Raw genomic sequence first — 72089 nt, 5'->3', positions numbered from 1 at the left:
GAAGTAAGTCGAATTACCCATAAGCCTGTAGAGTGTAGTCTATAGCCGTCTAGAAGCCTAGCAGTCGGCTGCATAGCCGAGTGGTGAGGAGCACTGGCTGGGCGTTCCAAAATATAGTTCGACACCGCTCAAGAGCAGGACACTTGAAGGCATGCCTAAAGGTGGACACGAAGATTGGTTTCGTTGCCTTCCCGTCCGCTTATGTGTGATCTGCAGTTTGCTGCAGCAGATGGAGTGTTTTGTCCGATAAAACACTTTAACATTGGACAATTTTCCCTATGAACCAGGTGACTGCAGCATAGCAATCGTTTTCGCACTCAGCTAGAGAGACTTAATTCTTGCTTTAAACTTGATAATTAAAGAAAAAAAAGAATAATGGCAAGGGTGGGAATCAAACCCGTGTCACCAAATTCAATAGCCCCTTGGCTAAACCACTCTGCCACGCAAGCGCTCGTGAAATCTTCGCTTAATTTGGTTTATATGTGTAATGTTTCGAGACGCTCACAATATCATCAGTTTGGTTTGGTTTTATTTCTGACCATCACAACGAAAAAACAATATACGACAAACTTAGCAGAGATCTATAAAAGGTAGAAGCGACAAAACGCGGACGTTATATATAACGTGCATGATACCAAAGCAGGACAATCAGTTTAACATGACACGGTCGCAACAGCAACCTGCAGATTACATATACGCTGACATGAGGCGTAAGTAATTCCACGTTGCTTATGGGTAATTCAACGCGACTTATGGGGCATTTGGGTAATTCGACGCGACTTATAATAATAATAATATACAGCCCTCAAAATTAGCTTCCATCTACGACGGCAAAAACATTGCCGTCGCCAAATCAACAAACCTTGGATTGCGGCGGCAATTGCCGTATGCTTTAATCAAACGAAATTTTATGGGCTTCTTCATCATTCATCGTGTGTCACACGGCGGTAGCCCAGAGCATCATGCAAGCTATTTTATGCGCTGACAATGCTCTTGTGAACTGTAAAAAGTTTGCAACCTTATAAATACTGGCTTAATTGTTACGCAAAAGTTATTCTTTCATCGAATGCTTATTTTTGACCGGTGTCGTTGCGAATATAAAAAGTGGTACAAAATTGGATAAATGGTTCTTCGGCAGTAAAGGAAAGTAATGCTTCCGATCATATGGCATCGCGCGTTCATGAACGGGCAGTTTTGCGTCTTCAAGTATTCCAGTGACGACGCGACAACTTGATATTGTCAAAAGCAAAATAATAATAAAAAATTCAAAATAATAATAAATAATAATATCTAAACTTTTAACCTTTGAAGAATTTTTTATTATTATTTTGCTCTTGACAATATCAAACTGAAGATGCTTTAAAAGCGAAATCGATATTTGATTACAAAAATGAGGCTGGTACACTGTTTGTTGTGTTGAGCATCAGGACGAGATTAGTTCTTTATCCAACAGACTTTGTGTTGCTCGCAGTATCCTATTTGTGCCGAAATTATGTTAGTGTAGCCTACTGTATACGTAAATCGAGGCAATCTTCTCGCAGGGAGCTATTGATTTGTTATCGGTACCTGATTGAGCAATTAACGTTATTTCATGATAATTTAACGTCGCTAGATGTCGAATTAATGCAAAACAAACGTAAATTTCTTATTGGGCATTGTTGTTACGCGATATAACTCTACTCGCCGGGAAAATTAAATCGATTTGTGCTGACTCGAACGTTGAATCAACCCAAAATTAACTTACTTTTCCCCCCCAATAAGTTATAACGTGAATCACCGTAACAGCGTGCGTATCGCGTTGCTCGCTTTATCACTACTTTTGGTATTATTACATCACAACAAATCAAACCGTGCGGTCGTGATAGACTATTCGATTATTTTTTTCTCTTCTCGTTTTACATGTTATGGTACAATTTTTTCGTAATAAACGTTCACAGCAATTGCCGAGGCAATTTCAACTTTTGCCGTTTGGCCTCGTCAACGTTTTTGCGAAGTAAAAATATGGTAATTTCGTAGACTGCGTGAGTGTTCACAGCAAGTAAAATAGTTCGAGGTGAGGTCTTGGTGCGATGTTTCTGCTGATTAAACTCCCGCTGCGAGTAAATCAAACAGGAAGAAATTTTGAACAATATTTGTCCGAATTAAATGCTCATTTTGCGACGGCATTTTTATTGCCGTAGCAGAATGGCCATTATGACGTTTGCGGCGGCATTTACCACGGCAATTGCCGTGTGCCGCCGCTAAATTCGAGGACTGATATATGAGATGTTGTAAAGCAGAGTGCTTATTCATCTTTCAATCACGTACAGTAAACATCTAATAAGGATAATAACAATATTAAGATAAACAGAGGTATCAACAGAGATACACACGCAAAAGTAAACAGCTATATAAGGTAAAAAGACACACAAAAACAATACCAAAATTTTTGTTATTGTACTAAAGCAATATTGGTATGCATCAATTAGGCAGTGAGTACTGGAATGCCTAATGCTAACAGTGTAATTGAACACTAGTGTTGGTACAGTAATAACAGTAGGCTACACAATCACAACAATAAATAGTACACTGCAGTATTAGATATTGGCAACAACAGTATAAATAAAAGGTAACGTTAAAAATTTTGGAAACAAAACTTACTGTGGTAAGCTTACACAAAACACAACATAAAAATTAGAAACATTGTGGGGTGTACACAATGTCCCGGTTTTGGAAAAATTTATCTAATGAAGCTTTGAACGAATTTACACTTGGCGAAGTAGCCACATGTTCAGGGAGACTGTTCCACCCATTGATCACACGGCAAGTAAAAAAGTTACTAAATTTTCTGGTCTTGGGCCTTGGCTTTTCCAACTTAAGGCTGTGTCCTCTTGTAGCAATGTTTTTCAGGTCCAGTGTGAATAGATTGTTGACATTGACATCATACAAGCCATGTATGTATTTAAATGTTTCGATGAGGTCACCTTGGAGTTTTCTGTGTTCTATAGTGGGCAGACCAAGTTTTTTCAGCCTTTCTGGATAGGTTAGTTTTCGAAATCCAAACACAAGTTTTGTGGCTCTTCGTTGAACTGCTTCTACTTTTACAATTTGATGTTTGAAATTTGGCCACCAGATGATGTTGTTGTATTCCAATATTGTTCTGACTAGCGTTTTGTATAAAAGGAGAAACATATTTACATCAAGAAAAGTGAAGGTTCTTTTTATGACACCAACGATACGATTTGCCTTAGATACCATCTTGTCAATGTGAGATGATGGAGCTTCTGTGAGATTATGGAGCTTATGGGTAATTCAACGCGACTTATGGGGCTTATGGGTAATACGACTCGCTGTTGCGACTTGCGATCGTGTCACTTAAACTGATTGTCCTGCTTTGGTATCATGCACGTTATAACGTCCGCGTTTTGTCGCTTCTACCTTTTATAGACCTCTGCTAAGTTTGTCGTATATTGTTTTTTCGTTGTGATGGTCAGAAATAAAACCAAACCAAACTGATAATATTGTGAGCGTTCTCGAAACATTACACATATAAACCAAATTAAGCGAAGATTTCACGAGCGCTTGCGTGGCAGAGTGGTTTAGCCAAAGGTTATGGAATTTGGTGACACGGGTTTGATTCCCACCCTTGCCATTATTCTTTTTTCTTTAATTATTAAGTTCAAAGCAAGAATTAAGTCTCTAGCTGAGTGCGAGAACGATTGCTATGCTGCAGTCACCTGGTTCATAGGGAAAATAGTCCAATGTTAAAGTGTTTTATCGGACAAAACACTCCATCTGCTGCAGCAAACTGCAGATTACACATAAGCGGACGGGAAGGCAACGAAACCAATCTTCGTGTCCACCTTTAGGCATGCCTTCAAGTGCCCTGCTCTTGAGCGATGTCGAACTATATTTTGGAACGCCCAGCCAGTGCTCCTCACCACTCGGCTATGCAGCCGACTACTAGGCTTCTAGACGGCTATAGACTACACTCTACAGGCTTATGGGTAATTCGACGTTACTTCTAGGTAATTCAATGCTACTTATGGTGCCTATGGGTAATTCGACGCGACTTATGGGGCTTATGGGTAATTCGGCGTGACTTACAGGGCTTATGGGTAATTCGACGTGACTTATGGGGCTTATGGGTAATTCGACGAGACTTATGGGGCTTATGGGTAATTCGACGCGACTTATGATGCTTATGGGTACTTATGAGGCTTATGGGTAATTCGTGGGACCCACTGGAAACTTTCATCAGGAAAATGTGGCTGTAGTTCAGGCGTCTTATGAGGTCATACTGGAAATTGCTAAAGGAAAGAAACCTCACACTATTGGGGAAACACTTGTGAAGCCATGCTTGTTAAAAACGGTAAAGCTGGTTCTCGGGGATGCAAGTGTGGCGAAAGTTAAACAGTTTTAATGATGCCTTTTGTTGTATTGTTTGTTAATAGTATACTTGCATTCAGGAAAGAATATAAGTGGGGGTCGCCGTATCTACAAAAATGTTTAAAGGGGGTCACTAAGACAAAAGGGTTGGGAACCACTGCCCTAACTCTTTTAAAATGTTTGCGGAAACTCCAATCAGCCCTAACCCTTTTAAAATGTTTGCGGAAACCGGTCCCACGAATTACCCATAAGCACCATAAGTCGCTTCGATTTACCCATAAGTCACGTCGAATTACCCATAAGCCTCATAAGTCGCGTCAAATTACCCATAAGTCACGTCGAATTACCCATAAGTCGCGTCGAATTACCCATAAGCACCATAAGTGGCGTCAAATTACCCATAAGCAACGTGAAATTACTTACGTCTTCATGTCAAGGTTTATTGTAATCTGCAGGTCGCTGCAGCAGACGGAGTGTCACATAAAATAAGGTGTTGCGACTTTGCAACGGTGTCATATTTTAAACTGATTGTCCTACTTTGGTATCATGCACGTTATATTAACGTCCGCTTTTGTCGCTTATACCTTTTATAGACCTCTGCTATGTTTGTCATATTGTTTTTTCGTTGTGATAGTCAGAAATAAAAACAAACTAAACTGATAATATTGTGAGCGTTCTCGAAACATTACCGATATAAACTAAACTGAGCCAAAATTTCACGAGCGCTTGAGTGGCGTAGTGGTTTAGCCAAAGGGCTGTTGACTTTGATGACACGGGTTTGATTCCCACCCTTGTCATTATTCTTTTTTTTTCTTTAATTATCAAGTTCAAAGCAAGAATAAAGTCTCTGGCTGAGTGCGAGAATGATTACTACGCTTGAATCACCTAGGTCATTGGGAAAACTGTCCGTTGTTAAGGTGTTTTATCGGACAAAACAGTATAAACACTCCATCTGCTGCAGCAAACTGCAGATTACACATAAGCGGACGAGAAGGCAAGGAAGCCAATCTTTGTGTCCACCTTCAGGCATGCCTTCAAAGTGTCCTGCTCTTGAGTGGTGTCGAACTATATTTTGGAACGCCGAGCCAGTACTCCTCACCACTCGGCTATGCAGCCGACTACTAGGCTATATAGACGGCTATAGACTACACTCTACAAGCTTATGGGTAATTCGACGTTACTTCTAGATAAATAATTCGATGCCACTTATGGTGCTTATGGGTAATTTGATGCGACTTGTGGGGTTTATGGGTAATTTGACGCAACTTATGGGGCTTATGGGTAATTCGACGCGACTTCTGTGGCTTATGGGTAATTCGACGCGACTTATTGGGCTTATGGGTAATTCGATGTAACTTATGGGTAATTTGACGCGACTTATGGTGCTTATGGGTACTTATGGTGCTTATGGGTAATTCGTGAGAACCGCGGAAACTGCAATCAGCGACTTCGGCAAACTCTTAGGATCATTACCGGAAATTTTAAATTGTTTGCGGAAAAAGGAAAGCTGCGATCAGCGATGTTCTATTTTTTTTTCTCTCGATCTTACCTAACCGATACTCCGATACCCTAACCCTTTAAAAATGTTTGCGGAAACTGCAATCAGCGACTTCGGCTTTTTTTAAGTTTTCTCTCGAGTTTTTCAAGGTACAAACTGAAGGTGCGAATTGTTCATGGTACGAATTAGGTTGTAACTCGTGGCGCGTACGATAGTCCTCGGCTAGTGTTCCAGAGCGAAAGAGTTCGATATAATCAAGTGGGGTAAAAAAAAATTTTTTCAGAGAGGATGTGACCGTGTTTGCCGAACAACGCATTACATTTTTGCGACTTCGGCACGCATTACATTTTTGCGTCGTTCGGCAAACATGGTCACATCCTCTTACGATGAACGGAAAATTATCCAGAGAAATTCTCAAATTAAAGAAAGTTAAAAAACTCTTAACTTTATTACTCATAATTTGAAAAGACATAAAACCTTGGGCTGTAGGCTACTCAAATTAAAAATTGACCACAAAAATGCAGCAGCCTAACGATTGAGTCACTTCGGGTCAAAATTTAGTTAAAAATTTTAAAAAAAACGCTTCCGCGTAGTATCGAACTCATTCCCTCTGGAACACCAGCCCGAGATGTATCTTACGCGCCATCGAATCAGTTGAACTTAATTGTCGAATTTAGAACTTATATAGGCACTCTTCTCGTATTTTGCTTTGAAAGAGAAAAAGAAAAAAGTGCTTATATAGTGACGTCATGACCAGGCCTGGAAAAAATGGGGAATCCGGGAATGACATTCCCGGGAAATTTGTCAGTTTGCGGGAAATTTTTACCGTAAGAATCACGTTACTACTGTCTTTCATTCACCGTTAACCGTCATCGTAATTTGCTGACACATTGAAGTTCTGACACTGATTCGTATCACTGCGTAGTGCGTATTTACGATTTCCAACTTGTACCTCAGAGCGGAACAAGTTCTTAGCAAAATTGCGCAAATATATTGCAGTAGACCGCCCGAAAGCGTCGTAAAAAGCACGGGAAGTATAATTGAAAAAATTTGAAATGTTTGCGGAGGTACAAAAACATCCACAAATAAAAAATAAAGACATTAGCAACGAGCTGCTCATTCACTGGAATGGACCTCACATAAGCAAGTGTAATAGCATCGTGAAACAAGCTCTTAACCTACATTTCAAAGGAAAACTATGGCATTTTAGTACTAATGACGTTCGCTCGAAAATGTACAAAGTGTCTGCTGTGGTAGATAGACCAAACAACAAGAAATCGTCACCATTTTCTATGTCCTGGTAATGTATTTGTAGTAATTTCGCATGGGCAAAACTTGCTTGCGGTTTCTTTGATTTACAAAAACAGCTGTTTTTGCGTCGTAATTTTGATTTTGTTGTCAAATTAATTAGTGCGTTTCGTTATTCTTCGTGTAACCGACTGGTTGTTTTATAGATTACAGAAGTAATTTTCCCAACGTCTTGCAGGCCTCGAAATATCCAGCGGTCATGGCGAACATGACCTCCGGAATGACCTCGAATGTCTGCCGAAGTCGACTCATTGGTCGGTCATAAATGACCGCCGCAAAATTCTTGACAAAAATAGAGCTAATGCAGCAAAAATATATTTTAAATTTGAATTGTTACAATTGTTTGTTTAACCCGAACAAATACGGAGCTGAAACAACAATAGTAGGCTACAGGCAATTGCTTTAAAGATCACATTAGAGTGGCGTGGTTAACAAGCTGATGGCAAAAGTAGCCATTTTTACATCATTTCAACGCCTTGCAATGTTGCCTTGAAATAAAGTTGTCTGAACTTTTCAGCAGGATATGTATTCTAATTTTAACAATGAGGATTATTGCGTTACATTGATCGTTTGTTAAAAAGAAACGTCACAGAGAAGCAAGTCTCAGCTGGGTTTCGCACGTGCTAAGACGAATGTGGCGACTTTATTCACGCTGATACTGATAGAAATAGAATTTCTGCACAGAAGGGAGGCTGTTAGACACATTTGTCTGCTGTAGAATATCTTTTTCTACAAACACGACTACACAATACTGTAGTGTGATTTTGTGCAAAATCTACATGCAAAAATATGTCCGGTTGAGATATTAAATTTTCGCTAAAAGGGCCAGTTCGGTAGGACATGCTTGACCGCCGGAAAAAAATACAAATTTCGAGGCCTGTTTGTGTTCTCACTCAGCAAAACTTGTTGTGCAATCAGCCGTCTGGCCGTTTTTTGTGCTATATGCCTATATCGCTTAATCATTAGTTATGCTATTCATGAACATTGCACATACTATCAACCCGTTCGAGCATGAAGCATATTGTCAACTTGTCAAGTACGTAACAAGCGGCTCATGATGTCGTATTGTTTCATGACATTCACACGGTGGTCGGTGAGTCAGTGGATCTAATTTGTAAGCATGCGGCGTCTAATTTATTAAGCTATTGTTGTTGGCCAATGTATTCCGATCAAAGCGGGCACATCAGGCACAAACAGTGCGCCATGCCTGCTTACGAATACGATACCAAGATTCTTTATTGGAACTATGAAGCTACAGATGGCCGTCTACATTTTTTGCGTGAGGCTTTTCGCTGGAAAACTGTAAACGGTGTAATTATGACGTCATTATCGTGATTGTAAGCCGCGGGAAATTTTTTCGCTAAAAACAGATTCCCCGGAAGCTAAACATTTTTTCCAGCCCTGGTCATGACCGGTCAAATAATGTTTCAGATTCAAAGACCGGAGCCTGTCAAATAGCCACTGCCCAAATTAAATAAACTTTAACTTTATTAGTCATATTTGAAAAGACATAAAAAATTGGGCTGTAGGCTACTCAAATTTAAAATTGACCACAAAAATGCAACAGCCTAACGATTCAGTCACTTCGGGTCAAAACTTAGTTAAAAAAAAAGAACGCTTTAACCGGGTAGTAACAAACTCATTCCTTTGGGAACATTAGCTCGAGAAGTATCATACGTGCCACTGATCTAGTTGAGTAAAGTTGTTGAATTTGGAAGTGATATACACAGAAAAGGTGAAAGAAAAAAGGATGCAACCTAATTCGTACCCTGAACAATTCGTACCGCTTAACGGAGTTTCCGCTTAACAGCGAATTCGGCTTTGTGCTATTTTTTCTCTCAATCTTTTCAGGGTACGAACTGAGGGTAAGAATCGTTCAGGGTATGAGTTAGGTTGCACCTAAGAAAAAATATGTTACGTCATACCGGTCAAACAGTGTTTCAGATTAAAAGACCAGAGCCGGTCAAATGGGTGCAATCTAGTTTGTACCCTAAACACTTCGTACCTTGAAAAGACTGAGAGAAAAAATTCAAAAAAGCCGAAGTTGCTGTTCAGAGTTTCCGCAAACAAACAAACTGAAAAGATCGATAGAAAAAAATAGAACAAAGCCTAAGTCGCTGATTGCAATTTTCGTTTTTCCGCAAACATTTTAAAATTTTCCGTAATGATCCTAAGAGTTTGCCGAAGTCGCTGATTGCAGTCTCCGCAAACATTTTAAAAGGGTTAGGGTTAGGAAAAGATCGAGAGAAAAAATTAAAAAAGCCGAAGTTGCTGATCGCAGTTTCCGCAAACATTTTAAAAGGTTAAGGGTTAGGAAAAGATCGAGAGAAAAATTCAAAAAAGCCAAAGTCGCTGATCGGAGTTTCCGCAAACAAACAAACTGAAAAGATTGATAAAAAAAATAAAACAAAGCCTAAGTTGCTGATCACAGTTACTGTTTTTTTGCAGTTTCCGCAAACATTTTAGTATTTCTGGTAATGATCCTAAGAGTTTGCCGAAGTCGTTTATCGCAGATTCTGCACACATTTTAAAAGGGTTAGGGTTGAGATAAAAAAAAAGATCGGAGTTTCCGCAAACATTTTAAAATTTCTGGTGATGATCCTGAGAGTTTTTTTTGTTTGCGGTGACTGCAATCAGCGACTTCGGCTTTTTTTAAATTTTTTCACTCGATCTTTTTAGGGTACAAACTGAGGGTACGAACTAGGTTGCATCCTGTCAAATGGCCACTGCCTTATGAATAACGCTGCCAAAAAGACTTGATATTCGCTGGGAATATGCTTTTTTGCTGAAGCGTAAGCTACAAAAGCAGAATTGCGAGAGTAGGCTATTACATTTTCAATAGTTACTGTGGTGTTTGTTACGTTATTCTTTCAGTTTGGTACAACTTGTGGAATTAGTTGATACACGAACAAAAAAAACAATCAATTTGGTAGGCTACCCAGATCTCGAAACTGAAAGCGACCATGGTTGCGATTAATCTACAAAAACCGACATTTTGTCCGCCGGGTCTCACCCTTCCGTCGGCCGTATTTGTCTGCCATGAAGTTCCGAGTACTTTGCCACTTATAATCACAAGGGATTATATAAAGCAGTCATAGCACCAGTATTTCAAAATTTTCCTTTGAAAAGATCAAAAGGAACATACAAAAGCGCCAATATCGCTGATTGGAGTTGCCGAAACAGTTGACCACGCTAAGTATCTTGAAATAATAGTTGATAACCTGAACCTCACTTTCGGGTTAGGGTTTATATTGATAAAACGAACCACACTTTTGGGTTAGGGTTATTTTTTTGGCCGATACCGATATATATATAACCTACGAACAATTTGTTACCCACAAAGTTATTAAGCAACAAACCAGTCAAAGAAAGTTTATTCATTGGTTGCTGTAATGGAATCTGTGCTCTTTACAAGCACGTTTGAGCAACTTGTGTTTCTTCTAAAGGCATGTATGACTGGTTTTGAGTGTGCTTTTGCTGGCCGATGCTTATCGGCGAAAAATAACCGATCACACAATCAAGGGCACAACTAGGGGGCTGTCTAGTCGGGATGACAGCCCCTTTTAAGATTTGCAACTTCAGGAAGAGGGACGACTAACTAGACTAAGACTTACTTAACATAACTTAACTAACTAGCACTACTTAACGTGTGTCAGTTCAAGCTACGTTTTATGCATACCAAACTTGTTTCACGCTCAAGTCGCATAAACCGCAATACAAAATATTAACAGACCGTCATTTATTCACGCAGTAGGATGTCATGAAAACAAAATGGCTGACTTTCCAGGGTAGTAAAACTTGAAGCGTGGGAAACCGGCTCAGCTTTATGCTTACAACGGCATAAAAAAGAAGCTTTGCAAAGCCATCATTTTAACAAGTTCTCATTCTCAAATTCAATCGTTTTCTTCTTGTCTTTGTTCTCTCAAAACAACCCACACGCGCACACACACGTAAGGGACCTCTGTTAATCACATGCAGAAACGAATGGCATGCACGGCGCATGTGACTTACAGGCGTTTTGCGGACGGCGGAGCATTTTTTCAAAAAATTTTTTTCTTATAATTTTTTTCCTTTCTCCGTATTATTTCCGAATCCAATTACTTGATAAAATGCGGTTTTTAGATTCTATTCTGGATTGATTCAAATCTTAAGGATTCGAAATTCTACTTTGGGGATCCCTACTTAGGATGCAACCTTATTAACCCATAAAACAAAACTACAGCTGGCTTTAGGCTAGTCTGATTTGTAATCTTCATATGATCGCAACTTCACACGTTCTTACACCAATTTTATAATTTTGGTATCAAAAAAACGGCAATTAAATTTTCTTTACAATCTTGTCAAACTTGATTGTAACGTGTATCCAGGTCCTAAGCTTGGTGGACTACTTTTTAAACTGTGAGCCTAGAGAGCAAACAATTTGCTGCCTACTTTCGAAAGCGGGGAAAACTTTTTTTGAGAGTGAGTAGCAAGCGCAGACAGAGCGTAAAGGGTCGCTTCGCACGTCACAGAATTGGATCATTGCGCTGTCAATTTACACTAGGCAGTAGGCTAATATTCTAACTGATATATCCACTTCTACAAATAATTGTTAGTTTTCTCTCTCGTTGCCGAATGCCGACCCCCTTTGATTTTTTCTAGTTGCGTCGCTGCATATAATATACCGGCTACCCCTGATATCGGCCGATAAATATTGGCTGACCGATATATCAGTCGAGCTCTACCTACACCCCAATTTTTTTATGAAATTTTTTAATTTGTTAAAATTTGAAATTTCTCGGTAAGTTACGTTTGTCAAAATGGAATGTGACCACATTTGCCGAACAAATGTATATGTGATCTTTGTTTTGATGCACTACAATTTTGTCTGACTAAATACTGCTTTCTCTCTTTACCATTTTCATTGTATGATTGTTCAATTTACAATGGAACAATGATCTGATTTTATGTATATTTTTAGGTGCTGTAAGTACTGACAAAGCTCGAGAATGGCAAAGTTGCAAAATCGCAAAAGAAAAATTGTCAACCAGACAAGTAAAAGTGTAAAAATCCTAAAATTGCAAGATAAATTAAATTCTGAGGAACCTAGCGAGGATTTAGCCTCCATGGAAACTCTTTCTAAGGTACCGGTACAATAATTTCTTTAATTCACAACACTGGTCAATAAAAAACATAACTTTGTTACAGATCAAGAGAATCGGTGTAGCTGAATTTTTTATGTTTTCAAATCTGAAATCAGATTTTTGCAATCACGTCAACTTTTCAAAATACTAATAAGCATCATATTAGACTTTAGAAGCTATTTCAGTAAATTTTCACAACAAAACTTGAAAAGCTAAAAACAATGCTCTTTGAAGTCATTATTGAGTAAATGATGTCTGATATCTACCCAGGCAACAAATCAACTATTTTTTACATTGATTCAATTGATCAATGCAATAAAAATGATTGATTTGCTGTCTGGGTAGTTCAATAAATTAAAAAAAAAACAGTTTGACATCAATTTAGCTGCCCACAAATTTTTCTTGGAAGTGGCTATTTTTCCACACTTAATGCCATGATTACCATCAGGTGTTGCCAGAGTTAGGATTAAAGTTAGGAAGAGTTAAGGTAAGGGTTAGAGTTAGGAATAAGATTAGGGTTTTGATCTTTACTCAGGACTAAAAAAAATTCCAAAATTCAAGTTTTGTTTTAAACAGCTTTACATTTTTCTCAAATTAGGGCAGAATTCCTTATCTGGCAACACTATTGAGGCTATTATTACACTATATAGTGTAAATATAGCCACAGCCATTTTTCTTTCACATAAGCAAACCCACCTTCACCTGAATTCATATTTTTCATCAAGTCAACTTTCATATAGATATACCATTTCTGGGTAGATTAAATTATGTACGCTTTCTCCCAATTAAGGGATTTTACAGCATACTGATTACTGATACAAAGAAACTTGGCGGTTCAAAAATCAATAAAAACTTTGGTCAAAGAAGTTCAATAGCTATCTCAGAACCATTGATAGTAGATAAAGAATTAAAAGCAAACTGCATATTCAATTTTAGACCTAACAGTCATATATTTTCTCTGAGTTGATTCGTTTATTCGGTCAGTGGTTTCAAAAGTCAAAACTTTATTGAGCGTGGCCCAAATTTAAGTTAAGTAAGCATCTTGCGACCCAAGACACAGATAACCTGTAACCTACAGACAATTTCAATGCTCTACTATTCTTTCAATCTCTGACTGCTAAAAACAAAATTTTATATATATATTTTTTTAATTTTTAAAAAATGCTTAAGTGTTCTAGCTGCAATACAGAATATTATTTGCTAGAAAAACAAAAAGTGTGCCGATCAATCGATCATGAAATCCTGTTGTGAATGTGATAGCAAAATTCTGATTACAGATCATGCATGTGCTTGAAATGATTGTGAGCTTGCCTTGTTAGAATTTCTTGTTGATCAGTGTTATTATTGAACCTTCATATTTATTCTATGTTTGGATGGACACAGCATTTGATTTCAAACTCAAATAATTGTTTTTTTCTAAATAGGCCTATTAGTCCAAAAGACAAATGTTTTTTAAACTTTTTTCTTGTAACTGAGGTACGGTACAGTACTTTTATATTGACCCTAAAATATAGCCTAGTTTAACATTCTTAACTTATAATATTTAAAGAGTCTTTTTTTAAATGGAGTAATCTTAAGGCAAACTCTTCACAGTAGTTTGAGAAGACTAGTTTTTGTAAAATATGTAAGTTGTTTTGCACAGTTGTAGAATGTGTATTACCGGTATATAAGTTATTTGTAAAACTTACAATTAAACTGTTTATTGTAATGTATAAAACTCCAGTTATTCATTTTCCAATTTTAAATTTTGATATATATACATTAAAAATGCTTTTTAACTTGTTCCATTTGATGGATGCAAAATAGTGGTACAATGTATTTACACTTATAATAATATATTAAGATACATGTAAAATTGTAAATATGTATAAACTACAGTATAATGGTGGTGTTTCACAATTGTTTCAGGGAAGATGGAAAAACAAACAAAAAGTTTTAATGTTTACATCACGAGGTATCACCTACAAGGGACGTCACCTTGTTAAAGATTTCATGAATTTAATGCCACACAGCAAAACCGGTAACAAAATTATCTTTTTTAGTTTTTCTCACGAAAAGTCATCAGTAACATAATGTAATATATTGAGTTGATCCATTTGTTTTTTGATATCTGGTTACTGAAATTGACAGAGTGAAGTATCTGATTGTTAAAGATTTGTTGTTAGGGAATTATTCCATCCATTAAGTGCTGTTGAATGAAGAGCAGTCCTGAAATGTGTTGCTCAAGTGCACACCTCGAGAGTTGAACCAGTGCCGCTTAAAGTTATCTCACAAATGTTTGTTATTCAGATGTCAAGATGGACAAAAAATGCGAATTACAACAAATCAATGAAATATGCGAAATGAAAAGCTGTAACAAATGCATGTTTCTTCTCGGAAAGAAAGGCAGAGATGTGTACATGTGGCTTTCCAATGTACCCCATGGTCCATCAGCATTATTTTATGTGGAATATTGTAAGTACAGATTTCCTTGTTAACATATGTAATATATGCTTTTGGTATATAAATTTAAAATAGCAAGCTTTCTGTAAAATGGCACCACAATACCAAAAATATTTCTGCTCAAAGCTTTTCGTTTATGAACTTCAGTTGTAATTCTAAAGAGTAAAGAATGAAGTTAGGGAATTGTAGCAATAATTGCAAAGTTAAAATTTTGCCACAACTCGCAAATATTTCGTTTCTTGAAAGTCGAAATTGCAATCCATTTAAATTGCCATGTCTTAATTATACATTTATGACTATATATTTAAAGTAAATGCTATGGTTGGTAAATCAGTATAACTAGTAGGTAAACAGAATGGTGCAGATTTCAAGTGCAAATGTAACTGATCTTAACAGTGTTTCCAAAAGTTTCAATTTATTTTTTTATTTTTTCTGAAATGATGTTAGAGTTTTGCAAGATTTTTGTTTTCTATTTTTAATGCCATTCATTTACATTGCAGTGAACATGATGGATGAATTAAAATTTACTGGAAACTGTTTGAAAGCTTCTCGCCCAATATTATCCTTTGACAAGGTGATGTTTCTTTATTGATCTTCTAGATATACGTGTCGAGAAAAAATGTGATTTGTTTGCCATTGGCTTTATTTCTACAGTACGAGTTTACTCCTAGTTTTCCATAAATTGACATTTTTGTGTGCCATTGATTTTGCTAAAACTGAATTGTTTTGAACCATTCCGGTTTAATCGCTTTCACAAAATCATATCGCACCACAACTAGGTTTTTAATCTTTGATTAATTTCTTGATATGATTAGCATCTAAACTTTTTTGCCCAAAAATATTCAGGGCTTTGACGAAACACCGCACATGCAGCTCATCAAAGAGCTGTTTATTCAAGTGTTTGGAACACCACGATATCATCCAAAGAGCCAGCCATTTATCGATCACGTTTTTAACTTTACATTGTTAGACGGTAAAATTTGGTTCAGAAACTACCAGATTGTAGAAGAAAATGGTGAACTGACCGAAATAGGTGAGAATATCCTCAGTTGGCATCCTTGGGGTACCAACTGCAGTCATCATTGTTACGTAAACAACGGATGATTTTTCATGCTTTGTGCTTTGCATTTGTTTTAGTTTTTATTTTATGACCAGCGGTTGGTAATCATGAATAGAAAAATTAAACGTTTGTTTGCAGGACCCCGATTCACAATCACTTTAGCTCGGATATTTTCGGGAAGTTTTGGACGATCAGTGCTCTACATCAACCCCAACTACAAGTCACCAAATCTGGTACGTTGTGTAACAAAAAATGTTTTTACATTTCCTAGAACTTGTACGAAAAATCTACTTTCAGCGCTGGCTATGTAAATTTAAAGAAGAGTTGAATTTTTTCCTGGAAAACATACAAAGTATGTTCTCATCAACCGTTCTTTTGACGCGATACCAATGGGATTTCGTAAAAGTGCTTCAAAGATTGTGCTACTCTTGCAGTAAACAAATGTCCAGCTCAGTGGCTGGGAAATTTTTTATATTCACCGTATACAGTAGTAGCGAGGTCGGATTAAGGAAGGCACGACACTGTTTGAGGAGTCGGTTCAATGACCGAAACCATCACCTCTTGCATTACTAGCTGGAACCCCTCCCCGGTCTAGCCTACTGTTTATCGGCGCTTGTGTTTTCAGATACGACACTTGCGAAAGAAGGCTGGAGCAACGGCTTACGATGACAAGCGAGCTGCAATTTTCGACAGAGCATCCCGGAGAACAGATAAGACGTTTGCTACGGACGAGACTGATCTTGTGTTTCAGAGTGATGACGTGGATACATAGTTTTTTTTTATCTGTGAAAGATCGCGTCGGAGTTTAATAGAATCATCAACAATCTTTCGATGTCCTCCCGTTGTCGCTTGATGAAAGGCTATTCCCACTGGTTCAGTCGTTGAAGAAAGTGCATCCGGTTACCTTGCCAAAGCTGACGTTTAACACTGTTTGTTGAAGAAGACGCTGTAATGCCTGTAACTGGCAAACAAGCTGGGAGCAGTGGTTTGGTGACTGGTGACTTGGTAAAATTCAAAGATTAACTGACGGCTAGAAGGGAGGGGGTTTAAGCAAAACGTTACGTAACGCTTTCGAGTACGGAATGGTAGTTTTTTGTGCTGAATTCAAAGTGAAAAAGCGTTACATGGGGGAGGGGGAAATTGAAAAAAGCGTTACGTTGGCGTAACATGGAGGAGGGGGGGTCAAAAATTCGGAAAAATAAGCGTTACGTAATATTTGAACGTTCCCTAAAGTGTATAAGAGTTTCAAAGAGTCATCAGTACAGACTGTCTGCAATGATAGTAAACTTGCTGAGGAATGAGGATACATAATGTTGTCATGACGCCAACTGCTTTGTGCTTTTCTTAGAATGATAATAAAGTTAGGCTGCATTATTCATTTGTGTTAATTGCCGTTTCTGTATTGTAATTTGGAGTTTGCGGCGTCTTGTGACGATATAAATTGTTCTTGTTACTGTTTCTCTTGTTTCAATGTCGCATTTAGGGGTGGAAATGTTGGAAACAAAGCAACTGTATTGTGTACGTCACTGCACCTTTTTTGCTCTATTCCTTGAACCTGCCAAATAGAAAAGTGTAGAAGTTGAAGTGAGCAAGTACTGTACCGGTAAGGATTCTTTGCCACCTTTCGTGGCCTTCTCGCCTGGCGAAAAGGAAAGCGTTTCTCACCGAAATCGTTGCTTTCAAGGCATTCCAAGTCCAGTGCCAGTCTTTGCGATGCGCAAACTGTGCGATCGCACAGGGCCCGCAATTTACTCAGAAAATGCAGTAATTTTGTCATTTTCAATGGAAAAATTCAACAAGTGAAGTCAACAAAGGAATTAGCAACAAGAAAACATAGAGACTCAACGGGTCCAACCTATTCCGTACCCTAAAAACATCGAGAAAAAAAACAACAGAACCGAAGCCGCTGATTGGAGTTGCCGCAAACATTTCAAAATTTCTCTCGATCTTTTCAGGGAACGAAATAGGTCGAAATTTGATTTTGTCACTCCGATTTCAGGGTACGAAATTGGGGTACGAATTTTTTAGGAGACGAAATAGGTTGCATCCAGACTCAACATAGAGATGACATAGCTTTATTTCTGAACAATGCCAAAGAAAGCATGATCTTAGGCTACCCTTTTGCTATGCCACCGGACAGCAAAATTTTACAGTAATATTCATACCCAGATTTTTGTTGAACATGCTCTCAGAATGCCCCAATTCAAAGTATTTTTCAAGATTTTCTGGGGGAGCCCCCCAGAACCCCATCGCTGGGCCGTCAGGCTTCGTCCGCCGACCATCAAACCACCCCCCTCCCCTTTCAAAATACCTAGCTACGCTACTAAATTGGATCAGTTCAGTTGTTTTTTTATTTCTGACCATCATATCAAAACAATACACGTCAACATAGCAAAGGTCAAGAAAAAGGTAGAAGCGACAAAACGCGAACGTTAAAACGTGCTTGTGATCGAAGTAAGTTATTGAGTTGAAAAAAAATTTGGCACGGTCGCAACACCTTCAGAAAAATTTAAGATATAAAGGGAAAATAAAAAATGTTACAAAACAAATAAACATATATAGACTATAACTTTATTAGCCTACATAACTTTAGCTGATATATTGAAGATTTGTATGGACAGTTGCTATGAAGATCGGCCATGGTGCGTTATCAAGAGTGCTGATGGTCGTAAGGGGAACACGTCTTGATGCGTTTAGCTCATAGCAAAGAGCAAGGCAAGCAAAGAAAACCCCACAAAGAAATCCTACCACGGGCAAAGCCATTTCAAGCGCAACGCACCAGGCCTTGCACGACTCACAAAATAGATAAGCTATAACTTGACGACATAAAACAATGACAACATCATCATCTTGCGAAAATTCAATTATACTCAGGGAAGTTATGTCTTAAAGATATCAAGCGTGCTTTGATAAAAGTTGCGTTGATAAAGCGATAATTTTAGACCCCTGTTAGCTAAACTCGCCACTTCCACACCGATCCAACGTTGGCTAACGTTGAATTAATGCAAAAATGACAGTCATCGCCAGCTGGGATGTAGTAGTGGTATGTCCCAGTAATATGATAAATTTGGGTTAGGCCTACCGTATGTTTTACACGTTAAACCATATTAAAGTGACAAAAAATATCCAATTTGGCATATTACGTTAATAAACAATCAGACAATAGCATGACGATCCAGTCCAAGATATTGAAATAAAACAACTGGTTGGAGCACATAGCCACCGCTTCACCGAAAGATGGAGATTGGTCAAAAAAGGAAAATATTATTGTCATTGGGGCCTGCAAAGCATATTCCGCACAGGGCCCGAAATACCTTAAGACCGGCACTGATTCCAACCAAGCGCAATTGATGCTTTTTCAGTAGGCCTACAGCCCTACAAGGTGTTAATTCTCATGATTGGTCATGTTAAAATGTGTCTTTTCAAAATAACTTTTGAGTGGTTATTTTGCAAAAGTCCGCGTAAAATGGTGAGAAATTGTTGCCAGGGTGAAGGTTTTTCAGGAGAAATATAATTTTCCTCTGAAAACTATTTTGCTATCGCAACGGAAACAATGGTTTTAAGGCAGTGATGTGATTAAGTTACCATGCACTTGGTTCCCAGCAAGGCCGTTAAGAGCATAATTTGGACCTAGTACCAATGAGACTCTCGGGCCCTTAACTCAGATACTTATAAAAAAACGCACTATATTCAACGAATACGAGGTGGTTTCTTGAAGTTCCCGGGTCTATAAGTACCCTCAGGACGCCCTTGTCATCGCTAGCCTTAGCCTACTAGTTGCGAGATAGGCCTAATATTAACTAAGGTGAATACGTGAACTGTTACAAACTAGTTTGAGTGTCACTACTGGTTTGAGGTGTGGTGAACGTAACCTAATAAGTACCTATAATACGTCACAGCTGGTCGATTAAAAACGGCTGCAAAGTTAAACTTAATTATGAGCCTACGACTACGTAGGTTTTGCGTCATTGGTGAAGATAAGCAATGAAGATTGTACAGAATTTTCGGTTGCATTAAATGAGACGTAGCCGTAGGTGATAAGCAAAATGGCCACATCATGTTCCTCAAAGTAAACCAGATTTTTAAATACGGCACACTACTCGTCCGCCCCGTTAGCTCAGTGGTTACGTGCCCGGCTCAAGATCACGCGGCGCTGGTTCGATTCTCGCGGTGTCCGCTAGAGCAACGCATTTCAGGACTGCTCTCCATTAAGCGGCACCTAGTGAATGAAGTAATTCCCCGGCAACAATCGAAAAAATTCACTCTGTCAATCTCGGTAACCGGCCCTGCGTCAAGAGCCTTTAGTATGCGAAACTACCAGGAATAACCAGAGGTGGGCACCCGCTACTTTTAAAGTAGCGCGCTACCCGCTACCGCTACTTGGGCCAAAGTAGCGCGCGCTACCGCTACCCGCTACCAATTTACAAAAGTAGCGCGCTACCGCTACTCAGGCCAAAGTAGCGCGCGCTACGGCTACTTTTTCCGCTACTTTTGTATAAAATGACACTAGGAAACACTCAAGTCCCTATATGGACGCAAAAATGACCTTGAAAACGAATGTTATCATTCGTTTACGCTGTCATTTTGACATCGTTATAGAAAAACATTCTAAAGGAAATTTATTGTTACGCATCTTTCAAAAACACGAGCATTTTAAAATGAGAGTCACTAAGTCCTGCCCGCTTTCGCTTAACACTTTGCTCCTCAAAGGGAGGCCAGATTTGGCCCCCCCCCTCATATTTCCTTTGATTACTTGAAGCACAGTAACGCCATGCACTTGGTTTTTCTTGACTTTTCCTAAAATTGCCAGGCGGATGTGATGATATTAAATTTGATGCTAACAGTTGTGCAGTTTTCTTGTAAATTCAAGATTTTGGTGAATTTTTGCTATTTCTAGCTCACTTCCAGCAAAGCGTGAAATGGATTACATTGCGATAACAAGCCATAAGCTCATAATTGCTTCGTGCATCGATATGCGCGAGCAGAGAGAAACACCCTCTAGTTTTCCTTTGTTTGGTTTGACCTCAATAATACAAAGCGCGTTATTTCTTATGCTACAAAAGAAAAGCCAGTGATCACAAAGCTGTTAATTAGAAAAAATTATAGCAAACGTTTTTTGCGTTATCAGCTCTACGAAGAATAGCAATCCACGATCAAAATAGTAGGCTATGTAGGCCACAAACTATTCAAAGCAGTTGTTTCAAGCAGATAATATTCATTGACGAATAAAAAACGTTACAATAAGAAATCTTGGGTAAAGGTACGAAAACCTGGTTTCGAAATAAACGTTCTATGGAATACTCTCATTGACAAGCATTGCAATTGCGGAAATGTATGACTGCAAATGCTTTTGGGAGAAGCCGGAGAAATAGCGTTTTTGCAAACAGTAATTGTGAGATACACTCAAAATTATGAGATAGGCTCCATTTACACGTAGCAGCTAACTCGATGGCGTCTCTTCCCTACTTTACGTCACCTACTTGTTCTTATGCCCTGCATTTTTATTTCACCGTGCACTGTGTGTTGTTCCAAAGAGCGCAAAATAAAGATGGTAATAAAATTTGTAAAAAAAAATTTGTAATGTAGACAAGGCATAAAGTTAGGCGTCACATTAGACAAAAAACAAATCAGCTTTCTTGATCATTGATTCAACATCTGAATACGTTGCGCCAATGTACAGTATAAGAGGCCGGCTATTGTGAAGACCCGCCATTTATAAACGATCCGATTATACCAAAAGTGAGACAAACTAGTGGATCAAAGAATTTGCTCGACTTCGGCATGAATTTACTCAGACATCTACAGTAATAATTCCACACATACAATAACGGGCTCTCAACGGCTGTAAGATACATAATAATCAACCTGGTTCTGGGCGGTTTGTGTAACAGCTTAGGGGAAGACACTACTTGAAATGATGCACCACACAAAAGATTTTCAATGAAGACTGAGTCTAAAAACCGATGTGGATTGTGTTACGGCCAATCTCTGTACAAATCAAACGTCATATAAAACCGTTCAAGTCTACTGAATATTACGTCATGGAAATTCCTAAAGCATGTGCCAAAATTGCACCATCGTTCATAAGACCTGTTTGGGCCTGTTTAAACAGGAAATATTACATCAGCTTAAACACCTGTTGGAATGACTTCATAATTGTCTTTCATTTATTGCGTCACAGTTACTTTCTACGTGAATTTGAGATATTGATATCTATTCTGGTCATTCGTAAAATGATTGTTTGAAAGTTGGCCGCACATTTAACTGTTGGCTTAGTGCTTGCTAGCTGGACAAAGGTTCCGTCTTTTAACCAAGTAATCTGTTGTGTAGTGACAGTTTAAGTGGTGTACGCGTTGCACCCCCTCGTTTTTGGTAGCCGTGGGCTAATTTTTACAGAAATACACTGTTTGAAAAGAAGTTCAAGTGTGTGTTTCTTCGGTCATTATATGCAGACGAAAGGATCCGGGAACTTTAAGTTACAATTTTCCCACGAAGAAATTATGGTTTACCGCTGTGACCATAAAAAATAAAAGACGAAGTTGTTGGTTGGTAGGCTACAAAAGCAAAGAAATAATAAAAGAAGATCTTGTTGGTTGGTAGTCTAAAGAAGCAAAGAAAATTAAAGACATTTCTTCTCGGTAGGCAACTGAAGAACTTTAAGCTAAAAAGTAAAGACATTTCTTCTCAGTTTGGTACAGAAGAAAAAATAACTTTGACATTCATTGGCAAGAAAGAAGATTAAAGGCAATCCATCTGTGCTTGAAGATTCAAGTGGAAGAATCCAAGCAAGTTTTGTGGACGTTTGGACTTCACATACTCGTACAGCTACGGTATCGTGCATTTAAATTCTTTTTTGTATTTTTACGGTCTTTGCAGTTAAGTTTTTTATAACTACTGTAATTTGTGTGTTTGTGTAACTTAATTTTTTAATTGTTAAATTTAGCCCTAACATTTAATATGTCTACACTCGGTGGCGACAGGGACTCGACCGCCGTCGACTCGACTGAGTTTAAGCCTGATGATGTTCTTTGCGGTCGGGCAGGCCATTCTGGGGAGGGACCCATTAACGATGAGGCTAAGTCAGTTCGAGAGGCCCGGCATCTTAGACGGGATATTTTGACTCAAATTGGGAAACTTTCTGTGGCCCTAGGTTCTTTGAGTGATAAGCAGGAACTGTTAATTTTTCGATCTAACTTATCTACTTTAGAAGAGGAATTACGGCATTTCCATGCTCTCTTGAGTAAAATTTTTAACTCTGCAATCTTGGCAGAACTTCGTGATAGGGTAGATCCCGAATTTAACTCGTTAAAAAATAACTTCGAACAAAAAGAAAGTGAGTTGTCAGATAGGTTGGATGCTGACATACATCCTGAGGATAGCGCCTCAAATGTAAGCACTAGGATGTCTGAGAGCTCGTCACGGATAGTTGCACAAATTAACCTACAGTTAAGACGAGAGGAGCTCCAGATCCAAGCTGAAGCCGAAGCAAGAGCTGCTGAGGCCATCGCAAGAGCTGAAGCCATACGAGCTGAGGCTGCCGCACGAGCAGAGGCTGCCGCAAGAGCTGAGGCCATACGAGCTGAGGCCATACGAGCTGAGGCTGCCGCGAGAGCTGATGCCGACGCGAGAGCTGCTGAGGCCGAAGCGAGAGCTGCTGAGGCCGCCGCGAGAGCCGAAGCTAGAGCTGCTGAGTTCGCACTCAAAGACGCTCAGTTGAGGGCCGAACAACGTAAAGAGGTAGTTTTAGCTGAATATCGTTCTGAGTTGGGCTCCCGGCGTAGCTCTAGGAAGGGCTCTTCTAGGCATTCCAGAAGTGAACATCAATCACAGTTTAATTTACCTAACCTTTTCCACACGCCTGTTCAATCCGTAAGTGGACCTGTACAATCCACATGTTTTCCAGCTGTTTCAAGAGGTCTCGGGGCCGCGGCTAAGGGTCTTCCGAAGGCTGTAGAGCCAAGGTCTGCAAATTACAACCGAACTCCTCCCCCAGAGCGTACAGGTCACGGGGCCGCCATTAGCAGTAATGCTTTGCCCCCTTCAAAGTTTTCTGCGCCGCTAGTTGCTGATCGCCCAGCTACACGTAATTTGGGTGGTTGTGAGAGGCGTATCGTGTCTCCTGATTTTAACGTGTTTGAGGATCGTGATCGGGCTGTGCATGTGACTGAGCCCACTCAGCCCCTTAAGGGATATAGCTTGTCTTCTCCCGCTAAATCGAGTTCTCAACAGCAGGATTGCTTTTTTGAATACCAAAATAGTAGGACGTTCTTCGATAAGGCGGCCTTGATTGGTTACGATGGTAATAATATGCCATTTATCTTTTTTAAAAATCGTGTTATGGCCTTGATGGCAGCTTCGCCCTTTAAGGGAACTCATTTGACTTTGTTGCAAGCAGCTTGTGTTAGAACAGCTGCACAAACGATTGCTAATTTGGTTTCCGACACTCCTGGCTTGTCAGAGGAAGACAGGATAGAAATGTCGTTATCTCGCTTGTCCCAACGTTTTGGAGTTCGTGGAGGTCTTTTCGCAGAACCAGAAATTAGAAAGTATCGCTATGGTAGCAAATTGACTTCTATCTCTTCCAGTGATTTGAAAGAGTTTAAAGATGAATTGTCGCAGTGTTTGCTTTACGCGAAAGCTTATGGTCAGCGTGATAAATTAGAAGGACGTTTTGTTTTGGATTTGGCTAAGCGACTCCCGTTTGACGCTAAGCAGCGTTATCTTGACTTTTTAGGTGATCAGTATGGTAGCACTGAGGAACCTACTTTTCAGAGTTTGTTTGATTTTGTAGTACGGGAGGAAACGCGCAAGTCGACTGATTTTAGCATCATGCTAATGGGCGATTCTGGTGAGTCGCAGCATTTTAAAAAGTTTGGCAAAGGAAAATTGCTTTCATGTCCGGTTAGGCAGACGTCGGTAAAACCCCATCATAATGTGATTTCAGGGAGTTCGCAGTACTCGACTGCTGTTGGCGCACCGCGCGGCGGTGTGGCCAGACGTAGTGACATACCGGCATGTTTTTGTTGTTCATCACGTGGTCAAGTTGAATATCATTTTTTGTCTAATTGTAAAGAATTTTTGCGCTTGACACCTAAAGATCGGAGAGATGTCATTGTGAAAGCTGGCAAATGCTTGAATTGTTTGCGCCAGCATATGGTTAGAGACTGTAATCATGCAAATAACTGTCGTAAGTGTGGACCTACCAACGATAGGAAACACTATTTTCTTCTGCATGATTTTTATGTGACGTCACGTGATTCTCTGGATTCGGTCGGTAAAGATGATGCTGGTGCCAGAGTTCCTGTGCGTAATGTTAAGATTGGAAATGTTAAAGCAGCCTTTAACCGCGTTACTGCTGCTCGTGTTTTGAATCCAATGACTGGCAAATCGAAGTTGGTGTATTGTCAGCATGATCCTGGTTCGCAGTTGACCTTTGTTTCGAGTGACTTGGTGTGCGAACTTGGTCTTAAACCGTATGATAAAGCGTCGTTTAAAATAGATACTCTGGCTGGTCAGAAACCTACTTGTGCTGACCTTGTTAAACTCAACATCCAGTCGTTAGAGACTGATGAACTGTTTTGTGATATAACCTCGGTGGTTAACCCAGCTTGGGCTGACGATGTTAAAACTTTACCTCATAAACAAGATTTAAGTGGTTTCCGTCATTTTCATGACGTGAATATGTTTCATTTGAATGATTGTAGTACTGTAGATGTACTGATTGGCAATGACAACGCTTATTTGATGTGGGCAAAAGAAGAACGTGTTGGTGAAAATCGCAGTGAACCGCATGCTTTACTCACTCCTCTCGGTTGGTTGGCTTGTGGTGGTAAGTCACCCTTAGTTGAAAGCGTTGCTAAAGTGTGCAGAGTGCAGACGTCTTCAGAGTCGGATGTCATCTCTGGCTTTCAGCGTAAAATTGAGTCTCGCGATATGGAAATAGCAGACCTGAATAAAGTCATTCAGGATTTGACTTTGCTAAATGAAACCTGTGAATTGTCTCGCAATGATATTTTGGCTAGAGAACTTGTCGAACCGAATATTGAGTTGAAAGATGGTCGATTTGAGATACCTGTTCCGTTGAAGGAAGATATTGATTTACCTAACAATTTTGTGTTGGCGTCAGATAGAGCTGCTGATTTAAAGAAGAAGGCTTTAAAACAATCTGAATTCCGAGGAACTTGTGTAAATGATGTAATGTCTTCTTGTCCTGAATTGTCTGACTTGTTAAACCCTCTGGCAGATGTCTTGGCTAGATTTCGGCTTGAAAGATTTGGTTTCATGGCTGATGTGACCAAATACTTTTTTCACATTTTGGACTCTTCAATTCGTAAGCCCAATTTTATTGAACTGCTTACGTACACAGGCAGTGCCGTTCGGATCGTGAACGAACGCCCTTTGGTACCTTTGAGTGACGACCCTAGGGATTTTACTGTCATCACCCCTGCCTCACTTTTGACCCCATACTTAGACCCATACTGTGCTGTTGGGCAACCACATGATCGTGACCAATTAAGAAGGGATTATCGGTTCAATTTGTCACTTTCTCAGCAGTTTTGGAATAAATGGATCGATTTTTACTTGCCAGGTCTTCAGGGCCGGAAAAAATGGCTAAAATGGCCGAGAATTTGGAGCCTGGTCAACTTGTAGTGGTAGGTTCTCTCCAAGACATTGGTAAACGTGGGAAGTATCAACTTGGGAGGGTGCATGAGGTAGTTCCACAAATTAGGAAAGGGAAGCCTGTGGTTCGTAGAGCCAAAGTTGCCGTCTGCAACTATGATGAGAGTACGGGGAAAGTGAAAGTAGACTACGTGTTGAGGGATATTTCGTGCCTCGCCCCCGTAAAGAACACCTAAGTGTTAGGGTTTGAGCCTGGTTTTGTCTGCGGTGGCCGATACTTGTCTGAGCCCAGAACAGTCGGTTATTATCGCAACCATTGTATATAGCGTCATTTTTTTGCGTGTACCTATGGTACCAATTTCATGTATCGTCATGTTTATTCTTATTGCTGTTCATTCTTTGCATGCCCTTTGTAGTTACGTATTAACTTAAACGAGAGTGATTCAAACAATTTGTGTATCGTGTGTTTTATTCATTGGCTCACGATTGTCCTTCAATTCTTTTTTAGTTATGCCATGTTAGACTGTCATAACTAGGGGCCGCTATGTTACGGCCAATCTCTGTACAAATCAAACGTCATATAAAACCGTTCAAGTCTACTGAATATTACGTCATGGAAATTCTTAAAGCATGTGCCAAAATTGCACCATCGTTCATAAGACCTGTTTGGGCCTGTTTAAACAGGAAATATTACATCAGCTTAAACACCTGTTGGAATGACTTCATAATTGTCTTTCATTTATTGCGTCACAGTTACTTTCTACGTGAATTTGAGATATTGATATCTATTCTGGTCATTCGTAAAATGATTGTTTGAAAGTTGGCCGCACATTTAACTGTTGGCTTAGTGCTTGCTAGCTGGACAAAGGTTCCGTCTTTTAACCAAGTAATCTGTTGTGTAGTGACAGTTTAAGTGGTGTACGCGTTGCACCCCCTCGTTTTTGGTAGCCGTGGGCTAATTTTTACAAAAATACACTGTTTGAAAAGAAGTTCAAGTGTGTGTTTCTTCGGTCATTATATGCAGACGAAAGGATCCGGGAACTTTAAGTTACAATTTTCCCACGAAGAAATTATGGTTTACCGCTGTGACCAGATTGTGCTTCACAATGACTTCAAGTTTAGGACAGAAAAGGCACAAAAATATCATGATGAAAATAAAGACCTTGTGGGAAATTTTCGAGAATCATAACACGATGCAAATACCAAAAACGCGTAGTTTGGATGCTGGTCTAAGCTGGCCGGCAACTACAAAGGTAAACAATACAGGCAGTTTATAATTCGATAACAACGCAATAAACATTATAAATACGTAAACCAACAATTTTTTTTTACAAACATTTTACGTCTAATAGTAAATTTTCCCCCAACAATTTTTTGTGAAGCGCTTGCAAACCACGGTTTTGTAAAATAATTCATCATTATTATTTTTTACTTCTCGGATATTGTAAAACGTCATCAGCAAAATCACAAAAAAAAATTTCATTACTTCAATGTAGTAGGCCTAAGAATTTTTTATAGAATTGTAGCCACGTTGTTTCAACAAAGAAGCCATTTTTTGGCAATATAAAGTTATAGAAAATAATTTGCAATCATGCAAATGTTTGGAAAGAATCTGGGAAGTCTTCTCACAATCTGGCACAAAATGATTATGTTTATTGTATCTCTGCAATATTTTTTACGACAAACTTTGAAGCTTGTTATAATCATTTTTATCTTTGAAGTCAAACGTTAATTTTTTTTTTTGGCCAGAAACATAATCGCTGCCTTGCTGATGTTGTCGCCTTTACGCGTATTTTTTATGCTTCAAACAATAAGGACCCAGTCAGCAATCCAGTCCTTTTACATTGATTCAACATTTTTAAACGTTAAATTTATGTAGATTTGCTGACTGTGGGTTATTTCACATTTCCTTTGTTTACGCATGTTCCTCAATTCGCTGTTGCATTGTTTCGACGCTGGCGGACTAAAAATGTTATTTCAAATTGATTGACACAATCTTCAATAAAAAGTGAGCTTCGAAGTTAGCTTTGTTGATGTAAATGCTGTATTTTTTGTGGATGTAATTTATGAGTCATGTTTATAAACACCCGTAAGCGAAATGACTTATGATGTGGCCTGCATATTATTTGTGTTGCGACTTGACACAAATCCACAATTTCAAAAGCACCTAATTTGAACTTAGAAATTTCAGATAATTTCGACAACTTGTTCAATTGTCTTCTCTCTACTAAAAATATTCATACTACAAACTCAATTGTAGACCTAAAATACACAAACGAAGATGTAAACAGCTATTCAAGCAGGCTAAGGTGTTACTTATATGAGAAATTTGGTTCCATAAAACTAGAAGCTAGCCACGAGTTTCAGAATGCATTAGTTTAGGATAAAAATGTAAGACAACAAACGCAGTTTTGATTTTTTTCAAATTCGTGTAACAATGTTACTCTGATTGTAACTATTTTAGAATCAGTGAGTAGCTTACAATAAGATTTGCTCGCAAGTCGTAAATTCTAATCAATGCAATGATTCGGCACACCGCACACACACTTCGTGCGTTCGATCGAGCTCTTTGTTATTCAGAAGTTTGCATGAAATCGGATTAGCACGCGGTAATTAAATAGCGGCAAGTTAAATCAAAATTGTCGTTTTTGGGTACCTTTGCAAAAATTGAAATATCAAGTTTAACATATAAAATTTTAAAATAATGACTTTTCAAACTTATAGACAAATGATTTGCTTTCACACCAGTGCAACTTCTGTTGAAATAGCATCAGCGGATAACACGTAACAGCTGATTGAATTTGATCCAAAAACGGCCCCCCCTTGAGCAGTTAACTTCCAAAAAAACGTTGAAAAGCAAAGGGTTAAGCACATCTCTTCCAACAGAGAAAAGTCTCTCTATCGCAGCACTGGAAGGAATGGGGGGTGTTGTATTCAGTGATGGGCATTATCGGCGATAATTATCGGCGATAAATTTTTATCGCTTATCGTTATCGCTCAATTATTTTTTCAGTTATCGTTTATCGTTATTGCCAAAGGCAGTATTTGATTATCGCCGATAATTAATCGCCGATAAATTTTATTTCGGATCAACGCACAAGTGGAAAGACCATGAAAAGTAATATTTTTACTAGCCACCTAGTTAATGAAACTAAAATTAAAACCAGTTCTTCTTCAGTGCCTGAAGTGTGTATGCACAGGTCGTTGTCAGGGGAGGGGGCACGCCCCCTGCAGCAACGGCGCTGACAACACAATAATTTTTAGAGTTGCAAATTGCAATGAAATGCATGCAACAAGTCTCTTGTTGTTTTTCTGCAATCGGCAATCGCGAGTGAATTTTACAATTAAAATGTAAGCGCACAGGCGGTACAAATTCCTTTGAAGCGAAGCGACAGAAATTGGCAAGTGGTTTTTGAAAGTGTCGCAATACGAGGCCGCTTTTACATCGGAAACATGGTCTTTCGCGCCTCCTCACGATCAACTATTTTATTCTTGTGTTTTCTTTTTTCGTTGGAAGTGTTAGTTTTTAGTAATTGTCGTAAAAAAATAAAATCTCTCTCGTCAAAACATGAAACTTACTGTTTTAAGTGCATTAAATCTTTAGATGAGTAGATTAACTAAAATTGCAAGAACTTGCCTTGAGACGTGCGTTTACGTCACAAACTCAGTTTAAAAGACAAAATTCACACACAATAACAACACAAGATTGGTTATAGACTGTAAGATCGATTTTTTTTAGCTTGACGATATAACTTTATTCCAAAAATAATAACCAAATGCGTAAGTGCCATTTAACTTAAAAAGTTAACCCATTTGTGCCGAAAGAGAAAGTACTTAAAAAAAATTTCGGAAAATTTAAATATTGCATAGGCCTAATTATGAACTAAAAAACATAACACAATTATTTTTTTCCTAATTGTGTTTGTACTTTTTGAAAAAAAAGCCGTCCTATATATAAGACGCTACGCAAATCCGTTATCAAATTTCACAAGCTTGATGGATTTCACAGTGTATGCACATTTTTACTACCAATAACGCTTAAGATTACTGATAAATTTTCAAGCATTTTGCGTTTTTTGGAATTTTTTCAAATATTATGCTGACTTTGCTGTAAACAACCCTGCAGAAAGCAAAATACAAAGTTTGGAATTTTTATGGTATTTTCATTTGATTAAATTATTTTGCCTACTGCAGCGGCAGTGTAACTCAATTGATAAAAGCATCGATAGCTCAATTGGTTAGCGCGTCACTTCTGGAACGAAGAAACTTCAAGATCAATAGCGGCGCTGGTTCGACTCTCGGGGTGTGCGCTTGAGCAACGCACGTTAAGGGCTGCTCTCCATTCAGCGGCATCTAATGGATGGAATAATTCCCCCACAACAATTAAGCCTTCAACAATCGGAAACTTCACTCTGTCAATCTCGGTGACCGGCCTGCATCAGTGATTCAAAGCCTCTACAAGTATGCAAAACTGCCAGGATTAAGCTCTGCAAGAAGCTTTCCCAGTCCGAGGATAAAGATTCAATCAATCAATCAAACTGGTATCTAAAGGTATAATTATAAGCACGGCGGTTAGCCTACCTCAGTGGTTTGATTCTGGATCAAGAGGGTGAAGATTCGATATTTACTGCCGCTGTTGCGATTCTATTTATGCATAACTTACAAAAAGTTTTGTCCCTTTACAGTATATTATGTTCGATTTTTCGTCATGTTGATGAAAACAGTTCGTGCTGCATGGGATGGGGCAGCGCTAATCAAGAAAAAAAAAATTATCGTTATCGGACATTATCGGCGATAATTTATCGTTTATCGTTATCGCTTAACTTTTTTTTGATTTATCGTTTATCGTTATCGCTTTAGGCATTTTTCGTTTATCGATTATCGTTATCGCTTAACTGAAAAATGAGTTATCGCGCCCAACACTGGTTGTATTTAATGAACAGATGTTTTAACTCGATATTCGAAAAGTTCAAGGACTTGCTCTTGTCCGAAAAAAAAAGGCGTCCACAATTGTTGCTTCCTTCTGCACCGACGTTTCACGGGATGGCGCAAACACTCCAAAAAATAGCCTACATCCTCGGAGTCATGACTGGTGTTGGTGTCATTCTTCTCGGTATCAACCAGGCTTGATATCTCCCGCAACAGTCGAATTACATCTGTCTTGACTTTTTCTCGCAGTACGTCAGCATCATCTGTGGAAACGTAGTGCAGAAATTGTAGCCACGACGTCTTGAAGGAGGGATGAAGACATGATGCCATAACGCATTTCATGTTGTTGAAGCACTTGTTGAATCGTTTCTTCACCCCTTCAAGGACTTTCACTCTCAACTCCTCACAGGTCACAAGATCAATGATCTCGGTTAACTTCTTCCCGCAAATTGTGATGGCTGGAAGCAAGACTCCGTAGCTTAATATGCCTTGGACTCGCCCTGTAGAATGTCTAAAGCCTAGCAGATAGGCTTCATCACACGGAGATATTTGCCAAAGAAGTTGACGTCAGCTAGAAAAGACCGAAACTTTGCAACCAAGCCGATTAGGCTATGTAGCTGCTTAACCACGCCAGTATTGCAAAAAAAACAAGCATTTTTTTAAAATTTAAATTAAAAAGTAGCGGTAGCGGGAGTGCGACTGAAAAAAAGTAGCGCCTCTCCCGCTACCGCTACTTTGGAATAAAAATAGCGCCGCTACTGCAGCCGCTACTCCAACTAAAAAGTAGCGCCGCTACCGCTACTTTCACCAAAAAAGTAGCGCCGCTAGTAGCGCCGCTACAACAGTAGCGCGCTACTGCCCACCTCTGGGAATAACCTATCAAGGCTTTGTCAGTCCGAGGATAAAAGATTCAATACCAACCAACCTACTCAAAACAAATAAAGTTCTGCATTACTATTTCGAGGTAAATTGTAGGCTACGCTACAAAAAGATTGAATATAGTAGCTAAATACGGTACTTTACAATTTTATTGTTTCTACTGTTATGCAAAGTATTGTTTTGAAAATTTTATTCACTTTGTTATTTGTCACCATTGAAACACAAATTTACTTGAGTGATCCAACTGGGCAGACGTGGTCTTTTAAAAACTAACGAAATTTTTCAAGATTAGGGTTGAAAAACTTCAAAGTGTATTTTTTCAAGTCATTCACCAATCTGTAAATCCGACAATATTTTTTCAATTTCATCCATATTTGAATTGGAAATTCTAATTTGGCCGGTCGAGCCGGCATTTTCAAAGAAAGCACAAGGGTCAAATTATTGTGAAACACTTACGTCATAGCCTAGCCCTAGATTGTCCAATCAGTAACGTTCTGGCACTTGACTGCTTGGTGAGCACAGGGAAAGTCCAACCAAGTAAATGAATCATGGAAAATGAAGCGTACCGCAGTAAATTGGGTTGAGTGTCACTGTCATGGTTACTGAGTGTTCAAACTGAAAAAAGTACATTTGTTGTGGATTTGATTGCAGTAAAAACACCAAGAAAACGAGTCAAATATTACCTGAGGTGTATCATATAAAGCATAGCACAAGGGAGTTCAGTTCAGTTGTTTTTATTTTTGACCATCATATCAAATTGATTCTCATTCAGCATTCAGGAAGTGGATTAAGAATAATAATGTGGGTTACTAGTTACACTTCTGCTTATTACTATTATTAGGTATCATATATTGGTAACCATTGCCTCAAAGGCTATGGACCACTAGTTACTTAAGCATGAAGTCTCTTGTTTCACTCATTTTTCAACAACAAAGAAAACATGTATTTACGTTTTACAGTAATAACCTCATAGTTCTTTGTTTACTTATTTGGTGCAGTGTTTGTCCATGAGCTTCTATAAAACGTTAATTTGACATAGATCAGTTATACTTTTTAGTCCAACTTGATTTATGTCAATAAAAAGTCAACCAGCTAAATAAGGTTCGTTATTCACGAATGAGGTCTTCCCACTGTGAGATTAATCATGGTTTGACTGTTGACAAAAAAGATTGTTTTGTTATCAGGTGCATTACAATCGAAGTAATTCTGCTCATTAACATATAACAATTCACTGAAGATGCTATTACCAAACAAAAAAAATATTACTATAGCAAAAACGTATTTTTTTTTCACCTTCTCTTTCAAAGCAAAAGACAAGAAATGAAAAAAAATGCCTATATAACTTTTAAATTCAACAATTTTATTCAACTGGATCAGTGGCGCGTACGATATTTCTCGGGCTGGTGTACCCGAGGGAATGAGTTTGATACTACCCGGAAACGTTTTTTTTTAAACTAAATTTTGACCCAAAGTGGACTCAATCGTTAGGCTGCTGTATTTTTGTTGTCAATTTTTAATTTGAGTAGCCTACAGCCCAATTTTTTATGTCTTCAAATGTGAGTAATAAAGTTAGAGTATTTTTGATTTGCTGGAATTGGATAATTTCTCTTGGTAAGTTTCTGTTCTTCATAAGAGGATGTGACCAATGACCATGTTTGCCGAACAACACATGACATTTTTGCCGAACAACACATGACATTTTTGCTCACAACAAGTTAGTTTGGTGGCTGTAAAAAGTTACAATACTTTAAAAAAAATGATTTCATCAATTTACTTTTAGGCAGTGTTTTTTAGTAGGCAATTTAGTTTGAAATAAAATGCTTCTGGGTAGTATCGAACTTAGGATGCAACCTAGTTCGTACCATGAACAGTTCGGACCGTCAGTTCGTACCTTGAAAAGATCGAGAGAAAAAATTAAAAAAAGCCGAAGTTGCTGATCGCAGTTTCCTCAATCATTTTAAAATTTTTCCCCTGAAAAGATCGAGTGAAAAAATAGCTCAAAGCCAAAGTCCGCTGATCACAGTTTCCACAAACATTTTTCCGCAGTTTCCGCTAACCCTAACTCTAACCATAAAGTAATCTATGCTCTAACCCTCACTGATCGCAGTTTCCGCAAAAATTTTTCCGCAGTTTCCGTTAACCCTTACCATAATTCTAACCATAGAGTAATCTATGCTCTCTAACCCTAACCCTCGCTGATCCCAGTTTCCGCAATCATTTTTCCACAGTTTCCGCGAACATTTTTTCGTAGTTTCCGCTAACCTTTACTGTAACCATAGACTAATTTATGCTCTAACCCTCGCTGATCGCAGTTTCCGCAAACATTTTTCTGCAGTTTCCACTAACCGCAGTTTTCGCTAACCCTCGACCTCGAGTTTGTTTCAAATTGTTTGGGGAAACTCCAATCAGCGACTTCGGCTTTGTGCTATTAAACGGCGATACTCAGCGACTTCGGCTTTTTTAATTTTTTCTCTCGATCTTTTCAGGGTACGAACTGACTGTACAAATGGTTCAAGGTACGAACTAGGTTGCACCCTCGAACTTATACCCTTGAGGATACCAGCCCGAGAAACATCGTACATGCCGCTGATTCAGTTGAATAAAACTGATTTATTTAGAATTTATATAGGCACTATTTTCTTTTCTCGTCTTTTGCTTTGAAAAAAAAAAGAAAAAAAAATGTCATGACCGGTCAAATAGACCTTTCCCGCAACTCTGTGCAATGAAGCGTGACGTTGAAAACAATCACGCTGGCTGCTTCATTGACAAGCACCAAATTGCTTGTAAATACAGTCGAAATCGTTTAAGCGCATAGTCAATTTGTCAAGCATTTTTATGCGCTTAAACGGTATATGCGCTTAACCGTTTACATTGTTTGACAGTATCCTATACGTCAATACCGAACGTTTATCTAACGCAAAAGCGTGAAAACAGACCGCTGGACATTTTTTCACGCTTTTGTCAAGTCGAGTAATAGGCTAGCCCAGGAGTGTGCAACGTGCGGCCCGCAGGCAAAATGCGGCCCGCAAAGAAAAATTGTGCTGCTCGCGACGATGTGCCAATTTTGAATTGTGTGTGGCCGTGAAACTTGTTCATAATTTAGTTTAGTCTGGTACGTGCAAACAATTTATTGTAGAGTGGAATATTGTACATTTCGCACCTTCTGTTAACCATTTTAAAAATCTCCCACCGGCCATGGCTAATCCAATTGTATTTAATTATTTGGAACGTCAGTAGACCTGAGGCACAGAATTGCACAGAGAATAGCTAAAATATAAAACCGTATTCTGACGGTAATATTGTAAAGCAGTGTCTTATCAATGTCGCAGAAAAAATGTGCCCTAAAATGAAGAGTGAAGCTCGAGAAAATAAGTCTGTCACGGTGGACAATAGCGAGGCGTATCGATGATCTTGCTTGTGATATTAGGGAACGTTCAAATATTACGTAACGCTTTTTTTTTGAATTTTTGACCCCCCTCCCCCATGTAACGCCAACGTAACGCTTTTTTCAATCCCCCCTCCCCCATGTAACGCTTTTTTACTACGAATTCAGCACAAAAAACTACCATTCCGTACTCGAAAGCGTTACGTAACGTTTTGCTTGAACCCCCTCCCCCCCCCGATGTGACGCTAACGTAACGCTTTGCATAAACCCCCCCCTCCCCCTCGAAGGCGTTACGTAATATTTGAACGTTCCCTTAGTGACACTCTCAGGGATAAGGTGAAGAACTTTGTTTCATGGAGTTTTGCGATTGATGAAAGTACGGACCAGAAGGACACAGCACAGATTGGCCATAGTTGTAAAACGAGTGGACAAAGACTTAAACGAAACGGAAAAGCTTCTGTCACTACAGTCAATGAAGGGCACGACAACTGGTGCTGACATCTTCACTGAAGTAATTGATGTTTTTGACAATTTCAAACTGGACTTTTCCAGCTTATGCGGAATCGCAACTGATGGTGCTTGATCCATCTCCGGAACTGGCATTGGATTTATAGGTCTCTTAAAGTCTGCCTTGAGGGAGAGAAATATCGATGATGACATAGCAATTTTTCATTGTATTATTCACCAGCAAAATTTGTGCGCAAAATCCTTGAAGTTCAAGCACGCCTTGAGGCCGGTTATTAAGGCAGTAAATTTCATTCGAGCACGAGGGCTCAACTATCGTCAGTTTTAAGAGTTTCTGGATGGTCTCAACACGACACATAAAAGATCTACTGTACTTTTCCAAGCTGCGTTGGTTAAGCAATGGTTGCATGTTGCGACGACTTTACAAACTGCGTAAAGAAGTCGTGAATTTTTTGAAACCTAAAGGGCACCCATTAGCTGAAATGGAAGACAAAAATTGAAATGCGATCTAGCTTTCTTGGTTGATATAACTAGGCACCTGAATGATCGCAATACAAGCCTGCAGAGAAAAAATCAGTATGCGAATGAAATGCATGGTCACATAAAAGGCTTTATGAACAAATTACGACTTAGGAAACCCCACATGCAGACAGGATATCTTTTCCACTTTCCAACTTTGAGAGACTATAGATTGCATCCTGAGGAGAAAACTGAATTTGCAGAACATCTTGAAAAACTATTGTATGAATTTTTGGCTCGTTTCAAGGACTTCAATCTCATGGACATTTTGTTTGAAATATTCTCTTCGCCATTCAACACGAACAATGACAAAGCACCAGCTGATATCCAACTTGAACTGATTGATCTTCAAGAGAAAACGAAACTGAAAGCAAAGTATTTAAAAATGAATCTTGGCAATTTTTACCGAAAACATCCCAACCAAGATGACTTTCCACATTTGAAAAAATTCATGGCTTCAAAAATGGCTCTTTTTGGCTCAACGTATTTGTGCGAACAATTTTTTTCTAAAATGGGCGTCATAAAATCTCCCTGTAGATCGGTTCTGACAGAGGAACACTTGGAAAAACGGACTTCGAATTGCGAGCACTTTCATTAATGTAAATTTGGAAAAAGTCGTCGGGAAAAGAAGCCAGCTGCAAATCTCTCACTGAACTCGTTTAAAGATGGTGTGACAATAAATTTGAATAGCAGTTTTCTTCAGAAATTTATGGGTCTTAACAGTTTATTATTTCTGCAAGGAGATAAGGTCCCTTAATAATGCCGTAAGAATAACATGAATAACAAAAAACTACTTTTTTTGCCTGCAATTACTAGAAAGTAGAAAGCATGTGTTAAATAAACGTGCAGCCCGCGGCTTCACCCAGATATTTATATCTGGCCTTCCTGTAATAAAGGTTGCACACCCCTGGGCTAGCCTAATCACGTTTTTTTGCTCCCATTGCAACAACATAATAGACTTAGAGTATTACATAGTCTTCACTGCGATCACAAATGCAACACAATAAGAAGCAACGAAGAGAGCCTAGTTGTCCGTAGTGGTCGAGTCAGCTGCTATACTTATTTTAACATGCCATTAAGTGTCTTTGCCGAGACACAGCCGCAAACTCTGGAGCGGTGTCGAACCGACGTCCTTTGCAAACATCGTGCAAACGTTTTCACCACTCAACCATGCAGTCGCTATACGTTACTATAAATTGTTTGTAGTTAATTAGAGTTTTATAATGTTATAAAGTTTGCTAAAATGTTAGACAACAGTTAGTAGGCTAATAATTTAATTAAATTGTATTTGCCTAACCAAAAAGTAGCCTATGGTATTGGGGATTCCACTTGCGTTGTAGCCCAATTTATAATGAATACGTGTGTGTTGCAAATTTGTGATGTGATTATCTGATTATTCCTATTTCAACAGAAAGTAATAATTGCCAAAAATACATAGGCCTATGCTGTTTCATTCTGTACCAATATATTAGCTCCATAAGAATAAAAGAAGCCGAACCAAACACAAACATTAAGTGGCTAGAAACCTGGAGTGACCAAAAGCATAGGGTAAGCTAGGACAAAAACATCAAGTAGGCCTAATAAACGGAAATGCTGCACGAAAAGAATATAAGTGTAGATTCTAAATGAAATGATAACATGTTTAGGCTACCTACTTTAGTTGTTAACTCAAATATTTTTGAAATACAATTTATCAATGCGAGGTTGTTTCGTTCCGGAATGGCCCGATTCGGTGGGTCCGATTCGGTGAGTCCGATTCGGTGAGAGCCTTTTTCGGTGAGAGCCCTATTCGGTGAGTTTTTTTTTTAAATTATTGCGCGTCGTAGCCTAATTATCATTGCCGTTATAGGGTTAGGGATTAGGGGATAGAGGTTAGGGGGTTGGGGTTTTTTGGGGGACTTGGGGTTTGGGGGTTTGGTTAGGGGGTTTGGGGGGTTTTGGTTAGGGGTTTGGGGTTAGGGGTTTTAATTAGGCTACGGTACCCGATAATTTTCAAACAAAAATTCAAAAAAAAAACACAAAAACCCCCAACCCCAAAAACCCCCTAACCCCTATCCCCCAACCCCTATCCCCTAACCCTATAACGGCAATGATAATTAGGCTACGGCGCGCAATAATTAAAAAAAAAAAACTCACCGAATAGGGCTCTCACCGAAAAAGGCTCTCACCGAATCGGACTCACCGAATAGTAGCAGACCCGTTTCGTTCAGTGGTCCCGTGCAGTAGGCTATAGTGCTGTGCCGGCGGTAGTTAGGCCCATGGGCTAAGGCCCTGTAGTAAATTCAATTTTTTTTCTGAAAATAAATATATAACTGAATTGTATGTAGTACTCAGTCAAAAAAGTAGTTTTAGTAGAAAATATGCGTCTAAAATGAGTGATTGTTTGATCAAAATGTTCAAAAACTGCGCTTCACTACTACGACTCCAATTCTTGAAATGGTTTGTTTTCAACGTCATGCTTCATTGGTTGGCTGCGGGAAAGGTCTATAGTGTTTCAGATTAAAAGGCCGGAGCCGGTCAAATAGCCACTGCCTTAAAAAAACATGGCCATTTGCTAATTATTTATAACCATCGAAAAGACATGGACTCTATAGAAGTGGGAGCTTTAAACTTTTTAAAATAAACTTTAGTTTTGTTTAAAAAGTAAGCAAACAATGTTTGTTCATTTTTTTTCATATTAAAGGGAATGATAAAGTAGTACAGTATAATATTCCATGAATTAAGATGCAATTGAATAGTTTAAGGAGCAGTAAACCAGTACATCTATCTTTAATTTGTTAATTCACCTTATTTGTCATATTCCCACCCCCCACAATTCCTATAGTTTTCACTTTTCACCTGTTTGCATAATTTGTCAGTTTTGCTTAATTCATCATTGTTTTATTAATCCCCTCGAATTGAAAAATTATACTAATTGGTTAATTTTTTTTCACCGTTAACAAGGCTTTCATACTATTAGGAATGCAAAAGTTAACATGTTTCAATTTTAAATAATATTAATCAATTACTAATCATTGCCTGGCTAATTGTTTTTAGAAATCTTAAGCGGTATGCTAGTAGAGCATACCGTATTTTCTTATCTTCAGGGTTTGATGTGGTAGGACCCAATATCAGGTCTCAAAATTTTGACTTTTTTATGGCACCTCCAACCGCAGAGGTGGGCAAACTACGGCCTGCGGGCTGCATGCGGCCCGAAACAACTTTCTGTGCAGCCCGCAAAAGCCTGAAGCAATTAATCAATTAATCCTAAAATTGCTTGAAAATTTTAATTACTGCAATGACTTAATTAAAGTTAAAATTTTCCTTCTTATGTTTCATTTTGATAAAGATAAATTATAGTCTCTTTGTCGCATTGTAGTAGTTTGTTTCCCCAGCCACATTGCGATTTTGCATGAATGCATTGATATTATTAGTGTCAAAGCAGCCATTGCTAAACAGCCGATTACGTCACAATAAAAATTTCTGACTTTGGCCTGTCGCATCATGAGACTTTCTTTTTAGTTTTAGTCTTGGGTCAAGGCCAAGACTCTTGGTGTTGGTAGAGAGAAAAGCGGCGATTGCGACAATTTTTCTGATTATGTTAGTTCGCTCACAGATGTATTCTGTTTAATTTGCTCCAACTGCGTCTGGCAAAGTGTTATCTTGATGTTGGTTGTATTCAAATAAATAATTGAGACAAACATTTTTTGTATCTTTTATGTAACAGTCAGTACATGTACCGGTACTGTATATAAAATCTCCGTTTCTTTCACCACTTTAAAAATAAATAAAAGCTTATGTTTTGACTATTTTAGATTTGATGTTTTGGCTTATAATCTTAATTATACTATACTGCGACCCTCAAACAAATTCAAATTATGAACGCGGCCGTCGAGATAAAAAGTTTGCCCAACCCTGTCCTATCGGACTGGCCCTTTCAGCGGACATTTAATATCTCAACCGGACATATTTTTTGCATCATAAAATCACACTACAATATTGTGTAGTCGTGTTTGTAGAAGAAGATTTCTACAACAGGATAACTCTGCAATGGTTGATGGCTTAATTAACCGACCCTGAAGTATACTGGAGCAGATTACTTGCAAATAAATCAGTGCGTTAATGACAGTCCTGTAATGACGCAATAAACACAATTGAAAACAACAATGAATCCAAATTTTCTTATTACAAAAGCAACTACGATCACTTATTTCTTGGTTTTTGCGTTATATAATCGTTGTGCCAAGCGATTACTGCCAGGCGCGGGGTGGTGAATCTCCAGCTTAGGACCACCCAGACAAATGTGCATTAGTGAGTCAATAGTGTTAGCCCTCAAGGATGTGCGCCAATCACCCAATATTCTTTTCAGCAAAGAAAAACACCTCTCAACATGTGAGGAAGACGATGGCAGTGGCAGACAACTTTATTTCAAGGCAACATTGCAAGGCGTTGAAATGATGTGAAAATGGCTACTTTTGCCATCAGCTCGTTAACCACGCCACTCTAATGTGATCTTTAAAGCAATTGCCTGGACTATTATTGTTTCAGCTCCGTATTTGTTCGCGTTAAACAAACAATTGTAACAATTCAAATTTAAAATGTATTTTTGTGAAGGATGAGTTTAAAAAAGTCGGACTGAAGGAGGAAGATGCAAGGGACAAGGTGAAATGGAGAAAAGGGATTAAAACAATTGCTAAAACAATTGAAACAATCGGCCACCCCCACTAGTGGGGAACAAACCGACGATGGATTATGATGATGATTTTGCTGCATTAGCTCTATTCTTGTCAAGAATTTTGCGGCGGTGATTTATAACCGACCAATGAGTCGGCTTTGGCAGACATTCAGTAATAAAATCGCCATTTTCGCTTGCAGCAGATTGCACAATTTTATGTTGTTTTTTCTTGTAGTTTTGTCATTCGTACTGTGCTGTGCTCACTGCTCAGTAGTTAAATGTAAAATTCTAAGCAACAAAGTAATAAATTTGTATTTCAGACTAATATTGTAATTGATATTTGATGTTTATAAGTCAATGTGAAATTGCTGTGTACTGTGATTGAAGATTTGTAGGAAAATGTCTGTACCGGTACAACCTGCACTGAGACCATTGCAAGTGAAAAAGCATTCTCTTGACCAAGATTACAAAGTACATTCCAATGATGTGTTGGGACTTGGAATTAACGGTAAAGTACTTGGATGTACGCATCGCAAATCCGGACAGAAGTGTGCATTGAAGGTAGGATAATAGAAATTCTAAAGGCATCTTGTCTCTGACATAAATTTGTGAAATTTAACTTGCAAAACTTTCAAAAAATGGTAGGTAAATTGAATGGATTGAAAGTTTTTTTTTTGATTTTCTAAATCAGCAGTAGATTGTAGAGAGTGAAGTGATAGGTAACCACTTGGTCTTTGAGCCTCATCAGTACCAATAGGCCAGTGCACTTCCTTTTACTATGTAAATACTTGTAAATCATTTTTATAACATCACAGAATAACCATCAATGGTTGTGATCAAAGAAAATGGTGCATTGTGTAATGAAAATCATACGAATTACATGTAATATGTACTGTAGCAGATGATGCATACGCAAATACATATTACATGTAATGTTATGATATTAAATAGCCTAGGCTACTGGTACATGAGTTCCCAGTACATATTTTATATCTTTTCCATATTAGTTGAGAAAAAAAAATGTTCAACCGGAGCCAAGTAATATTTATGAGACCAAGAGGAAAAAATATTCCAAAACTTTTCATACGATATATTATAACTTCCATTTAATCCATTTTATTGTTCCTTGGTTGGATGCATAGCATGATGTGCTTTTTTAACGTGGATCCCAATAACAATATTTTGGTTTGCATAGACCCCTTTTGTGGCACAGACTAAGAAACCTTTTACAAATGAAATGAATGCTTGCATACTGTAGTTATATATTGGTTATTCCTATATAAACCAACCTCATTTTTTGTGTTTAATTAAATTCACTATCAAAGCTAAAAGTTTTTTTTCCTATCTTTCTTCCCCAACCTCGCCCTGAAATAAATTTCTCTCCAGGAATTAAAAAGTTCTCCCTTAGCCAGTAAAGTGGCTTTCGTTTAAGAACCACTGACTTAACTCTTTCTTATTTCTGGTACTATACTGAACAAATCTCAAATAAAATTGATAAAGACAATTTGTAAAAAAACAATTGGTATTTATGTCATGGTACCATACCCCCTGTGTGTTACTATAGCATAAGATTTACCTCTGCATATTATTCTAAACTGGATCCCAAATGTTGGGCTACAATGGATGAAAGCCATGTGAGATGAAATAATGTTACTTTTGAGGAAAGGTTATTTGCAGTAAATAAAATGCTGTCAACATGGGGTGTGGGACTGTGGGAATGTTGCCACTTAATTCTATCTGTAGCGACACGGGGTTTTATGAGTGCAATGCTAGATATATATAATTTAACGTTAGTGCAATTACTTTGAAATATAAAAACGCCCAAAAATGCCTTATATTTAAGCAAAAGTTATTTTTTGTTTGGTTTAGCATAGGGTTACCATATTTGAAAAAGCAAAATTCCGGACAGTGCATGACTATTTTCATGAGACCATATATTATGCGCTACCGAAATGCTAAAGCTGCAAACGTTGTACGATACTCATGCTAAAGCGACAGCTACAGAAATGAAAAGTATTGTCTTTTGTCACGAGCAGAATCTCACACCAGGCAAGGTAAGCACTCTCTAAATATAGCTACGGACCGTCACTGAAAAAAATCTCAACTTCAGAGTGAAAAATAAAAATGAGAATTAGGTTGTGCGGAAAAAGGAACAACAGCAATGCTTAAAACAAATTAAAGACACGCTTGTAAGTCAAGTCACTACAAATTTACTCTTCTGACCATGCATATTTTTCTGAAGATCTAATTCTCTTCAATAGGGCCTTGTGTGATTTCAAAAATGAGAAAAATTCATTACAGCACATATCTTTGAAATTATATTGAAGAGTCAATATGCCTTTCATAGTCGCAACGCTCAACTTGTTTCTTTCTTTAGTCCACTGACTTTGCATCAGTGAAAAGAGTCTCTCTACGTTGGCATTGTGGGATGTAACAGCAAAGAAAAACTGTACAATCCTTAAAATTTCTGAGTGGCATGTGATGTTCGTAGACTGATCGAAATATTTGCACCATTTCTTATGCGTTGGCAATTTAATAAATTCTTCGTCCTGTAGGTAACTTTCCACAAACTGCTTCAAGTTACAGATTTGGTCAAAGCACTTTGCATCGTCCACATCAACCCCTTTACCAATCAGATATTCCAGGCAAGGCTCTACATCCTTCCAACTTGGTATCTCGTTCAAGGTCATCCATTTGAAACAAGCAAACTCTTCCATTGGTTTCATCCATTTGCACAGGTACTCCAAGCATCTCTCATAGAGGTTTGCAACTTCGGAAAGAAAATTGTTACATTCATCTTCATAACCCTCTTCTCTTTTTTCAACTAAAAGCCTTTTAACCTTCAAGGACATAAAGTTTTCATTCTTCCTTTCCACAAGCACCTTATGAACCAGCTCCAAATTTTCTAGCACTTCTGCAACGGAATTGTTTTCTCTCTCAACTGCTTGAATACGTCCATGAAACACGGACATTAGTGAGTGCATATGCCAAAGGTATAACTCGCTCATTTCATTCTCAAAGAACCGTTTAATAACTATTGGTGGATGTTCTTGTGACAAAAAGTAGGACTTCAGGGGTGAAAACATTTCTAACAATCTTGAAATTCCAGGAAACAAGGAGAGCCAGCGAGTCTTGCTATGAGAGAGAAGTCTCTTGTATTCACAATTTGCAAATTCACAGTATTCTTTTAGTTCTTCAGTTCTAATTGTGTAAATGGAAAAATATTGATATATCTTATTGATATTATTTTCAATATCGATGTTTATTCTTTCAGCCCCATGATGGATACAATTGTTCAAAACGTGTGCTGAACAACCAACCCCAATCAATGATGGGTTTAACATTTTCTTCAACTTTGCAAACACATTGTTTCCTTGCTCATTACGCCGAAGTCCTCCAAACATAGTATTGCAGTTGTCTCCTGTAAATGCCACACATTTTTTGAAAAGCATCCTTTTTTCTAAGGTGTCTTTTACATAAGTGGCTATTGTGTCGGCAGTCTCGTTTGCCTTGTTTGTAAACTCAATCAATTTTGATTGCAAACCACCTTTCCTCCAGTCAAAATATTGAATAACTATAGGAAATACTTTCAGTTCATTGTGATTGCTGCCATCTGTTGCAACGCCAAAATACGCGATATCGTTTTCTTCAAAACTTTTCAGAACAGCATCAATAGAATATTGCGCAAGTACGCTAGTAACAACTTTTTCTGTCTTTGTGCGGCCACTATTAAACTTCTTCGCTACATTGGAATCAGGGAAAATCTTTTTAAGTAAAGCAGATGTACAGTCCATGGACAAAAAGCTATGATGATGCTTAACAGCGTGAAATGCAAGAGTGCCTTCTGCGGCAGTGATTTCATCTTCGCATTTGCTTCCTGCTGTCACAAAATAATTTGTCATTTTCGTTGATGCAACAGTCCCTCTTACTGCTTTGCGATGTTTTTCCGATTGCAGATGTGTGTTTAAATCACCATTACCTTTGTGCACGACAGATATATAGGTTCCTGATGTGCAAACCAAGCATTCTGCCTCATAATCATTCCTGCCTTTTCTAAAACATGGATGTTTTTTTTGCATCTCGTTAGTAAATGTGCACTTTCGTTTAGAATTAGCCATTTGAAGTAATATCTTTTTTTATGAACAATAAATACAACCCAACTAAAATGCATAATCTAAAAAACAAAGTAATTAACCACCAGAATAACTGAACCAAATGGTTCCTGACATTTTAAGTAAATCACTAGGCTTCCTCCTCTATGACATTTTAAGTAAATCTCTGATTATATGTGCGAAATCGCCTGCTTTGATAGACTGTTGGAATGTTCTAGTACTTTTCGCAGCATGTGATCTATATCTAACCAATTCTGATTCAGCACAACGGTCAATAAGTTTAAGAAAGTTCCAAAGCTCCAGAAAGTTTTAAGCAGTGTTTGCCATCAAGGTTTTATAAAAATAAACTAGATGAAGCTAAAAAAAGACCAGAATAAACCAAATTGAAGCAGAAATACACTAAAAAATAAACCAACATACAGTACTGATAAATCGCATTACGACACATGAAGCTAAACAAAAAAGACCAGAATAAGCCAAATTGAAGCAGAAATAAACTAAAAAATTTGTTCAAGTGAAATAATCACTGCAACGAACCGAATACCTGACGTAAAGTATGTTAAAAAAACAAACTAAAAACCAAAAAAAAAAAGAAAAAGCAAAAATAATAAGCCAAATCGAAAAAAAAATAAACCAAACGGTTGCAAAATAAACCAGATTTGGTTTTAAAAAGACTAAAATGGTAACACTGACTTCTAAGTGGTAAACATCATTGATAAGGAAAACGCTCTGTTACATCATAAAACCGTACAACGTCGTAGTAAAAAAAAATGCACAGGGTACGAAATAACAATGTTCTGGATTGGCAGTGTGCACAGTACGATTGCAGATACAGTAAAATGAGCTGGCTGAGCGAATTTTCTAGGACACCCCTAATTTACAGGATTATTCCCGCAATTTTAATTCCTCCAGAACGCCCATCATAAAATTCCGGACATTTGAGCATTTTTTTAAATTCCTCCCGGACGCAAAATTTAACCCGAAATTCCGGACATGTCCGGAATTTTCCGGACGGTATGGCAACCCTAGTTTAGCATTACTCTGTGTTATAATTCAAAAATTTTAATTTTGAAGCTATTTTCGGGAAATTAAAATAAAAACCAACTTTCTGACATTTTTTCTTCTCAAAGACTTTATTTCTATATATTTGTTAGGTAAAAAATAATTTCTGTACGCACAATACACATGACTCTTATCTTGTAAAATATTTGGCTCTGTGATTTTCATAGCTTCCTTTAATATATATTAGGGTCATTTCATTATAATTCATCCAGAAAATTGAAATTTTGGAACCATAGAATTTAGAATTGTCCTATTTTTTCACAGTTTAAAATGCTTGAAATTCTGAGTAATTTGGTACAAATTTTGTCAAAATTGGTTGAGCAGTTTTTGTTTTATCGCTATTTTAATGTTTGACCACCAGGTGGCGATTTTTTTAGTGAGCCGCATAAAAATGCTCATATCTTGGGACTTAGTTGCCCAATCTTCATAAAATTGGTATCTATCCCCCCATTTTCAGGGGTGGGCTTTCCAAAAATAAAGGTTAAAATGAGCTAGGAGTTATACTTTTTGTGATATAAACATTTGTAGTGCTTCGATTGCATGGCCGATTTCGCCATGCGGCCACACATTTTTTTCAAAATTTTTATGATCATTATTATTAGCAGAGATGATATATTCCAAAAATATCTTTTTAATCACTTACAATTAACTACCTCATAATAAAAATTGTGCACAAAAATGCAGAATTTTTAAAATAGTCAAAAACATTGGATTTTAATTTTTTTCATCAGCCTATACTGGGCGGTCCGCCCCTCCCTTACTACGCCACTGTATGTCAATCAAAGCATAGTAGTATAATACATTATTACACAAAGTGAAGGAGTCAAGACATAAAGATGAAGGAGTTTAATACATCGACAGGATGTAATGAGCTTGTCCGATGTGGGAAATAATTATATCATTTTCCAAACATATCTCGCTGCTACTGGTAGGACAGTGTGCATAGTACAATTGCGTTACTTTGATTTGTCAGAAGTTACATTGAAGAACAGCGACAGTCTTAATAGTAAAGTGAGTTGTATGCAACAATCTGAGCAAGTATGTACATTGTACAACACCCCACCGAAACATAACATTGCAAAATAAAGTCACACTATTCTGACGATATAACTACAAGTCTATACACTTCTGCTATCATTTCTGAATTGAAATATATAGGCTTTGTCTGCACTGATCATTGTAAAATTACATACATACATCATTGTAAGATTATTAGTGCCAAGAAGTGTACGAAACATTAAAGATAGTTTTAAGTGACTTTCTGTAATAAAATACAATTAAAAAGTATTCAATAAACCTATAGTTTTGCATGCATAACTAGTGCATCCCATGTTTATCGGCTGCCGAGAAACATATTGTTGATTGGATGGTCTGAATGGCTAGCGTGGAAGCTACACCGTTATGGTTAGCGAATCGCAACTGCTCGCTGTACTAGTGAGTGCTCAGCCTTGCGCTGATAGCCGGGAAGAACGCCCCTTTCTTCACATAGTGCATCCCATTTTGCATTTAACATCATGTGACACTGGACAAAATATGCTCACTGCAGAGCCATTACAACATGTGAGGGGCAACAATCGGAATGAATAAAAACGCAATTGAACAAGGGCCGCCATGCATGTAAATAAACCGACAACCACGGTTTCTACCATGTAGCTAAACATGTGAAAAGCAGCATGAATTACTATACAATTGAACACGGGTTGTCATGCATGCGAATAAACTGCAAACCACAGTTTCTAGCATGTATTGTACAGTAACTAAGCTCTGTGAAAGGAAGCAAAAATATAAATACAACATAAATGAACAAAGGTTGTTGTACACTTGGACACATAGAACACGGAATGGCCCGTTTCGGTGAGTCCGATTCGGTGAGTCCAATTCGGTTAGTCCGATTCGGTGAGTCCGATCCCTTAACGGGGGATTTTTTCAATTTTTTTTTTAAATTTTTGGGTACCGTAGCCTAATTATCATTGCCGTTTTAGGGTTAGGGGTTAAGGTTAGGGGTTAGAAGTTAGGAACTCACCGAATCAGACTCACCGAATCGAACTCACCGAATCGGACTCACCGAATAGTAGCAGACCCCATAGAACAACATGCCATTATTGTAACATTAGTCAAGACCTAGACAGCAATTTCAGGCAATTAAACCCAACCAAATAGAAGCCAATCAATGCTCTTCTTGAATGCAAATGAAGCGACGATTCACAGTTTTCATGTTTGGAGCCGAAAATGTGTATATTCTGCCTGTTATAGTGGAAACTGTCCAAAATCATCTGGATTGAAGAAATTCAGGACCAGGCACAGTGCTTCCACGCTGGAATCTTTGTTGAGTATTTCTCACTGGCACCAGTTCCTCAGCTTTTATATAGAAGAAAGTTACACTTGTTACAGCTTCAGAGCAGTATTGATAGGCAGCTGCAGCAGTCAAAATTTGGTTAGCAGTTGGTCTGTCTAGACTTTCGTTACCCAGCTTCCTTTTTACTACTCCATCAATCCCGTCACATGGAGATTTACCATGATTTGTGGCAAAAAATGACCACTTTTGAACAAAGATTCCAGCGTGGAAGCACTGTGCCTGGTACTCGTGGATACCATTACTTTAGGTCAAGTTGTATTGGTTCTTTCAGTTTTAAGCGCGTATCAGATGATTCACAATTCGCTAGCAGCCTAGCACACATTGTTTCTTCGATGCAGCCCCAATGATAAACATCCAAGATGTAAGTGTCATGTCTTATGTAGCATGTGTTTATGACGGACAGTGGTGGGTTGGGCTTGCTGAAATTGTGGACAAAGAAAAGAATGATGTTCTGGTCAATTTTATGCATCCTTGTGGCCCCTCTCCATCTTTCGATAAGTGTTACGTATGCACATTTCATGATTTTGGACAGTTTCCACTATAACAGGCAGAATATACATATTTTCGGCTGCAAACATGGAAACTGTGAATCGTCGCTTCATTTGCATTCAAGAAGAGCATTGATTGGCTTTTATTAGGTTGGGTTTGATTGCCTGAAATTGCTGTCTAGGTCTTGACTAATGTTATAATAATGGCATGTTGTTCTATGTGTCCAAGTGTACAACAACCTTTGTTCATTTATGTTGTATTTATATTTTTGCTTCCTCTCACAGAGCTTAGTTACTGTACAATACATGCTAGAAACCGTGGTTTGCAGTTTATTCGCATGCATGACAAGTGACAACCCGTGTTCAATTGCATAGTAATTCATGCTGCTTGTCACATGTTTAGCTACATGGTAGAAACCGTGGTTGTCGGTTTATTTACATGCATGGCGGCCCTTGTTCAATTGTGTTTTTATTCATTCCGATTGTTGCCCCTCACATGTTGTAATGGCTCTGCAGTGAGCATATTTTGTCCAGTGTCACATAATGTTAAATGCAAAATGGGATGCACTAGTTATGCATGCAAAACTATAGGTTTGTTGAATCCTTTTTAATTGTATTTTATTGCAGAAAGTCACTTAAAACTATCTTTAATGTTTCGTACACTTCTTGGCACTAATAATCTTACAATGATGTATGTATGTAATTTTACAATGATCAGTGCAGACAAAGCCTATATACTGTATTCCAATTCAGAAATGATAGCAGAAGTGTATAGACTTGTAGTTATATCGTCAGAATGGTGTGACTTTATTTTTTAATGTACTTTCTTTCTCAGATTGTTATGTATTTCTTAGATTGTTGCATATAACTCACTTTACTATTAAGACTGTCGCTGTTCTTTAATGTAACTTCTGACAAATTAAAGTAACACAATTGTACTGTGCACACTGCACACTGTCCTACCAGTAGCAGCGAGACATGTTTGGAAAATGATATAATTATTTCCCACATCGGACAAACTCATTACATCCTTTCGATGTATTAAACTCCTTCATCTTTATGTCTTGACTCCTTCACTTTGTGTAATAATGTATTATACTACTATGCTTTGCTTGACATACAGTGGCGTAGTAAGAGGGGGGGGAGGGGCGGACCACCCAGTATGGGCTGATGAATTGTTAGTGATTAAAGTAGAATTATTAGAATAGGAGTCAGTTATCTACGTCAATATTAGCATTGAGAAGAAAGCTTGACTACAGTTCTGCTCATAAAATAGTTGTAATACAAGTAGTGGTAATGAAATCTAAAGTCTTATCCCAAAATTCCAAAAAAAAATAAAATCCAATGTTTTTGACTATTTTAAAAATTCTGCATTTTTGTGCACAATTTTTATTATGAGGTTGTGAATTGTAAGTGATTTAAAAGATATTTTTGGAATATAACATCTATGCTAATAATAATAATCAAAAAAATTTTGAAAAAAATGTGTGGCCGCATGGCGAAATCGGCCATGCTATCGAAGCACTACAAATGTTTATATCACAAAAAGTATAACTCCTAGCTCATTTTAACCTTCATTTTTGGAAAGCCCATCCCTGAAATTGGGGGGATAGATACCAATTTTATGAAGATTGGGCAACTAGGTCCCAAGATATGAGCATTTTTATGCGGCTCACTAAAAAAATCGCCACCTGGTGGTTAAACATTAAAATAGCGATAAAACAAAAACCGCTCGACCAATTTTGACAAAATTTGTGCCAAATAACTCAGAATTTCAAGCATTTTAAACTGTGAAAAAATGGGACAATTATAAATTTTATGGTTCCATGGCCTGGATGAATTATAATGAAATGACCCATTAGCGATTAATTAGCACTGGACTAAGGTAGCCCATGACGTGCTTTCTGCATACGAAAACAGCTTGTATTAAGATAGGGTTAACTGTCAAAAAATATTTAAAATTGGTTTGAGTTGCTTAATGTAGCGTTTACACTCAGTGATGAGCTGTAAACAGAGACACCATTTATTTCATCAGTGCAGTCAATGAACAACTTCTTATTATACCATACCATATAAAGTAATACTGCATGGTGATTTTTTATCTTTGGACAGGAATTTTTTTAATTTTCTAAAATAAATATATAAAGAGTCTGAACTGACTGCAACAAAAAGCCTATTTTGGTTTTGCCAAGAAAAAAGGATGAGAACCTCTTAAGAAGAAGATGTACGGAAGTTTCAAACTTTCAATGGGTCTGAATGACATCTATTAAATTCATTGACTAGTAAATTATATTGGACAATTTGCTTTCAAGTGGCCCTTTTTTATTTTACACTTCTACTGTGTATAATATATGTTATTTTTTACAAAGTTGCCCTTTGACAAGCGATCAAAGTACAAGTCATGTTCATAAGTAATTATTGTGCCGACATTTTTCTTATTTTAAAATTGATTTGCTCCTCCGTTATCTCAAAGAGCAAAGGGGTCCGATATGTAGAAAAGTTTTTGAGGACAACTACTCTAGTGTATATATATCCAACAACAAAAAGCTGAAAACTAAACTGCCTCAGGGGTCTGCAATTTTTAGCTTTGTAAACAAGGTTATTTTCTTATCTTTATCAAGATCTGATTGTTAATACAAAGCTACTTGCAAGGCAATGACATGACCATGTTATGTATGATATTTATAGACAGTAATGAAGGTGACCCAGTCAAAATGTTATCAATTTTATATCTGTATATATATTTTAACTATTGTACTACATCAAATAAGGTTACTATTCACTTAACACCTTAACAGGCTGTTTCACCCTTGTTGAGGTCATCAGAAGGTTTTTATTCAAATAGAAAAAATAAATAAACTTTTTAACTATTGCTACAGATTCCACGGGACAAGTTTACTTCTTCTAAGTATTTGAACAGATTTAAAATCTCTTCTTAATGCTTTTCCCATCTTGATATAATGTATTATTCATTAACTCTAATCTCTAAACTCGATATTCATTATCAGAATAAACTATTGTTGTAGGTGCTAGCTGATTGTCCAAAAGCTCGACGAGAGGTAGATTTACACTGGAAAGCCTCTGGATGTCCTCACATTGTCAGTATTTTGGATGTTTATGAAAATGTTTTTCGTGATAAACACTGTCTTGTTATTCTCATGGAAAGGTAAGTTAATTATCTTTAAAACAAGTGCTTTGATATGTGATATATAATGTATTTGTGTTAAAATTTGATAAACTATAGTTACATTGTACCATGCATTAGATGCTTAAGTTTATTTTTCGAAAAATTACCTGTTATCCACGGTAGTGGGAATGTCTTCAGCAGTCGAAGCTGTTCATCATTCGTGTGTTGTGTTCTATTGTGATACAATAACATGTAATTTTGACTATTTCAAAGTAGGTAACATATTAGAATTGTGTGCAGACATAGTTGTGTACTGGTAGTTTTGGAAGATTGAATCGCACTGGCGTGAGCAATAAATCGACTCTGAGCTTTGTTGTTGCTTCACAACGTACAACAAGGCAAGGTATTATTTTTCAGAATGCAAGGAGGAGAACTTTTTAATCAAATTCAAGACAGAGCAGAATCAGCGTTCACGGAAAGAGGTATATCCCTTTTCTTAATTATATTGTATTTGTTCTAAAATGCAACGAATTCCAAATTACAATGTGTCTAAGTGCAATTTGTTTCAATGTGACTATGCAATAGTACAATACAATCTGTAAGTTTTGTTTCAGGTATTCTCAGGTCGTGTTTCCCTAGATAGCAAAATGTAAAAGCACCTCATTAACGGCGGCGTTTTGTAGACATTGGACTGGTTTCTGCCACTCTTGGCAAGTGCTCAAATCGTACAAACGTTGGTTTTGCAAACCAAGCAAGTTGTTTCAAGAATCAAGATATTCGCATTTTGTTTACTGATGGCATCAATAGAACATGCAAGGCGATAGGGATTTTCACAGCTGCTGAAACTATTTTGATCATGATTATGACCTCATTTGCCTTAAATAGGACTACCCTAATGCCAAGGGAAGAACAAAGTAGACATGCGAATGATTGATATTCTATTGTTAGTGGAGCTGAATGTAAAAATGAGCCATTGGTTTACTATTTGGTGAAAAAGTTTCACCTTGGTGATCGATCGTAATTGAATTGCACGTAATGCAACGTCTTAGGTTTTAATCTGCTGCATCCTATGAAAGCAGATCGCGGGTCAAACTAAAATAAACTAACTGGGTAAAATCACATCCGTTCATTGTCTCTTTTGGAAAAACATAGCAGAAATACCTGTGTACTTCACGTAACCATCATGAAGTAGCTGACATATTACGAGATGGAAACTTGTATTCATCGTTTGCTCTGTTACATCTGGCTAAAATTTAGCGCTAAATTCTCAGCAAATGATGGCGAAACTGTCAATATTTTCAAGCGAATGGATTAAGCAATGCTCTTGTTGATAATCAAATGTCTGCTTAACGAAACGGTACGCTAGTGGGAAAACAAGAAAGCGATTTTCTAACAGTCTTAGCCTATGTGTTTGATGCATTACAAGGTTTTGATTATGCTAACCAATTATGGACAAACAAAACTTTTTAGATTCCGTACCGGTATTTCAAATTGAATTAACATGCTAATTCAATTGAATTGAACTTTAGAGAGCAATTTTTTCTTAATTGTATTAGAAATATGTTTGCATAAACTACCCTAGATATTGAATTAAAATGTAAAATAGTAGCTTTTGAAACAACTTCAGTGTGAATGAAATTTGTTTGCATAGAAAGTGCAAGTTTTGCATATGTCCTTCTGTAAACTCTTACAAATGGGCTTGCGTGAGCAAATAGTGGTTTGATAGAGTTAATATCGCGTTCTCACTTTTGGTAGCTTTGAGCAGACTTAGCCTTTCCTTAAAAAATTACCTCAGTCAAAGCATCATTACAATGTTGTCGAAAAAGTGATTGAATTGAAAGCAAGAGCACATTTTCTATCGCACAACACCAACGTTTTGTCGTAACTTTTGGAATTTTACTATAAGATATAGCTGTTCAACTCTGATCCCAGCAAGCGTTTTGATTATAGCAATCGCATAGGTCTTATAATAAAAAATAAAAAACCTGATTAACTGATAGCAATTTCGAAAGACCCAATGTTTTACATTAAAACACCGAGGTTATGAAACAGCTAGAGCAGTGTCATTTGTTGTGTGGAAATAAATCTACAGTTGTATGAAAGTTTTGTGGTTTTGCTTTTTCCAAATAGCAATAGAAGTTTTTGGTTTGATTTCTTTTTGTTAAATTTGTAATCATTCTACATTGTTTATTCATTTCCTGGTATTAGTAAACTAAAAATTGGATGCTCGAGGAAGCGTAAACATTTTAGTGCATTGCCTTAAACTGTGTGTTTGCTAGATTGAATGCTTTTGCAATCCATCCAACGATATCCCCTTTAAGCCAAACGGCGTGTAAGTTACAATTTAATTTTTGCCTCCTTTTTTGCGTATATTGAAACCGGGTCTGCTACTATTCGGCAAGTCCGATTCTGCGAGTCCAATTCGGCTAGTCCGATTCGGCGAGTGCCAGGGTTGAGAAAAACCCGGGTTTTTTTAAAAAAGCCCAACCCGCCCGGGTTTTTTTAAAAAAACCCGGGTTTTTTTGGGTTTTATTGGGTTTTTTAAAAAAGATGCAAAAAAAGGTAGATTCATGCTTATTTCACCTCAAAACTACTTTTTACGGATGAAGTGCCTTTCACTCACAGTACATGATGCTTGCATAACTCAATAAAATAATGCACTAGGGCTGTTGTTGCTTGAATGTTGCATCATCCATTAATTTCAAGATCAAGTTGGATGTTGCATCATCCACTGATTTCTATACCAAGTTGATGCTACCGTGGTAGAAATCACATCATTGCATCATTTGATTTAGATTTGAAGGCAAGGAGCATTTATGCCATCATGTTTAAATATTTTTTATCATTTATACATATATTATATATAGTATTTGACTAATGGATGAGCAATTGCGTGGCCAATGGCCATTTAGGCAAATGCTGTGAAACAGCCATGCGTTAGAATCCAGAATCTGTAATTGGTAAATAGCCTCCTAAATTGCATTTCACATCATATATACAGACTACAATAGAGTAGTAGCCTACTTTCACCAGTTTAACTATAAGGCTTTCTTGCATAAATGAGTTTTAGTGTAGTATCCACAAAGTGGCATTACTTGATTTTTGTGCACTGTACAATATCCACTGCGTTTTCAGTTTATTCTTGGAAATTTACTTCACAATCACATCCTTAAGTCCTAATTTAAAGTTTGTTTTAAGTGCCTTGTAGTTTTTTTGTTGATTTTTTTAATTTTCTATTAAAAACTGGACAAATATGATGCTCTGGGTTTTTTATGGGTTTTTTTGGGTTTTTTTAAGTGGGTTTTTTTGGGTCGGGTAAAATACCGACAACCCTGGCGAGTGCCCTATTTGGCGAGAGCCCTTTTCGGAGAGTTCCCTATTTGGCAATTTTTTGAATTTTTTTTTTAAAATTATTGGGTACCGTAGCCTAATTATCATTGCCGCTTTTACATCGTTTTAACGACGCTAAACATTAAAATAAGACCCTAACCCCCTACCCTAACACCTTACCCCTAACCCCAACCCCTAACCCTAAAACGACAATGATAATTAGGCTACGCTACGGTACCCGATAATTTAAAAAAAAATTCAAAAAATCGCCGAATAGGGAACTCGTTGAAAAGGGCTCTCGCCGAATCGGACTAGCCGAATTGGACTCGCCGAAACGGGCCATTCCGATTGTAACCACCAGCGAAGGATTGTATTGGGCTTTGCCTGGTTGGTGTGTTTTTTTTTTTAAATTGAGCAATTTCATTGCTAGCTTTCAGTTAATCTCATAAAATAGTCACTATACTATTTGAACCACCACAGAAACTTACTTTGAGTTTACCTAGTTTTGTATGTGTAAAAAAATCCCCACTTCCCATGATCAGTCCTAGCAAACTTTTCACACGAATGTTGATCTTTTTTTCAACGAAAGCAAACATACATTTTTAATTATTTGCATTATTTAAACGTTAAATTATTAAGGCGCAGCTGATAAGTGATACAATTTCCTGGCAGACTGTAGACAGTTGTGACAATCACACTGTACACATTCCATTTTGCTAAGTAACCTTTCCTGCCTTTCATCAGCAATGATATTCACAGATACATAAAAACTTTGAATGGTTTTCTGTAGTAGTGACAGTTCATTGTATGGTGTGGATATCTATTATGTGTAATAAGGCACCAAATGTATTGAATGTAAAGTCACCTGCAATGTACATCACAGAGGCTGCGTCAATCATGCGTGACATTGGAAGCGCAATAAAGTATCTCCATGACAACAATATTGCTCACCGAGATGTAAAGCCAGAAAATCTTCTCTATTCCTGCAAAGGACCCGATGCTGTTCTTAAATTAACGGATTTTGGATTCGCAAAACTCACAACGACGAACAACTCTTTAAATACGCCGTGTTATACTCCATACTACGTCGGTTAGTACAATGCTTACAAATTCATTAATATTTATATATCACACTGCCAACACTAAATCCCATCTTTATTGAAATTTGTGATTATATTTACACAGTTATGTTGATATTTATAAGTGTAACTGTTAGATTTCTGAACACACATTTTGCAATGTCCAATATCAGGTATTTACCTATGCAAAAGCATTTCTACAAACTGCAAGCCTTAAAGCAGCCTGTGGACATGGCCGCTAAGTAGTGCTTGAATGACCGCCGGTGTTACCTCCTCAGTCGGCCAATTTGGCCGCCGATTTCTTCAGCTAATTATTTAATTTTGCAATAGAATGATTGTGGATTGTGCGGAAACATTTGGTATTGTATCGAAAATATCCAGCTGCGATCACCCGCTATAAGTCTTGTTTGTAATTCCCTGCTTTTATTTTAACAAAGTGTTAATCCGAAGTGCTAATTTACATTGGCTGGCAATATTGTCGTTTTTATGTTGATTCAATGTTGTCGGAAATCGTTGTTAAAAAGGAGAACTACCCAGACAACAAAATTTTTCATTTTTACCCTGATTTAACCACTGCAAACGTAGAATCAATGTAAAAATGACGGATTTTGTTGTCTGGGAAGGTTAGTTGACATCCGAGGGGAAAACACGTCTTCAGAGTTGAGAAATGTTTCGGCTGTGGGTTAGTGACTTCACAGTTCACACCCTAAATGGTGACATCATAACGGTATAAATGGTGAGGTTTTATGAAAGGCGGTATGCAGTTGAAACAATTTAGTGTCGTTAGATGGTCCCGCAATACCGGATTACAATCCCGATAAAGCAGTTATTGCGATTCTATAGCAGGACGCCCAGACTTCAATAACACTAGTCACTAAGTGATCATTTTGGCATTGTTGCAAGTTTAATTCTATTTACTTGTGCTATCGTTATTTTGGCCTCCAAGCACGCAGATTTGGCCGCCGAGAAGAAGCTCTCGGTAGGCCACGATGGCTGCCGGACAAAAACACGAGTTTTAAGGCCTGAACTGCGAAGATTATTATTAAACAATAGATTTCGCTTTGCCGACAAGACAATTGAATTGCTATAAATCATCGGCTTTGCAAGTTTAACTTAGTTATTGTCTTGATGTTTTTTGTTTGTTTGACCTAAACTCTGTCACGATCACACATCACCAAGCAAGGGCTTCATTTAATCTTCTATTGATTCGCTTTGCCTTTAACTTTTTCATGCAATTGTCTTTACAGCTCCTGAAGTGCTTGGTCCAGAGCATTATGACAAATCATGTGATATGTGGTCTATAGGTGTCATCATGTATATTTTGTAAGTACTACAATATGCTTTAAAAATATTCACGAATACATATATGATCGTTACCTAGCCTATTGATTAATAAAATATACCGTGCTGTAGCAACTACTCTGCACCCAATAAAATACAATTTACTCGGAATGGCGCCTACCAAATCATGCGACGAAGTAGGTCAGCAGTTACTTCGCTTGGAACCACAGAACACCTACCTGCTATCACCTAAGTCTAAGCGTCTAAAGACGTGTTCTGTCTCATGGTGACCACGTTTATCCATGGCATGTCGTGTCTACTAAATTGAGTGGTTTAGTGTTGCATCTTAGTTCCTAACGTTTACTTCAAAAGACTAGCTGTTTTTCTTGACGTTTGAAACAAGGCGACTACGATTGTTGAATTTATGAAAGCTATTTCAAAATTTTATGGTATCGCAAATATAACATTAAACGTACGAAAAGTATTTTACACAAAGTAATAAACATTTACTGGTCATTGCTTTACAATTTACAGTTATCTGATGATGCTCTTGTTTGCTTGACTAGTAGTAGTACATGACTATTGACTAATGACTAGCTTCACTAAGGTTGTAGATTTCCGTTTGTGGCAGCGAAACTGTTGGGTTTTGTACAGAGTCGACAGCTTGTTCCATTTATTCAATAGCATCCTATCGGTGTCCACTTATTTAATAGCAGCTGAAACACGAGTCAAGTGTCTACCATGTCTTGACATTGTTTGTTGAATTGCCAAGCTAGGTATGAATTCGGGCATTGCTTCAATACCGTATAAATTTTTCCCCACTCGCCTATCGATTAACGAGACATTTTTTCCCTAAATAAATTTGGTAACGTCTCTGTATGACTCCATGTTATGACGTATCGCATATCAACTGGCCATGTTTGCGAATTTCGTGCTTCCGTTTTCTAAGGGGAATTCCCAAGTGACATTTCTAATCTTCCAATTAAATCGAAACTGGCTGTGGGACTTTCATCAATTTCAAACCAGTGGGATGTTTCAACAAAGACGTGTATGCCATTGTTTTGGCGGTTTTGTTCTGTCTGATTGATTCTAATTACGTCACGTCCCTTATTTTGTTTCAGAAAGTTTTTTTTAATCTGATAAGGTTTGGTTTTCTCAGAAGCGTGCAACTTTTTGTCGCAATGGGCCACAACGTGCAATTATCATGACAATCAGGTCCAATAAATCGAACAACAAATAAACACAATTTTTCATAAATAATGTATAAATTGGACACACAGTCAATTTACTCATAGAGGAAATGAATAGTGATGTATCTGATATCGTCTTTCTCTCTAGATATCTTACCAATGTCAGCTTTGACAGAAAAAGTGGCAACTGGTAACAATATTGGGCCACATAAATATATACTGCTGGCCGTAGTGTTGCATTTGTTGCAAGCCTCTGAGTTGTACCACCGTCAAGCTTGGGATAATGAGTTGCTCGTTTTCGTGATATACGATATGTCTCATCGTTCTGCTCGGTTACATTTTCACGATCTGCCATAAATCTAATCATATTTCTTCGGGTTATCACGTCGTTTGTGTTGGATTGTAAGCATCCGTGATAGCATGACACATTTCATTATACATTCACATTGATTGCAAAAAAACAAGATTTCTTTTTTCTAGGCTATGCGGCTTTCCTCCCTTTTATAGCTACCATGGCCTTGCGATATCCCCTGGTATGAAAAAACGTATCCGAAACGGGCAATACTCCTTTCCTGATCCAGAGTGGAGTGCGGTCTCTGATGAAGGTATTGATTTTCTCCGATAGCAAAAGTTCCCATTTTTCCGTCGCCATAGTGTCGTTAGACATTCAAACGATGTAAAAGTGACTTTTGCTATATTACATTTTTTCCGGTCATTTCGTCGCATGTTGTTAAATTCTTCATGATCTTCCCTCATCTATTGCTATAGTATGCACGTTCGACACATTTGCTATTTCTGCTGGCAAGTTAGCAAGCGATAGACGGCGTATTTGCAACGTTGCAAAATAAATGAAATATTTTTGAATAAAGCATAGATGAGTCAAGTAGATGTTTTTAGGTTTTAAAACAATGCCATCCTACTGTTTTCATTTTGAATAAATGGCTTCTTTTGAAAATCCTATGTACTTGTCGGTTAGTGCTGTCTCAAATCAACATGTATTTAGGAAAGTCGCTCATTCGTCAGCTCTTGAACACCGACCCAGAGAAGAGAATGAATATCGATACTTTCATGAGGAGCTCTTGGGTTTCGGTACGTAACAGTTTATTTTATTTCAAAACGTTAGAAACAAGGGTGGACTAACTTTAAATAAATGGATACTCGCACCTGATCATCGGAAAATGCTCTAAATTTGTTGCTAATCTCGTGCATGTAGCTTCCCCGTTCGGTTGTTTGGTTGCTAGTAGTAATTTTTGTAGAATTATTTAGCGCTCCAGAGTAGACAGAGTAACCGGTGTTAATTTTCCCCTTATCGATTCTTCTAGAAGTGACCGGAATTGGCTGAGGTGAATTTTTATACGTTTTCAACTACTGTAGAACAGTTATAGCCAGCAAACGTTGTCTTTTTACATCGTTTTAAAGACGGGTGATATTAAAACAATGGACAAACGACGTTGACTGAGGTAGCATTAAAGGGCATAGAATCTCGTTCCTGGACAGCACTCACCATCAAAGCAATGGACGTAGGACAAGCCACGATTCAAAGCAATAATGTATGCGACTGCGCCTTCATATGGTTGCGATTGAACCATTAGAACTGTGAGATCAGTGTATGTCTGCGATGAATACAGCTCTGTATTAAAACACACAAATTACTATTTCAACCCATCCGGTGATGGCGCTGCATATACGCAATACGCGTTTATGGTTTATCAAAATGTCAAATAGCTCTAACATAAACAAACAGCAATTACACAGAATTTTCCAGTGTGTAGTGCAGAGTAAACACGTCTTTGTTTGCTATTTAAACAGTGCACCATATACCAACACATTATATGGCGGTGGTCGTTTCAAAATTTCCGCTTTGCTCACCTGGTTTGTTTTCGTAAATTACCGATTTCTACTGCGGAAACTTGGCATTCTGGAAAGAGAAGTCACGTGCATTTTGATCCATACATACCGGCACAGCATCAAGAGTCAAGACCATCATTGCTACACAGTAATACATTATTTATCACAGCACCGTTTAGTACAGCATCATTATTTTTTGATGTTGCATTGTTTTTGTTTTTTTACTTTCCAAGGCAGTACACGTCACGTTTGTGCGTAATATATATTCACAGGAGATCGATACATAGGCGTAACTCTATCTTGTTATGATTGCAGGGCTTCAGTCACGTCCCTCAGACCCCCCTGTACTCAGCAAGGGTTTTGAAAGAAGAGCAATCGCAATGGCCGGAAGTCCAGGTGGGTTTAGTTTCGTAAGAAGTGTTCACTTTTCAGCATGTTCACTTTTCAGCATGTTTTACAGTGAGGACTGAGGATGGTGCCACAACTAAGTACTAGAAACTGGTTCTGACTTCTGACTGTTTTCTTGTTTCTACTACCCCGATGGAGTTTTGGGTTTCCATTTACACTATTGGACCATTACAATGTTTTGCTTTTGATGATAAAAATCTGCAGCATTTCTCAGAATCTGTATTCTGCTGATAGTGGTAATCCGTGTGCGTGTATAACTGTATATATGTAATCATAAAATTTCCAAGCTTCCGCCAATGATGTCATTGCTGAACAGAAATATAGAAATTTTTCATTTTTGACCCGAACATGCAGTGACGTCTGCAGGCAAGGCAACTTATAGCATGGCGCTCCGACATGTGAAAGCGATGAATTAACTTGGTTCACATATGATTCAGGGTGTGACAGCACATTTGGTTTCAGTTTTCCAATCAACACGTTCATCACACATTATTACAAATTTGTCTCGAACTGGTCTCTCCATGTGCAATCTATTGCTCCTTCTGCTTATTTCTCAATTGTTGCATTATGTTGTTTTTTCTTGCAACTTTCCTATGTTTGATTTCAGCTGGTTTCGGGTGTTTGTAAACTTTGCTTTGTACTCTGTTACGATTTATCAAGCTACTGATGCGAAGGTTACGCATTAGAGCACACAACACTAATCAATATGACACGTAAGCCATCCATGAGCTGTTATAGCGTGATCTTCCGCCTTGCCGCATAAAACGATCATTCCGAGGCATTTTATTCAATGTTTTCAAACTCAAGTTTCTATGGGGCCGTATAAAAAACTTTGGTTAGCGCAAAAACCGCTCTATAATAAATTATAAAATTTTAATAATGAAAAAAATGATCGGAATCGGCGTTGCAGATACTTTTTTTTCCTGAATAATTAGCCAGACAAGTTCCACAACAACAAAGTCTTCGATAGTTTGAACTCACCAGGACACTCCGACACTCCAATCTAAACGCTATTTTGGAAATGTTTATCAACGAACAATGATCTTTGTACGATAGCCTAACAGGCATGTGCATTGTGCAACCTTTATTACTCGCTGGCCAAATATGAAACTTTAAATGATATCGCGGGCCGCAGCAATATTCTTTAGAAGAAAGTTTGGTATCATTTTCTAATAAAGCATAGAAGCCCAAGTTTACAGGTAAACCGCAAGGTTGGCAACACTGCGCTGTACACTTCTAAGTGCTAAACTTGCATTGTAAGATTGCAAGGCAGAGTTACTATATCACCAAGCTTCAGCGCAACATTTACACAGTTCACGAAGATTTGCATTTGTTTTGGTGTGAAGATATGGTGCTATTCACAACGTTTTGACGATTTATCCCTCGCCTCCTTCAACCTGATTCTACCGCCAATGCTGGAAACAATGAGGTATAACTTGAAATGGGTAGTATACAGTATACACTTTCGGTGTTATCCTAAGTATCACGCGTATCGGCGTCCGCCAAAACAACATAGTGGGCCGCACTGTGGACTGCGGGCCGCCGGTTGCACATGTCTAGCCTACAGATTTGTTTTTCTTCTTTTTGCTTACGAGGCAGCAATTCAGGCAACATCTCCCAATTGTTGCAACCAGTGCAATGTCTTCATATCAGGGTCTATGGGATCCACATGTTCTGCAGGTCGAAACAGACTTGTCTCTATAAAAGAAAAAAAAAGTTGAAATATTTGCTTCCAAAGATGACAAAACTTTTTGTAGCTTTCTGGTGAAAGAGATGAGTAAAATTTCGCAATTCCTACTTGTAAATGTTCTTGTGTAAATAGTGCCACGTTGAAGTTTCACAAATTTCATTTGCAGTTCTTCTACATATCGTCAATTGTTACAGCAAACAGTGTTGCAACAAATTGGGCTTGTGGATGGTATCTTACTGTGTGCAAAGTGCATACGAAGCTGTTTAAGTAAATTTAGCAACAGGCCTATACATGTTCATTTAATCTTTCAAAGTATCCCTCGTTGATGATTCTGATCTAGAGATCCACTTCGAGCAGGTTTTTGTTGTGCTCGGCTGAACAGATTCTTAGATACTTTCAACGTCAGATTGTTCAGAATCCAGCATTGTACACTCACAGGTTCTGCTCAATTGAATTTGTTTTTTGCTTGCCTGGGTTTGAACAGTTGTGATTAGCCCGTTTGAACAGATTATATTCTTTTCAGTCAATAATACGCCGTGGATAAAATGGCTTCACGTTCTATCTTCTTCTTGCATGTAGCTAACACATTGAAAGTGCTTGTGATGTTGTCAATTGAACTAAGGGGGGAGGGGTAATCGGCCCTTATTCTCAAATCCAACTTTTGCCTTGGTTTTAGAATACAACAGGACATTCTAAGACCTCTGAAAAAAAGAAAACTGAACTTTTGGTCCTAGCTAAAGTTGAAATTAAAATTAACCCCCCCCCCCCCTTAATTGAACAACTATTTCACCCCGTGCTTCGTGCTTGCCAGCTGCAAATCGGTATTATTTACACTGAAAACCTTGAATCGTTTTTAACATCCGCAAACATTGAGTAAATATAATAAAGGCTGGGGTATACGTCAAGACCATATTTGTTCCTGATTGATAAAGCCATCTGTTGTAAAGTAAATTTGTTTGTTCTTATCCTGTGTGGCTGGTGTTTATAGTTTCATAAAGTCAACTCATTTTTGGACAATCTCGTCATGAACGTTTTTGTAAAGTGACCAAAGCAAGTTTGTTTCCGTCAGGAAATTGAATTCTCAGCCTGTTATTTGGCAAACGCGGTTCACATAACTTAGACAGAAACCTTCCTTCCACTAACTTCCCCTAATTCATCAGCGGTTTTGAACTCGCTCAAGCGTTACAGAATTTTGCAGTACCTGCCAACCGTAGATTTTATATTTTGTTATGCGATGAAAAATAAAACTATAAAATCTGACCTACTGTAAGTACAAAAACGAACCTATTCGTTATTGCGCTATCCAAAAGGGATGGCAAAAAAAGGCAAAATCAGCTAATTTGAAATAAACTCCTGTCCCGAACATTCACAATAAAATAATATTTGCAGTGTTGCAATAGCGCCAATCTTCACCCTACATGCATCACATGGAGGTTTATTTTATTTACTTTACAATGGCTAAGCAAACTATCGCGTTCATCGTGCGGGTGGATTGAACGCATCTTCACCCGGTCAGTTTTACGTTGATTCAACGTCTACAGACGTAGACATTGAATCACTGTAAAAATGATCGAGTTTGCTATCTGGGCCTTGGGATTGAAGTGGTTTTGTTTGCTTACCGTAATTTTGATTTGAAATGATTCGCCAGTGGTGCGGACTAATGTTGGAATTAATAAATTTTCCAGTTCAGCAGCAAGCATGCGCAGAATGTAGAAACATCTCAATGCTAACGAATACAAACCGGATGCTTGTTCCAAATAAGGAAGCTTGCAAATGTCATGACATGAATTTTTGCCCAAAAAACATGATATTTAACAAAATTTGTATTGGTGTGTGATGTGGTCTCTATTTCACTCTCTATCTAACTTATATTATAAAATCTGCTCTCTTTTCACCTTCAGTACTAAATCGACGCCTTTAAAGCTAATTGTAGTCCAATACCAAACTCTAAGTGGTGCTCTTTTTTTTTTATATAATCGAAACAATGAAATATTGGCACTGATTTAAATGGTTGATGTTATTGATGCCAAACTTTACGACGATGACTGAATCTAGTTGAGCGATATTTCCAGTAAACTCATTAATACCGATTACCGAAGCAGGAAACCTGAAGAGCATAGCGCGCTGATTGGTAACGTCAGTGCACATGTCAGCTGATGCAATATTATGCTCTTTTCGAAAAGATTCTGTGTCGTGTCGTATTTCTATCGCACGATTCCCAAATTGTTTGCTACAATCGGATTTTGAAGTGTTTAAAATGCATTTCAAATTTGTAATGTCAACTATGTTATTTATTATTTGACCTTTCAAGCGAATGTTCATTCCTTAACTTGTCAGATCTCGTTGCGTTGTTTTCCGGCGATTCTCTGATCACAGTCTTTCGTTGAATAGCCATGCTCGTGTTACTCTGCAGTACTAGAACTGAATCGGATTGACAATCAGACTAGCGCCTGTTTAAGTAGAGCTGGAGTGGCCACAGCAGCGAGTAATGGCCACAATCACAGTTAATGGTAAGGGATGGTGACACTGTATGTTGTGTGGACAAGAGAGTTCGTTCAAGCCATGACAACATTGTTAGTTGCCTTTCACATATACTTATCTGGTAGACTAGATATTACCCACATTATGTACCACAAAAGACAGGTCTCGTATCGTATACGAGATACAGTGAAGATTCTCCATTACAAAAATATCAATATTAGATGTCTGTGGAAATCTTATTTGTTTTGGCAAAATTTATTCACTGCCTTGTTTAGATTAAACAATCGTGACACCTGCTGAAAGAAACTTATCTTTTACGTGTACAACGTATTGACGCACGCAAGTTTTATTATTTTCGTCAAAAATTACAACACAATGCTTCAATGTCACGCGCATGTCCCGTTGCTTGTGCTGGCCTGTCGGTTATCAGTGTGTGGATTATTACTGAAGCTTACGTCACGTCTATACGACGTATACGTATGTCATGAATGAAGAACTAAGTTTCAAAGTTTTCTTTTGAAACTTATTTCTGGCAGTTTCGTATAGCCTACTCGTTTTGGCTTTCACCCATTGACGTAGGTATTCACGCAGATGGGCAGTGTTGAGTTTTCACATCCACCGTCTAGTATTTTTACATCTTCGTGTACAGAGCCACATGTCTCTCCGGCAAGCTATCAATGTCAACATCCCAATCACGAAATCCGTCCGTGTTTACACTGATGTAATGTACTGTATTTGGAACATTAGTATGCTGGCTCTGGTTGCCATGTGTTGGGGTTTCTTTTCGGCCTCCAAACTGTTTGTTTATTCTTTCAGCTTGCCATTTGGAACACGTGCATATTTTCACCAATTCAGTTTTCTTTTATTGTTGTTGTGTCTACAGGACGAGATGGCGAATGCGCTGGCGACGATGCGAGTCGACTACGACCAAGTAACCCCCATTAAAAATCTGGAATCCGCCAACAATAAGTTGCTTCAAAAGCGAAAGAAACGTGGCAAATCGATCGAAGCTGACAAGTGAAGCAGCAATTGGTTTTCTCATCAGCAACAACTCGTGCCTGTATCTTCCCCACTAACCGCGCAGTCAGAGCTCTCACAAACTTAACCTCTTTGGGTAACTGAAATGCCTGCTTCGTTGAATCAGCTACAAATTATTTTCGAAAAAAAAGGGTTTTCTTGGCATCTCATGCTTTTGATTGCAAAACATTTGCACCTTTAGTCTGATGGCTGTGGTATATTGTGCTTTTGAAATATCAGATCGTTAACTTTGAGTGATTCTAACCAGTCTTGTAAAGTTGCCGCTTTCGTTTCGTTTCAACGTTAAACAATATGAGAACGGCAACTTTTTCTTGCTGGAAAGATCGCAGTTCATAATTAGTGTAGTGATCTCAAAAGCATATGAGCATACCATTTCACATTTTGAAACATCGTTACGATGATTACAACGTAGATTAAACGTTTTATGATGTAAATTTGGCTTTGATGTGACGTCACCGACGTGTTTACGACTATCTGGTTTCTCTGTGACGTAACAAATACTGTTTGGTTGTTTTGGTGGTGAAGACAGTGTTTGTTTGAAATCATTCGCTTGTATATCTATTGTTTTAAAACTTGTCTACATTTTTTATTCTTTTGATTTGCTTCCCCCCTATCTTTTATCTCCGTCTTCACTTAGGCCATGCAGCAAGTCTTCAAATTAAAAATGGAAACTTTTTCTGCGCTTTGAATTCACTTTTAGTTTAGTTTTCTTATTAACGTAAACAATAAATAGACATACCTCAGCAACAACACTACATTTAACAATTAACATTATAAAAACAAAAAACAATAAGCGAACGTATTCGGCTAGTCATACAGCCCCTTTCAAGCCTATCAGAAATTTTTTTTTTAAAAGAATTACTAAAGAATCAGTATCACTACAAAAATATGGTCAAATCTAAACCGTTGAGAATCTGTTTCCTAATTTTTCAGTTATCATTTTGTGTGAGCTAGTGAAGCAGTTTCTTTAATATTTCTTTAAAAAAGTGTTTTCGTATAGGCTTGAAAAGGGCTGTATGACCAGCCGAAAACGTTCGCTTGTTGTTTTTATAATGTTAAATGTAGTGTTGTTCCTGAGTTACGTCTGTTTATGGTTTAAAAAGTTACCCTCTAATTTCTACCCAAATTGTAACATAGACATTAGACAAGTCCAACAACAAGGCTTTCGATAATATATAAAAGCTTTAAAAAAGATGTGTACTCACGTGATGGGATGTTGATAGTCCAAGAATTCGGAGACTTCTGAAGATAATTTTTTTTATTGAATTGGCACTTCCAAGACTTGATGAAATTGCTCCAACTACGCAACTATCAAACGTGTGATAGTGATTCAGCAATCATGTCAATACATTCCTTATGTAGCTTTGCTGTCCTACTGACGTTAAACGATAGATTTTACAAAACCGAACACGCTTCAGCTGCATGATTGTTCCGATAAAGTTGACCATTCTTGATCAAGCATTCTGAGTCGTTTGTGTAATTCTTGGCCTAATTTGCCCTGATCCAGTGTAACCACAGACAGCAAAATAAGTTATTTTTGCATTGATTCAACGCATGCAAATGTTGGATCAATGTGAAATGACTGATTTTGCTGTCTGGGGCACTTTGTCGTCGGTTAGCGACTATCAAGAGTTATTGTATCTGTTCATTGTGGAATTTAATCTTGTTCACCTTTAACAAGTTGCGTATATTGTCTTTGTCACATTATAGCGAAACTGAAGGTGCGTTTGCACACATCGAACTTTGAATTGTTTTTTTTTTCATATTCTAAACAGTTTGCAGAAACCCAGACAGCAAAATCCGTTATTTTTACATTGATTCATCGCTTGCAAACGTTGAATCAATGTAAAAATCACCGACTTTGCTGGCTGGGAAGCAACCAACAACTAAATGAACAGGTATTGTCAGTTTTTAATATGGATGTAAACATACTTTTAAGTCCCTGCTTTATGTTTTTCGTGAAATTAATGTAAAGGTGTGATTTTGACCACATGTTGTTTCAGCACGAAATACAGTTCACGCATTCCCTTCAGAAAGCTCGTTTTCTCGCAATTTGTAAGCAAAAGTTTAAAAAATATTTCTGTAATTGTTTAGTGTTTACACGTCTCTGACGTAAATCGTTATGTTATAATGGAAATAAAATATGAAGACATGCTCCTAGGAAATTTATGCTTGGCAAAGTCACCGAAGAAACTTTGACACCACCAGTGAAGCTGGCAATGCTGATGGGTTGGTGATTTCCTCAGTATGTATTTGTTGTGATTTCTGTAAACATTCGAAATCCAATTACGTTTGTTTTATTTTGGTCTGTTACTGGTCGGAGATTTCACGTGTCTAACCAATTGCGATATTGCCAAGTTCTATTTACTGGCCAGGAATGCAACAAAATTGATTATTATGCACGGTTTAGAAAGCTCTTTATTAACTTTCAGAACTTAGGAAATTCTGTTTGGATGCTTGAAGCTGATATAGAGGCTTGAAGCTCTCACCCTAACGCGATGAGTCTCATGATAGCGATTGAACTTGATGGTCAACGATATTCTCTGCATTTTGTTGCGATGCTTCTGATTGGGCGATTCCGTGTTTTTACTAATCATTCCCATTTTTACAATTCTATTTTAGCCTTTTCATCACTTACGTCACTATAACTACGTATCTTACAAAGAGTGTATTGGTTTTCTTTTCTTTGTGGCGCTGGCTTGCAGAACAATAAGGTTATGCGTTGGCAAACTTTTTTTTATCGAATTATCATGTAAATAAAGTAATGTGGCGATTTCTGCCCAAATATAGGAACCACAAGCTTGAGGTAGTTGATGATATTTTTACGAACTGTACTTAGATTTCCTTCCAGCAAGTCAGTCCTTTTTACGTTGTTCCAACGTCTGCTGACATAGGATCGAAAACTGAACTAAACCAAACAGAACCTGAACAAAGTTTTTTTTTGTGAGATAATACCAAGTTATTCACGTTGAAATATCGCGCATAAAGCAACATTTTCCGTGTTCTTGTATTTCGGTGTGTAGCCTAATTTCGTTTTCAATTCGTTGAGTCTAGTCTAATAAATAAATAAGTTGCACTATTTGACTATGACTATTTGTTGTGTTGGCTTCGACCAATGTCGGAACATCAATGTTATCACGGACAGGGGGGGGGGCAGGCGGGGCAGCTGCCCCCCAATGTTTTGGGCATCATCTTTTTAATTTTTTTTTTTATTAGTCCATATTAATATTATTTTTTCAATATTTGGATCCCAACCTCAAGTAAGTCAACTCAAGTTACAAGGGGGGGGGGGGATGACTAAATTGTACAGTAGATAAAAATATTTTCTACAGAAGCAAAGATATAGACTTTTTAAAGTTTTAACTAACGTCACATTGATGTAGAAAAATAACAACCTGTTAAATTTTTGATACCTCACACTCCCATGACTTCTTCCGCGCGCATTTTGGCATTGGTTGCTTGCAGTGATTCTTTCACTTAAACAAAACGTTTTGTTTCAGCAGTTTTGAGTTGTTCGATTCTTAAGTTGTAAAGGAGACTCAATTTCTCCAATATTTATCATTTATGTTTCTTCTTTAATCTCAGCAGAGTATAAAACTTGTAAAAGTTTTTCATCCATACGACGACGTCATGAATGAAATTATATCTCAAATCGGCGTAATGACGTGACATCATCTAAACATTTTACCGAATAATAAATTAACAAATTCTATCGTCAAAAGTGGTTTGGTGGTGGTAAATATTACGTAATGAAAAAAATGTGATAAGGTTGGAAGACATTACGTCATGTATTTTCAATACAAATTGAAGTAAATTTATTCTTTTGTTCATAGTCGTAATCCACCTTCAAAGCGGTACTACAAAGAACAATTTTCGATAAGGGGGGCATCAAGAATAAGTCGACATGACTTTTAACCCTTAGAAGGTTGGGCTCCTGGAGTCTTGCTCAGTTTGGGGGGGGGGCTGTCAATTCTTCTTATGCTTTAGGAGTGATATCTCTGTTATTTTGGCACGGCTTCAAAATTTGGGATTCACTTTGTAAAATTATTCACGCTGAGCATATACGAAAATTAAAACTATGTGAATTTTAGAACTGCTCATGTACGTTGAAATGTTGAGGTCACTTATCAGTGTTATTTGTAGCATGAGTTTGCACATTATTTTTTGGTAGAGTAATGAAGAACGTGCATAGTAATGTTGTGATTAATTTTTTTTTACATTATTTTACATACAGCCAATGCCCTTCACGCTGTGAAACAGTTAGGATTAACGAGACATGGGCCAAATTAATTACTTTCATCCAGCTGGTGGGAAAATGTTTCACAATAGAATATGAAATATTTCAGAGGATGTGCTGAGAAATGCCTTATATCTTTCAATTTATAACCTTTATTCGCTCAAAATTTCAGCTCAATAGAGGTGAATAAAAGTTAGGAAAAGTCAAGAAATCTCGTAGTCGCAGCCTCAGTGGTTTTAGAGATACAACTGTTGATACAAAAAAGTTTAATTGACAGCCCCCGCCCCCCCGGTACCCGGTCATTTGGTCGACAGGACGTTTGGTCGACAGGACGTTAGGTCGACAGAACGATTTATTTTAGGGTTAGTTAACTAACCATAACCCTAGTCTAACCCTGACTCTAACCCTAAAATAAATCGTTCTGTCGACCTAACGTCCTGTCGACCAAACGTCCTATGTTTGGTCAAAGGGTTTGCATTGAGTCAACAGATCTATGCCTTAAGGTTTACGTCAGCTCCGGAGATCAGTAAAATATAAGGTTGTCATCTTCGGTGCAACAAGACCATTGATTGATTGGTTTAGTGAGGATTCGTAGTCCCATTGCTTTCATTTTGAGTGATCATACTGATTTTTAATTTATTCCTACAAGACGCTACGTAATGAAAAAATATATAACTAAGGTTGGAAGACATTACGTCATGTATTTTCAATTCAAAATGAAGTTTAAAATTTATTCTTTTGTTCATAGTCGTAATCCTCCTTCAAAGCGGTAATACAAAGAACAATTTTCGATAAGGGGGGCATCAAGAATATGTCGACATGACTTTTAAGGTTTACGTCAGCTCCGGAGATCAGTAAAATATAAGGTTCTTGTTATCGTGATTGTAAGCCGCGGGAAATTTTTTCTCTAAAAAACAGATTCCTGGGAAGCTAAACATTTTTTCCAGACCTGGTATAAAACAAGAGAAATTAAATAATATACCACTGTCTTGCACCAGTAGCGTAGCCAACGGAGGGAGGGTTCGGGGGTTTCAACCTGTCAAATTGAATTTACGGATGTTAATAGCCTACATTGTTTACAAGAAAAGTTTTAGCCTGTGATGTAATTTATC

At 37.8% G+C, this 72089-nt stretch overlaps 3 protein-coding genes across 3 annotated transcripts; 2 read left to right on the top strand and 1 right to left on the bottom strand.

Moving 5' to 3' along the window:
• The first annotated feature begins 12138 nt into the window (after positions 1 to 12138).
• On the top strand, positions 12139 to 17257 carry LOC145770107 (ribosome biogenesis protein BRX1 homolog). Its single transcript, XM_082581696.1, has 7 exons — positions 12139 to 12297; positions 14206 to 14317; positions 14587 to 14751; positions 15240 to 15313; positions 15586 to 15772; positions 15938 to 16032; positions 16425 to 17257. Exons 1-7 carry the CDS (start codon positions 12163 to 12165, stop codon positions 16569 to 16571), a joined length of 915 nt encoding a protein of 304 aa, XP_082437822.1. The 5' UTR covers positions 12139 to 12162; the 3' UTR covers positions 16572 to 17257.
• A 24333-nt stretch (positions 17258 to 41590) lies between these two features.
• LOC145780122 (MAP kinase-activated protein kinase 2-like) lies at positions 41591 to 69824 on the top strand. Its single transcript, XM_082591834.1, has 9 exons — positions 41591 to 41811; positions 52295 to 52434; positions 52813 to 52877; positions 56609 to 56815; positions 58052 to 58127; positions 59756 to 59880; positions 60279 to 60364; positions 61439 to 61519; positions 66586 to 69824. The coding sequence occupies exons 1-9, from the start codon at positions 41650 to 41652 to the stop codon at positions 66721 to 66723; spliced, it is 1080 nt and encodes a 359-aa protein (XP_082447960.1). The 5' UTR covers positions 41591 to 41649; the 3' UTR covers positions 66724 to 69824.
• On the bottom strand, positions 43421 to 45368 carry LOC145773111 (uncharacterized). The gene is made up of 2 exons (XM_082584781.1): positions 45230 to 45368; positions 43421 to 45130 (listed from the first exon to the last, which is right to left on the bottom strand). The coding sequence occupies exons 1-2, from the start codon at positions 45366 to 45368 to the stop codon at positions 43461 to 43463; spliced, it is 1809 nt and encodes a 602-aa protein (XP_082440907.1). The 3' UTR covers positions 43421 to 43460.
• Positions 69825 to 72089: the final 2265 nt, after the last annotated feature.

The sequence above is a fragment of the Aplidium turbinatum genome, chromosome 1 (genome assembly GCF_918807975.1).
Source record: "Aplidium turbinatum chromosome 1, kaAplTurb1.1, whole genome shotgun sequence".
Lineage (NCBI taxonomy): Eukaryota > Metazoa > Chordata > Ascidiacea > Aplousobranchia > Polyclinidae > Aplidium > Aplidium turbinatum.
This window is presented reverse-complemented; position numbering and strand designations above follow the sequence as displayed.

What these genes read in the sequence shown, in the direction of transcription:
- LOC145770107 (XM_082581696.1), top strand. Translation starts at nt 12,163, where the DNA reads ATGGCAAAGTTGCAAAATCGCAAAAGAAAAATTGTCAACCAGACAAGT. An exon ending in ATTATTTTATGTGGAATATT is followed by an intron (nt 14,752 to 15,239) that starts GTAAGTACAGAT and finishes TTTACATTGCAG; the next exon opens with TGAACATGATGGATGAATTA. An exon ending in TGGTGAACTGACCGAAATAG is followed by an intron (nt 15,773 to 15,937) that starts GTGAGAATATCC and finishes GTTTGTTTGCAG; the next exon opens with GACCCCGATTCACAATCACT.
- LOC145780122 (XM_082591834.1), top strand. Translation starts at nt 41,650, where the DNA reads ATGTCTGTACCGGTACAACCTGCACTGAGACCATTGCAAGTGAAAAAG. An exon ending in TGAGGAGCTCTTGGGTTTCG is followed by an intron (nt 60,365 to 61,438) that starts GTACGTAACAGT and finishes TTATGATTGCAG; the next exon opens with GGCTTCAGTCACGTCCCTCA. An exon ending in CGCAATGGCCGGAAGTCCAG is followed by an intron (nt 61,520 to 66,585) that starts GTGGGTTTAGTT and finishes TTGTGTCTACAG; the next exon opens with GACGAGATGGCGAATGCGCT.
- LOC145773111 (XM_082584781.1), bottom strand. Translation starts at nt 45,368, where the DNA reads ATGGCTAATTCTAAACGAAAGTGCACATTTACTAACGAGATGCAAAAA. An exon ending in TATATCTGTCGTGCACAAAG is followed by an intron (nt 45,131 to 45,229) that starts GTAATGGTGATT and finishes ATTTTGTGACAG; the next exon opens with CAGGAAGCAAATGCGAAGAT.